Genomic DNA, 72,089 nt, shown 5'->3' on the forward strand with positions numbered 1-72,089 from the left:
CATAGACCATAAGCGGTTGTACCTTTAACATATCGTATGATTCTCTTAACCGCTTTCAAATGAACTTCTTTTGAATTAGCTTGATAGCGAGCACAAATTTCCACACTAAAAGCAATGTCCAGACTACTCGCGGTCAAATACAGTAATCTGCCGATCATGCTCCTANCAAATAAGCCTAATTTGGCTTCGTTATGCCGCAGGTAAAGAACGAAAGGTCTAAAAATCTCAAGAAAATCATCGGAGCACCTAAATAGACCTACAAGGAGGGTGGTGCTTCTCAAACTCTTTGAACTTCTCTCTATGCCTAATGTGTCATTCATTTGAGCATGTGTATATATATATTATTGCATGCATTTTAGGGTAAAGTAATGATGAAAACGTAATGATGCATGATTGTGAGTACAACTTGCATAATATGATGAATGAGAACTATGTGATGTCGAAAACCCTATGTGTATGCATGAGAGAAAAGTGAGCACCCAAAGTGAGCAAAAGAACAGAGTGACACAATGACATAGATCGAGTGGTATTTGATAAAGTTAAAGTGAAATGACACTAGAGATAGTGTGAGGTAAAGAACCGATGTATTGTAAAGAAGGATGAAAATGACAATGTTTAAGGTTAAAGTAATGTGGGGAGTAAAGAACATGAAATGCTAGAGGTAGCCAAAAGTAAAGAATGTAAAGAATATAATTGCTAGAGTTAGCAACATAAAGTGATGTAATGAACACTAGAGCTAGTGTAAAGTCAAGATTGAACTTATAAATCCTTAGAGTTAAGGATATGATCATACTTGCTATGAGTTCCGTGCTCGAGGGCGGTCGCTCCCCCTCGGGCGATGCGCTCCGGAGTTATGCATCACGGGTTGGAGTAAACCTGAAGGACGGTCTTAGCGGGTGAGTTCCTGCGATGATGGACTTAATGTGAAGCAAGTTAATGTGGCGATACCCCCGGGTTAGCCTTGAGATTAAAGAACAAAGAGCAAAGAACAAAGTGCAAAGAACAAGAACAAAGAACAAAGAGTAAAGTGAAAAGAACAAGGAATTTGCATAATCTGCATCTATTTAATGTTGAGCATACTCCTTTGCTTATTGTTCAGGCATATTAGCATCATGTTGTAGATTGGTTACTATATCTCAGCTTATCCTTTCTATTATGCCTGAGTTAGTCCTAGTGGGAAAGTCGGTGATGTTGAGGCCGAACCCACTGGGAACTTTGTTGTAGTTCTCACCCCACTATTTCCACAGAGCCAGGACCGAGCGAGCCGGCGAGCGACCGAGGTAAAGGTATCGCGCCTTAGACAGAGGCCACCAGAGTTGTGTTGGGTTTACATTTTGTAGTAAAGTACCCTATGATCATCTTTTGGTACATGATGATAAATGATGTAAAGAAAAGAATGTAATGTGTATTTTGAGGTAAATGTGATATAAGAAAGAAATGATGAAATGAAATGTAAGGAATTTGAAGATGAACAAGGTGAATGCAATGTATATGATCAAAAATGAATCATAGTACTTATAAATGTTTAGTTTCCCTTTCTTTCACTAATGGCTATTGCTTACCCTCGCGTAAGCCGTTTGTGTATGTTTCCGCTAGTGCATTTCTTGTTTGAATTTGTACATGTGATTAGCCTTGGGCGGATAGGGGAAACTCTGTCCGTTCGGCGTCTGTTTGGCGTGCTCGGGTCGGGCCAAATTGGTACCGGTCCGGGGCGTGACAGTAAGAGTTGTGGAAGGGATCCGATAGTCGCTTAGTAAGCTCTTCATCCACAACAACTGAGTGGAGCAACTACCAGCAGAAATATACTCAGCCTTGGCAGTGGATAGTGCAATACAGTTCTGTTTCTTACTGTGCCATGCAACAAGACAATGTCCAAGGTAAAAACAAGCTCCACTAGTGCTTTTCCGATCATCTGCAGAACCAGCCCAGTCTGCATCTGAGCATCCAATCAGATCAAGAGATGTTCCCATAGGATACAAGAGGCCATATGCGGTTATACCTTTAACGTACCGAATGATCATTTTAACTGCTTTCAGATGAACTTCCTTAGGATTAGCTTGATAGCGAGCACAAATTCCAACACTAAAAGCAATATCTGGTGTACTCACAGTCAAGTACAATAGGCTCCCAATCATGCTTCTGTACTGTTTCTCATCCATACTCTGTCCATCCGAATTCAATCCAAGTCCTTTGTTACTTGTACCCATTGGAGTATCAAAATTCTTTGTATTGTCCAATTCAAATTTCTTAACCAAATCTTTCGCATATTTGGATTGACACAAGTGAATTCCATCTTTAGTTTGTTTAATTTGAAGTCCAAGGAAATAATTAAGCTCCCCCATCATCGACATCTCAAACTCGCTTGTCATTAACTTCGCAAATTCCGTGACATCTTTATCCTTAGTTGAGCCAAAAACAATGTCATTAACATAAATTTGTGCCACAATAAAATTATTTTTCGAGTGTTTTACAAAAAGAGTTATATCCACTCCCCCTCGGTTGTAGTCTTTTTCGATAAGATATTTTGTCAAACACTCGTACCATGCCCGCGGAGCCTATTTAAGTCCATAAAGTGCCTTTTTTAGTCGAAAAACATGATTTGAAAATTTGGAGTCTATGAAACCTTTCGGTTGTTCAACATAAACTTTCTCTTTTAAAAATCCGTTTAAAAATGCACTTTTAACATCTATTTGAAAAAGAGTAATTTTAAAATGACAGGCAATCGCGAACAAAATACGAATTGATTCAAGACGAGCAACCGAGGCGAAGGTTTCATCAAAATCTATTCCCTCAATTTGTGAATAGCCCCGAGCAACAAGTCTCGCTTTGTTTCGAACAATAGTACTTCCTCATTTTTCTTATTCTTAAAAATCCATTTGGTACCAATTATGTGTTGTTGCTCAGGCCGTGGCACTAATTCCCAGACATCATTACGCGTGAATTGACCAAGTTCTTCTTGCATAGCATTAATCCAATATTCATCGAGAAGAGTTTCGTCAATATTCTTTGGCTTAACTAAAGAAACATAACATGCAAATTCACACTGAAGTTGTCTCCTAGTTTTCACACCAGTAAGAGGGTCTCCAATAATATTTGACAAAGGGTGATCTCTTGACTCTCTCAGGGGTGTAGTCTCATATGATATACTAGGTGTTTCAGATGAGATGCTTTGAGGCTCAGATGAATCATTTGATGCAACAATTTCAGGAGATGCAATGGGATTATCAAATGCAGAAACATTATCATTCACAGGCAGTACAAATGGAGAATCATTATCATCATCATTCATCAAAGAGTTAGAAGTACCATTCACAGAAGAACTTACAGAAGAAGCTTCATCTACTTTTATATTTATAGATTCTATCACCGTCTTAGTTCGTAAATTGTACGCACGATAAGCACGACTTATAGTAGAATAACCAAGAAATATCCCCTCGTCACTTCGGGAGTCAAATTTTCTAAGATTTTCATGATCCCGAAGGATAAAACGCTTACTCCCGAAGATACGAAAGTATTTAATATTAGGTTTTCTACCAAGCCAAAGTTCATACGGAGTATTCAAAGTACCCAGATGCACATAAATCCGATTGATAACATAGACGGCCGTGTTAACCGCTTTGGCCCAAAAATGTAAAGCAACTTTCTTACTATGAAGCATAACACGTGACATCTCTTGTACAACCCGATTTTTGCGTTCAACCACTCCGTTTTGTTGCGGTGTATAAGGAGCCGAGAATTCATGTTTAATCCCATTAGAAACACAAAAATCAACAATTTTTGAATTTATGAATTCTCCCACTTGATCACTTCGAATACATATAATTTTATCATTACACTCATTCATAAGACGAAGACAAATCTCAGAAAAAGAGTCAAAAGTATTGGCTTTTTCACGTAAGAAAGCACTCCACGAAAAACGAGTAAAGTCATCAACAATAAGGAATATATAACGTTTGCCACCCAAACTTTGAATCCTAGATGGTCCCATCAAGTCTATGTGTAACAACTCTAAAGGTTTAGATGTCCCTAAGTTGTTCAAATTCTTATGTGCGGATCTAGTTTGCTTTCCTAGTTGACAACCCCCACACATAATGTTCTCTTTGGAATCTATCTTAGGTACACCTCTAACAATCTCTTTCTTCGATATCTTAGATAGTTCCTTAAAATTTATGTGACCTAGATGTTCATGCCATAAAGTTTCAGTCTCTAATATTGCTAGGTTACACTTTTCAGATGAAGCACTAGAAACTATATAACAGTTATTCTGAGATCTTACACCTTTTAAAAATATATCATCATCACGAGTCACATTGCATTCTTTATCAGAAAATTTCACAGAATACCCATCATCACACAATTGGCTTATGCTTACGAGATTTGATTTAATCCCCTCAACATAAAAAACATTATTCAAAGTAGGGCCATCTAAGATAGTAACTGTTCCTTTTCCAATGATTTTTGATGACCGACCGTCTCCAAAAACAACAAGTCCTCCGGAGATTTTATTTAAAGAAGTAAACCAATTTTTGTCACCCGTCATGTGACGGGAACAACCACTATCCAGATACCAAGAAGTATTATCGTAAGCATGAAGCAAAGTGTGAATGACAAGGCATGGGAAGACTTCACCTTTGCGTACCCAGACCTTACGTGTTTTGGGTTGCGACGATTGACTTGCTTTTGGTGATCGTGGCTTGTCGACGATTTGAGTTAACTTCTTCTTCAGATCCTCCTTCTTTGGCTTCCATGCTTGTTTTGCCTTTGATTTCGGAGCATTCTTCTTTGGTGTCCACGTTTGCTTCACTTTTGGTTTAGGATCATTCTTCGTTTGCATCCATGATCGTTTCTTCTCAACTTTTGAATCTTCTTTTGTTGGCTTCCAAGATGTCCTCCGATCCAAGAGTGTAGTGGAGCTTTTAGCCCTTTGTTCGCAAAACCTTTTCACATGTCCTAAAACACGACAAAGATGACAAGTTTTGTTAGCAAATGTGTTTTTAGGAGGGATAAACTTACCATAAAGCTTAGGAAACGCTTTTGTCGAATGTTCGTCATCTTTTTTGATTGCTTGATCAACATACGTCCGTTCGTATCCAAGTCCAAATTTATTTGTTTGATCAAGTCCAAGCATTTTGTCAAGTTTGCTAGAGCTAGACGAAAATTGATTTAAATCCGATTTGAGTTGGATAATAGTCTTGGTGAATTCCATATTTGATTCTCTAGCTTCCGTGTATTGCTTGGTAAGGAAATTGACATTTTCAACATGAGACTCCTTTTCCTTTTCAAGCAATATACACTTCTCAAATAAAGAATCGTAAGCCTTAGTCAAACCATCTCTTTCTTGTTCTAGATCCTTTGTCAATGAGTCCAATCTTGAATTCTCTTGTTCCAAGTCATGTAGCCTCCGCCGCAGCTTCTTGTTATGTTTTGCCATCTTCTTTGATTCGACAACCAATTGTTGATATGCGGCGACCATGTCATCTTCATCCGATTCTTCATCCGATGAATTTTTCGAAGTCAATTTTTCATGCATAGAAGACATGGAGATAGAGTCAATAGATGTCAGACACATATAATTAGAATCATGTGCAATAAGTGCCGTTGCGTTTACATCCTCATCGCTTGAAGATGACTCATTCGAGGATGAATCATCCCAAGTGATGGCTTATATCGCTTTCTTTTTCAAAGATTTTTTATTAGGACAATCCGATGCAATATAACCAAATCCTCTACACTTATAGCATTGGATTTGACCTTCATTACTTTTCTTCTCTTTAGAAAAATCTTTTGAAGAGCTTTCAGATTTTTTTATTCTTAGAAAAGGAAGATGAAGAAGAACTCCCTTTAGATTTGCTTGACTTTGAGGAGGTAGACTTTGGAGGAAACTTCTTTCTAAAGTTCCGACGGAACTTCTTCGTTAGAAGAGCCAATTGTTTTTCAAACTCCTCCAATGTTTGATCCGATTCTGAGTCCGATGAAGTAGTCATGTCATCTCCTTTTGTTGATTTTAAGGCCATACCTAAAGCTTTAGAAGAAGACTTGGAAGAAGACGAATTAGAAGGTGTACCCTCGTGTGTAACTTGTAAAGTATCCCAAATTTCTTTGGCGGTTTCACACGCCAAGACACGAGAAAACTCGGTTTGATTTAAAGCATTAAATAAAGCATTGATACCCTTTCCGTTGAATGAAGATAGTTCGTTTTCCTCTTTCGTCCACTTATTTCTAGGTTTCGGACCGGTAACATTCTCAACAACTTCGGTGGGATGTTTCCGCCCGAATTCAATGGCTTGCCATACCCGCTCGTCGATGGCAATAAGAAATGCCCTCATACGGACTTTCCAATAAGCGTAATTAGTGCCATCGAAGAGAGGGGGTCGATTGATGTTACCGCCCTCGGCCATGATTTACAACCTATACCCTCTCTGAAACCACTTGAAAGATATGGATCCTAAGGATCTAAAAGATAAATAACACCTAGAGGGGGGGTGAATAGGTGTAAACGGTAAAAACAAATAAACTCGATGCGAATTAAAAAAGAATGCGAAAAAAATAAAATCAACACACCGAGAATTAACGTGGGAAAACTCCAAATCGGTGAGAAAAACCCACGGGACCGACCACACAAAGAAATCCACTAAGAAAACTTGAGTACAAGTGATTTAACAAAAATACATGACTCAATTTACCGAATCCTCGTTGTAGATTGTCTTCGCCGATCCTCGATCGCTTGGAATCCTCCAACCGACCACACCGGAAGTCCTTGCAGCAAACATGCCTCGATTCCACGAAACGCCCACCGAATCCACGGCCTCCATGCGAAATCCATGCGCTAACGCTCCATCCGAAGCTCATAGGGATTTAACAATTTGTGGTGATTTAAGATCTTAGAAAGCACATATAATATGAGGAGAAACCCTGATTATAACATCACCAATTTGATCCTTAAAGATGTTTTGAATCAAAATCAAAGAATCTAACCGGTGATCTAAGAACTCGATGTTTAAAACATAGATCAAAAACTCCGAATCAAGCCGTTAGGATTTCTAAAAGGTTATATCTCTAAGCTCACGTCATATAGGGATCCTCATATCACATTTATAGGTTTAGATGGCTTCTAAATGGACTAGGATTTCAAAAACTCAATTTTAAAAACTGACGACGGTCTCAGGGTCCGGTCCTCCCGAGGAGACCAGTCTTTGGGGGACCGGTCCTTTGCTGCGTAGCTGAGAAACATGCGTACGGGGACCGGTCCTCAATTCAGAGACCGGTCCCTCCCTGCACAACAAGATAAACCACTTACGGGAACCGGCCCTCAAGACCAGAGACCGGTCTCCCAAAACTTCTACGCAGAGAAGACTTGATGGGTCCGGTCCCTCTGATCAAGGACCAGTCCCTGAGCCCTGAGATTTATAGAAAAGTCCAGTTTGATCAACAAAAACACAATCTAAGTCTTCTAAACATATTTTAACAATAAAATCTCACCACAAACTATTTATAATCATACCTAAGATCCCAAAAGTGTGACCGAAGTTTTTGACCTCCAAATTCCAATTCTTTCTTCAAACTTTGTCTTCTAACTCTTCGAGACTCCATCAAACTTCACGAAAGTCGCCAACCTAGAAAAAATCCTTAACATCGAAAAATTATGAAATTTGATTTCTAGATGTTTCAAATGCTCTAGATAACGTTTAACGGTGTGGATCGTCGATTCGGAAGCTCTATCATCGAAAACAACTTATGAGTACGAGGGCGATCGTACTCATAATAGTATTGTTGGAGCCGAAATTCCCCGACCTTTGAACCGGTCAAAGTTGTTTCTCGGGAAGCGCGTCGGGATGGAAATGGCTGCGAAGGATGACCCTCGAAGTATGCGCCCTTCGATAGATCAAGCGATTAGGCTGACGAGGGATCAGGTTAGCCGGGTTCAAAACCTTTATAAGAGAATCGGTTTGGCTGGGATGAGCCGAATACTTGAAACAAGCCAGAAAGTGGGCAGACAAAAGAGCCGAATGGCTAGGACAACTTGAGATCTGGTCGGCCTGAAGAGCCGAAAATGACTTTCTATTAAATGGAACCGGGGAAAGTACAGAGAGATGGGTTTTTAGTCTACAACGGAGTGATGCCCGAGGGGCAGACAGACTCCAGGATGCTAAGTTACAGGAACTACTCCTAGGAAAAATAAATAAATGCGAGAAAGAAAGATGCAAGAAAATAAAGGTGGTCTTTTGTGCGCAGGGGCTAAGACCCCTTTTTGGGGTATTATTACCCTATTTATAGATAGCCCCCTTTGATCAGTTATTTCATAATCGGCCATTATCTCCTCATATTCCGGACCACTTCTAGCCGATTGGAACCGCATGTAACTGCTTGCGGTTGCCATAACTTCCTTCAATTCGCGTGATACCTTCTTCCGGCACTTCCGATGCACGACCCAAAAGACGCTTTTGAAGGGAATATTCGCACCTAAATCCGATTCTCGCTTAATCGGCTCAACAATTGCCTCCTCGGCAGCTTTCGAAGTAACACTTCGGTAGCTGGCGTGATCTGAGACACGATCACTTTTTAACTTCCTGACATGGTTGCATCTCGGCCGTTCCTTTTTCGCTGCCGAAATTTTGTAATTGATTTGATAACAAGCGCGATCCGAGGCGTCATTCTCGGTCCAATCACATTCAAAATCTCTGCACCAGTACTAGATATGATTCGAGGCGTGACCCTCTGTATGGTTCAATCTTAGCCGTTTATTTCCTTTTCTTTACGGCCCGATCTCAACTTTCGTTTTGTCTTACTTGCGGCATTAACTAGGTTATCTTAATTACCGCCGTCTATTCATCATTAAAACTGACCTCGAAACTCGCTTCGACGCGACGGTTCAATACGACGACCTTTCTTCTTCTCCAAGCTTTTTATTCTTTTTGTCTCTTCTATTTCTTCTTCGTCTTCCAGGAAACCTTTCTTTTGCTTCCCTTTCCTTCATCTTTTCCGATTTTATTTTCCACTTGACTTTTCCTCTTTCCTTTTTCGACTAATGGCGTTGGTTCTGCCTCTTCCTTCTCATCCATCCCTGGATTATACTATACTTAAACCCTTTGTCGATTCGGACCCCTCTAGATTTATTTTGGGTCCTTCACTTACAAAAGTGCCAGCCCCTATTGACTCGCCCTTTTCTAGCGATGGTCTCCCCTTGAGAAAAGCTATTCATCTTCAGTCTTGGTACTCTTCTGCTTCAACAGGGAAGAGTCTTCGAACTTGGCCAAGTACTTCAGAGGCATATTTAACCTGGTTAGATCGAGTAGAAGCCGTCTTTGGTGACTTTTGGCGAGAGGTTGGGATATATGAAGCTATTCAATTGTCTCGGCATCCTCCTATTGCCGACAATCTTCTTCTAGCCGCCACTCTGTGTTTTTGGTCCCCCACTTCTAATGTTTTTCTTTTTAAAAGAGGGCCTCTCACCCCCACTCTTCTTGACGTGGCCACCATTACTGGCTTGTGCCCTCATGGCGTTTCTATTTCTATGTCTTATAATCCTGACGGCGTATCTAATTTTGAGGACCGTCTAGACCTCAATGACTTGGCTTACTCCAAGTTCATCCGCAAATTCGCANGCCGCGTCAACGCCTCAACTCCTCGAAGCGTCCACCGAATCCTCGGCTTCACGCGAGATCCACCCGCCGAACCTCCTTCCGGAGCTTGTAGAATTGATGATTTGTGGAGATTAAGACTTAAAATACCATAAGCAATGAGCGTTCACCTTCTAATCAATCATCAACTTAATTCTCGATGAAATTCTTGAGTTAAAACTTAAGAATCAAGTCTATGGTTGATTATACGAAACTCGTTATATGAATAAATCATAAGAACATGAAAACAAATTTCTAGGGTTTTAGAAAGGTAGAAATTCTGAGCCTCAACTCATATGATGACCCCCATAGCTTATTTATAGGTTTAGAAGACTTAGAAGTGGACTAGGATTGCAAAATATCTATTTTAAAAACTGACGTCGTCCTCAGGAACAGGTCCTCTCGAGAAAACCGGTCTTTGAGAGATCGGTCCCTCGAGTGGGAGACCGGTCCCTCGCTGCGTGACAGAAAACACAACGTTCGGGAATCGGTCTCTCATGCCAGAGACCGATCCCTCGCTGCGTGACAGAGAAACCCATGTTCGGGAACCGGTCTCACTTTCCAGAGACCGGTTGCCTTAATATTCTATGCAGTGAGGACCCTCGGGGACTGGTCTCTCAACCCTGGAACCGGTCCCAGAACACTGAGAAGTTCAGATTCAGCTTCTTAATGCAATCCAAGTCTTCTAAACTTATTTTTTGATTAAAATCACCATAAATGATCTATTTTTCATACCTGAGGTGCCGAGCTTTCCGAATGAATCTTTGATCTTCAACTTGCATCTTAGTTTCAAAACTCCGTGCTTGATTTTTCAAGACTCCATTTGACTTTACGAAATCCGCCAACCTAAAAAATCCATAACAAATCCGGGGGTATCGCCTCATTAACTCACCAACTCAAAGTCCATAATCGCGGGCCCTCAGCTTCCTCCCGCTAGGACTATCCTCTGGGGAACAGAACCACCCAGTGATGACAAACTCCGGAGCGCATCGCCCGAGGGGGAGCTACCGCCCTCGAGCAAGGACTTATAGCGAGTATGATCAATCCTTAACTCTAAGGATATTCAGTTCAATCTGTTCCTTAACTCTAAGAAATTTATGCACAAATGACCCTTAGCTCTAAGGTTGAATGTCATTGTGTCAATCTCATGTTCTTTGCATTCTTTATCTTCGACCATGTCAATACACTAACTCTAGTGTTCTTTACATTCTTTACTATCATTCATATTATACATTAACTCTAGTATTCTTGGATGCCCCACATTTAATGCTATCTTTAGCCATTGTTCTTTATGCCACATTTTGTTGCTAACTCTAGCAATTGTCATTCTTTGATGCCACACATTTGCTAACTCTAGCTTTTATCATTCTTTATACCACATTTGTTCTCTTTGATGCCACACACATTAGCTCTAGTGTTCTTTACGTCATACGTCATGCTAACTTTAGCTTTCATTCTCAACATTACATTGTCCTCATGTCATATGTCACTTGTTCTTTAACTTCATTAAGCTCTTATCTCTTTTTACATGCACATATAGGGTTATTACATTCTCATCGGTTTTCAACCATTTCATGATGCACTTGAACTCACAAAATGCAAGCATTCACATATTTATAATCTCATTACCCTACTATGCATGCAACAATTATATATGTATGCTCAAGAAGTGACACATTAGACATAAAGGGAATTCCAACAAGTTTGGAAGGCACCACCCACCTCGTAGGCTTTCTTAGGTGCTACGGTAATTTTCTTGGAATTTTTAGACTCCTAATTCGTCACCTGCGGCAAAACGAAGCCATATTAGGCCTTTTTGCTCATAACTTTACATAGGCTTTTTGTAATGTCAATCCGAGCTCACCAACGCGTTCGTTTGGTCCCCAATTAGGTTTCTAGATGGTCAATTTCACTTTGAATCCCTCACAAGCAAAAGTTCCAAATTTTAGGTGCCCTAGCTTCACATACACCAAATCTAGGATTTTGATCTCTTAGAGAAGCAAAAGAAAGCTTCAAAACTCTTTAATCATTCCATTAAAACCATTTTTAGGTCAATCAAAACCCATTCTAGGGTTTCACCATGAGAGGGGTTGAAGCTTACCTCTAAGCTTCACCACCTACACCCAATCCATGGTTTTGATCTCATCCACAAGCAAAAGAAAGCTTGAAATACCCCAAAAGGCTCTACTAAAACTATTCATAGGTCCTTTGGTTCTCATCTTAGGGTTTTACTATGAAAGGGATCAAAGCTTACCTCAAAGCTTTCCCTTCTTTGCTCCAAAGAGGAAGAAGAAGGAGTTGCTCCACTCCTTGGTCTTCTTCTCCACCTTTGTCTTCTTCTACTTCTCCCTCTTTTCTTTTCTTTCTCTTTCTTTCTTCTTCTCCTTCTTGTCTTCTAGAGAGAGAAAGAGGGGAGAGAGTGTGTGAGAGGGAGAGAATGAGAGAAATATCCCATAACCCCTCATAACATAACCCATGGGTTTAATTGCAAATAAACCCCTCAACTTTCACTTTATTAAACTGCCCAAACTGGGCCATTTTCGAGCTCGGGGACCGGTCTCCCTGACAAGGGACCGGTCCCAGAGAGCTTTCCCCATGGGCAGCCAAGGCCCCCGCGCAATGCAACCAGTCTCTCCCAGAGGGACCGGTCTCTCGGGGACCGGTCTCTCCCCGCAGGGACTGGTTTCCGAGAGCTGGTTTTCTGGGACTTAGCCGATTTTTCAGCTTTCTCATTTCTCACGCGTTCGGGGACCGATCTCTCCCACCAGGGACCGGTCCCCGAGAGCACAAAAGCTGCAGTTTGCAAATTTTTATTTCTTTAGCTCTCGAAGATCTCTTTAAACGCACTTTTACTTATTTTAACACCTTCGGACTTTCCGAAGTGTACCATCCTCACACTTTGGTCAATCTGACTAAAGTTCGATATTTATTTTTCGAATTTTCGGTATATTAAAGACGGAATTGGATGTTATTTTTACTCGCTATGTGAGCTTAGCGATACCCTTTAGGACTTAGAACCATGTCATGAAATGGATATTTGGTGATGCCACTTTAGCATAATATCTAAGGGCCATAATTGATTCAGTTCAGCGGAACATGTCTAGGAAAGCAGTCAAGTTGAAATGGATTGGCATGAGACATATGAGGAAAAATCATTTGACAATACACCTATAATTCTTGACTCATAGCCCAGGTGATTATGTTGATATTTGTTATTAATATAATCATGAGTGCAGATGCACTGATAAGAGAGATCTAACTTGCTCTATAGGGATTAGAGATGCTAAAATCTGGTATTGTTCAATGATTTGTGGTATAGAAGAGATTTGGAGTTGTAGTGTTATATTAGTTGGATAGTGGCTTAATATAATACTCCTCACTTGATTCCTCTTGTTATTGATTGCACCAATTATTTCTCGTATGAAGAGTAGAACGAGATAAGAATATATTTGTGATGAGACAATATGAATAAGTACCAAGTGTACGAGTGGGAGAGTTAGGATTCGTCCACATTGGAACATATCTAAAATATTTCTAATCCACATCGGATAAGGAATAAAATTAAGAGATAGATCCTAATATATTTAAATCTCTATCTATGTGAGATTCCGTTAGAATAGGATTGGAACTAACATCTTTTCTATGGCCTATAAATACATGAGATATTGGCTGCATACAATACAAAAAAAAAAAAAAAAAAAAGAATAATCTCTCCACAAAATTCTTTTTCTTGGGTTCACTCTAGGGCATCATCAGAAACCTTAGGGATTTGGGCGGTGTGCTGCAATCCACTCTGATAGCCTATTAGCAACGAGAAAGAACAACATGTAAGAAATTGAGACAGATTGCTGGCGGATTAAGGAGTTCGTAAAACAAGATGAGATCAAATCCTAATAATTGCAACATTAATTCCGCATCAAAGAGGTATGTAAAAATCTATATCATTTTTGTACTTTGATTTGGTTATTTATTTTTCCTACAATTCTATTAGGCCTAGTTTTGGATTTATCTTGCAAAATCATCTCTGTTTTTATACTTTGGAAGGTTTCAATCTTCTCTGTTTTAGTATTACCAAATTGTAATGAAAATTGAAAGTGGAGAAGCATGTAGTTGCATGCTTCTTAGAAAGAATAATTAGAATTCCAAGAAGCTTTTCAGTGACAACACCTACAATCTATATTTATTTATTTCATTGATTATTTAATTCTTTTTCAAAACCATATATCCTATTTTCACAGTTATTTACCTAAAGAAATAAGGAACATACTATTAGAATTTTAGTTAGATTTGTAGTTAAATTCTAGTTAAATTAAAATAAATATTTAAATCTATCAAAAATAAATTAATTTAAATTTAAATATTAATTAGAATCGAATTTTTAATTATACTAGAATTGGAGTAAGTTTTTCTTGAGCTTAATATATAATTCCATGGTATACGGGTTTGTATGGCTTAGCCTTGTAGTACGGCCAATTAATTAGTTGCTTTATAGTTAGCAGAGCAGAGAAGGTGAGGCCCTATCAGAGAGAGAGCAGCAATATGCTTAGTGCACCTGGTGTCTAGGTGCATAAGAATTGTTGAAGTTAGATGATTTGAGCATAGGTTTGATTTCAATGAGAGAAGTCTTCTAAACTTATAGAAGACAAGAGAAGGGTGAGAGGGATTCAGAAATAGGGCTTAGGTTGAAGCTACTCTATACAGAAGAGAAATCACATATAATTCTTCTCTTATTTAGTAAATTTTGTTTTATCTGTATTTTCTATTTGATTTTTTTCCTTTTTGTAGCTATGCCAGCTGTTTGCTGAGGAAACGGGTTTCTGGTAAAAATTTGATTTGAGCTTTTGTTACGCAATACCAACTACTGGTACCAAATCAACAGCGGTCGATATCAAGGCGGATTGCGAATTTTTCAAAATATGATATTAGAGTGAGTACCAAATTCTCAATAATTGGTATTAGAGCTTAAGGTTACTGATCTTCCGGAGAGATCGACGAAGATCGCTACAAAATTGGAAATTGAGAAGTTCGACGATAAATAATTTCGGATTGTGATAGATTAAAGTACGGAAAGTCCTCATACAACAAGAGTTAGATGAGATGTTGAACAGGAAGGAAGCGAAGCCGGCAAAGGTCACGGATTCGAGTTGGGAGAAGATAGAGTGGAAGGCACCGAGTACGCTTCATTTATTATTAGCAGATAAGGTTCTTTGCAACATAGCCAGCAAGTCAACACTGGCGAAGTTGTGGAAGAAATTGGAAGAGATCTATACATGACTAAATTCCTGACAAATTGTATATGAAGTAACGACTATTCATGCTGCGGATGCACGAAATGACGAGCCTATATGAGCATCTGAATGAGTTCAATAAGGTGGTAAATAAGCAGCCTGGTAAATAAGGTTCGAAAGTGAGATCGGATCGTGTGCGAGGTAAATAAGCAGAGAAATTTATACGTTCTGAATGGGAGCACAGCCTGAACAGGAGAAAAGACGGTTTGGGCTCTAAAAGTTTATGAAGGTGCAGCCGCTCGAGGTGGAGTAGCGAATGTGGCGACATCGAGCGAAGGAGATACACTCAAAGTGAAGCTCGTATAGTGAGCTCGACACAAAAGTTGAAGACAACAAATCAAATCACGGTGAAGATTGTTAGAATTTTGGTTGGATTTGTAGTTAAATTTTAGTTAAATTAGAATAAATATTTAAATTCATTAGAGATAAATTAATTTGAATTTAGATATTACTTATAGTTGAATTTCTAATTATATTACAATTGGGTACGTTTTTGTGAAGTTTAATATATCCACGCAAGCCAGTTCGTGTTCGGCTCGAAATGAGCTCGAGATCGAATCGCTCGTTTATTAAACGAGCCGAACATGAGCTGGGGTCAGCTCGCTCGTGTTCGGCTCGATAACAGCTCGAATACATATATTTATATTTATATAATTTGTTTAATTTATATTTATATATATAAATAAATAATTATATATATAATATATATTTTTATTATTTAATTTTTAGCAAAATAAAAATATAAAGGCGAGCTCAATTATAAAAAAATCCATTTATATGTAAAGTTTTAACTATTAGATCAAAGTCTAATGGATAAGATTTTATAAATTTATTTTTTATATATATGTCAATCCTATTTTCCTTTTAACTATTGTCGTGGCACTCGTGTTCAGGCTCGTTCAATTAAGAGGCAGAACACGAGCTGAATTTTTTGACTCGATACCTTAACGAGTCAGCTCGTGTTCAACTTGTTTAATAAACAAGCCGAACACGAGCCAACCGAGCTCGGTCGTGTTCGGCTCGTTTACACCCCTGCTCCATGGTATGCCGTAGAGGTGTTGCTCTCTAATTAGTAGAGCAGACAGGTGAGACTGTACGGGAGAGTGAGCCAATATGCTTAGTGCACCTGGTGTATAGGTGCATAAGAATGGTTAAAGTTAGATGTTTTGAGCGTAGGTTCGATTTCAACGGGAGAAATCTTCTTGAAAAGGGTGAGAGGAATTGGCAAAGAGGGTGACGGCCGAAACTATTTTATGGAGAAGTGTAATTTATTTTTATTTACTGAATCTTATTATACCTGTATTTTCAGTTTGGTTTTTTTTTTTTGGTTGTGTAAATTGTTTGCTAAGAAGACGAATTTATAATAAAAATTCAATTTGACACTTTTATTGCGGAATACCAATAATCAATACCAAATCAACAACAGTCGATATCAAAGCGCATTGTAAATTTTCAAAATCTGATATCAGAACGAATATTACATTCCCAACACATATTTCGAAAACAAGTACTTTCGGATTGTGAAGAAATTAATAGCAAAGAAGTAAAAGATTTTAAGTAGCTAAAAATTTTGAAATATGGTTAGTAATTGACAGTTTTCTATGAATGGAGTTTGAACAAATTATTTACATATTTACCAGAGAAGCTTGTCGTGTTTTGTGTCTGGATGAGTTTTAACAAATGATCGACTCTGCCTTATATTATATTATAGGACAAAAATTTGCTCGGCATCCGTGCCTAAACAAATCCGTGCCCAAACAAATTGTTTGGGCACGGAGCCGGATGGGCGCCCCATCACCACCGCCCCTTTCCCCTTTCTCTCTCTCTTTCTAAAAAACAGAGCCCACCAATTTTTTTTTCTTTTTTCCGAGGGTCGCGATGGGCGCCGCACGCCGCACACCACGCGGCGCCCATCGGCATCGTCCCCGAACAAAATTGTTTGGGGACGATGCCCAGCAAATTTTTGTCCTACTAGTTAAGGGACCCCGCGCTTCGCGGCTGGAAGCCAATACAATAATAAATTATTAGAAATATTAAAATCATTTTTTTTTTCATATTATGTATTAATATTTTTAAATATTATTTATTTCCGTATTGAATAATTAAAAATGAAAGAATGAACTAAATAATCCAAAAAAATAAGGTTAACATAATGAGTTGCCGTGTAGAACTTAGACATTTATCAGGCAAATGCAAATCTGTTGACCATCAATTAATGTAAATTTCATGCGAGCCAATAAACACAGCTTGAAGAGCATAATCCAAAAAATAAGGTAGAAGTAATAAGTAAACACAGCTTGAAGAGCATAATCCAAAACATAACAGTAATGCAAACCGGAATGTAAAGACAGATAAATCTGTTGACCATCAATTAATGTAAATTTCATGTGAGCCAATAAACACAGCTTGAAGAGCATAATCCATAAAATAAGGTAGAAGTAATAAATAAACACAGCTTGAATAGCATAATCCAAAAAATAAGGTAGAAGTAATAAGCTGCCTTCCTTTCATACCGAAAACCGGACAAAAGGTGTGAAAATAAATAGTAGATAACAACTGAAGTACGGAATTAAAGGTAAGTACATAGTCTGATAAGCCACACTTAAAAGCTGTGTGCAATAGCTTTGGCCAAAACAAAAGGATGGCAACAAAATGATAAGTGAGGTAGTAACTAACTACATATTCTTACATGCCAAGCTTATAAAGCCAACAGTATCCAAAATCAAAGTATGGCATCAAAATAGAATATGAGTATACAAAAGAGCCATTAGTTAAGGCAATTGATTAGACATGGCTTTAGAGGGATTGGTCTCAGGAACAGGAGGAGGTGTAAGAGCAGTAATGCGGTTTACTATGTCATAGCATTCTCCAACGGCACGCCGAAGCTGGATTTGGTCATTGACATATACATTTTTTTGCTCAACTGTACTCACGAAGCATTCCTTCAAAAAGTCGTATTCACGAGAAAGGTTGCTAAGCTGCGTACTTAATTGTGTAGTTACCACTGTATAATCAGTACATTTGTGGTCATATAAAGTCTTATAGAGCACAGAGTCGTCATAATTAACATCTTTAATTTGTAAGTCGCATTCATCCTTAATTCTCTTAAGAGCGAGGCGCGCAACATCTTGTTGAGCACCAATGGAAGTAGGGAACTGAGAGCTTGAACAACAAACAGTTTGGATGATGGTTTTGCTTCGCGGAATTGCAAATCCACATGACCTACAAATTTTCCTTCATCATCCACATCTACTACAATCTGTGGCACATCCAGGTGTAGCTGTTCATAAACCTCACTGAGCAGTCTAATGTAAGAAACGTTAATAGTCGTCATTTCTCGAGCTGCGGAGAAAAAGGGAAGAAAACAGTTTTTTTTTTTTTCAAATATTGGGAGAGGGTTATAGTGAAATAAGTTAGAATGGTGAAAAAAAAAGAAAGAAAAGGAAACGAAAGATATCATGACCAGCTAATAAAAGCAGAAAAGAAAGGCATGAAAAAAAGAGGAAAAAATGCTTATGTAAAGAATAACCAAAGCTGCAGGCACACACACACGTTTATAGTGAGGGAAGAAGAATCAGATGGCATTTATAGTGAGGGAAGAAGAAGCAGATGGTTCTTTAATGCCATTCAAAGTGTTTTACCTGCACGTTTTTTAACAGGAACCATACGTATTTTTGTAAAAANAGAGAGAGAGAGAGAGAGAGAGAGTGAGAGAGAGAGAGAGAGAGAGAGAGAGAGAATTAGGATGGAATACTATTAATAGTAAAACGCTTGTTTTGCTATCAAATTTTTAACCCTTGGATGAAAAATTATAGGGTCAGAATGATATTAGTCGGTTAGAGTTGAGTGGTCCCCACTGGGTTATAGTATTTAATCCAATGGTTAGAAATAATGAAAAGAATTGATCCAGAGGCTAAAAAACTGGTAGCAACAATGAGATTTTGCTACTAATAGTAGCCCAGTCCAACTCTATATATATGTATATATATATAGACACACGCCCATAAGCAAGTACAATTGTTACACACTCTCTACCTTTTTTTTTTGGCAGGGGGATCAGGTAAAATGTCATGCACAAATCAAAACCAAAGCAAACAGGAAATTGCAAGTAGAAAAATTAGCGAGGCTCAGATACTCTATATGTAAGCAGCATTGCTACCATCCTTTTATTTAAGTCATCGGCTGAACATAAGAGGCTGTAAATGGTTGCAGATGGTTGCCTGGGAAAAGGCCATCCAAACCTGCAATGCTTAGCCTTTCGCTGGAATGGAGCAGGAAAAAAGCAAGGAGAAAAAGGCGGGTGAAGTTGAGTGAAAACGTGAAGCTTCATTTGAAAAGGCGGCAAGTAAAAAATCTGTAAAACAATTGAACCAAATGCTAAAACAGTAAACAAGTAGGGGATGATTAAGAAAAGAAAGAACCCAAGCTGTATAAGCACAAAAGAGTGAAGGAAAAAGTAAAAGAATAATTTAATCACTGTGAATCATAGATAAAGTTGAGAGAAAAAAAAAGGTGAGTACCACACAAAGGAAAAAAATAACAGTAATGCAAACCGGAATGTAAAGACAACAATAGAAGTTGGGTGGGCGTGCACATGCCGTCCAAATCGGAAGCAGATGGTTGCCTTTGTGCAGGACACCATTCCACTTCTATGAGTTAACCGCATTTGCATTGTAAAGAAACAGCCTCTTTTTTTTATTAGGTATATAGCCTCAATAAATATCCGAACCAAGCAAGCAACAAAACACAAATACAGAAGATAGGGAAAAAATCCGAACAAACATAATAAAAGATCTGAGCCAAGAAAACAATAAAACACGAACACATAAGATATTAAACACATTAGAAACTAATGTAAATTAAAACATAAGTAGGTTCAGAGAAAAGTGTGAGAAATGGACCAATTTGAAGGACTCCCTTCATCACTTGAGTAGGTAACATGAACAGAAATGCACACGGGGTTGCCTAACAACAGGCCATCCAACCTTCTGGCATAGTATATGCCCTAAATAGTCGCCGCCATCACGCAAAGAAGCTGTAAATCCGAGAACTGATAAAAAGCAAGAATATACAACACCGAAGGGATGTAACAGTTCCTCACAAATAGAAACCATATAAATATGAACAACCAAGTAAAAGCAGGGGAGAAGAGAAAGAAAAAAAAAAAAACTTACAAAAGCAAGAGGGAAATGAAAAGTATACAGTGAAGCATGAAACAAAAAAACACATGTCAGCCACCAGCTAAAGTCCGAATCAAAAAAGAAGGCAAAATTTTAGGGAAAGAAGGGTGTGTGCACGCCCTACTTAATTTGACAGCACAACAAAACCACAGCACAACAAAGCCAGGTAGTGAGGAGAACCCGTTCCCACATATTAGTGCCAAGTAAATAAGCAAATGGCCTAGGCAGTATAAAAAACAGGTGAGGGGGAGGGAGGGATGGGGGGTGGGGGGTACGTAGCACAGTAAGCAGGCAACAACACAGGTGGATAATATAGGTGCCTGCAATTATGAGATCAGTTAGCACTATAATTTAGGCAGTACTATATGTTCTATTGTAAATAGTGTAATTCTACCTTACAATGCAGGAATAGGACAGTGCACAACTTTCTGCAAAAAAGTGCTATTTATAGACTTTATCAGATAAAGCAAGTAGAGAGAAGAAGAGGAAAGGAGGGTAACGTACGGATGACATCACTAAATATTGGCATATCTTCCCCCCCTTTTATTCCTTTTTTTCTCTCTAGTTAAAACCAGGGACCAAAAAGAGGGGCATAGAGGCCAAATAGATCTAGATTTAGAGGCCACCACAGTTTTGGATTTCATCACAACCACACATTACAGAAGCAAGCTCTGGCATATCTTCCCCCCCCCCCTTTTATTCCTTTTTTTTCTCTCTGGTTAAAACCAGGGACCAAAAAGAAAGGCATAGGTGCCAAATAGATCTACATTCAGGGGCCACCACAGACAACCGCACATCACAGAAGCAAGCACTGGCATATCTTCCCCCCTTTTATTCCTTTTTTTCTCGCTGGTTAAAACCAGGGACCAAAAAGAGAGGCATAGGGGCCAAATAGATCTAGATTTAGGGACCACCACAGTTTTGGATTTCATCACAACCGCACATCACAGAAGCAAGCCCATTAACAGTAGAGTATATCCGAAGAGAGATTAGAAATATGAAGCAGAGAGAGGGCTCACCTGTACGTATAGGATTAGAATCATGAGTAGAGAGAGGGCTCACCTGTACGTATAGGATTAGAATCATGAGTAGAGAGAGGGCTCACCTATACTCGATGGTACCGTTTGGATTGGGTACAAGAGGGGGGATAAGGGGGTTATCCCCCCTCTTGTACCCAAACGAAATTTGGGGAGGTGGAACAACTTGTTCCACGCCCAACCGGACAAGCCTCTGTTCCTATGTCCGGTTGGGTGGAACAATTGTTCCACCCCCTTCGTTATGAGATGGGAGAGAGAGAGGATGACGGAGGAGAGAGAGAGAGATTTTTATTTAATTTAAATTTCTAAAATTTATAATTTGTTTTTTAAAATTTAAATAATTATAATTTTAAATTATACAGATCTTTATGTTTAAATTTATAAATTTGATATTTTAATTTTTTATTTTTTTAATTAATTCTTTTTAAATTTTAAATTTAAATTTGATATTTTATATGTTTCAAATTATTTGATCTAAATTTAAAATTTAAATTTGAAAGAAGAAAAAGAATTAGATTAGGGTTTTTTATTTCTTTCGCCCAACCNAAGTTAAAATTTTTAATTTAAAATTATAAGTTTAAAATTTTAAATTCAATTATAGGGGTAAAATCATTATTTTCTATCTATAACTAACAACTATTCCACCTTATACTCACATTTTCATCCAAACACAATTTTTCTAGTTCCAGCTTATACCCATATTTTCGTCCAAACAAAAAAATATCCTTGTTCCTATGAAAACCTATACTTGTACCTATCCCCGGTATAACTAGTTCTTGCTTATACCCGAACCAAACGAAGCCAATCGGTATAGGGGCCGAGCCATCAGCCAGCAGAGGGAAGACCTCACCTGTAAGGCTGGTAGGTATAGGCGTAGACCCATGAGAGATGGTCCAACCCGATGACAGCTAAGGAGAGATGGCGAGGGTAGCGCCGAGCCGCCGAACCCGATGACAGGTAAGGAGAGATGGCGAGGGTAACGCCGAGCTGCCGAACCCGATGATAACTAAGGAGCGTTAGTGAGGGTAACGCCGAGCCGTCGAGGAGAGAAGAGAGTGAAATCGTTTTGGTGGGGAGAGGGACAGCGCGAGAAGTAGAGAGAGGCGCGAGAGAGCGACGGGGAGAGTGAGAGCTGGAGCGAGAGAGAGCGGCGGGGAGAGAGAGCGTCGGGTAGAGAGAGAAAGGGAGAAAGAGATAGGGGAGATAGAGATGGCCTGAGGGAGAGAGGGAGGAGAGCATCGGGTAGAGAGAGCGACAGTTAGAGAGAGATAGGGGGAGACAGAGATAGGTTGAGGGGGAGAGAGAGAGAGGAGAGGGGGTTTTACAACTGTTTTTTTTTTCCTTCATTTTTTTTTTGTTCGCAACCCCACCTCTTCAACGGCTGCCATGTGAATTTGGCTTCCCTCCACACTCCACGTGGCTCCGTTGTACTGTCAAATAGAATAGTTATAGAAATTATATGACCTCTGCATAATTTTAATCCTCGTTTTTTCCATCTTTATCTATTTTGTACTTTGGATTAACTGCATGTCTCGTCCTCAAGATTATAAGATGCGTGACATTTTACTCCTCAAACTATATTTATTGTAATTTCTAACTTGAACTTTCAAATTTATTAAAATTAAGTCCTACGAACTAATGCAAAATCAATATAGAGAGCTATAATTAATAATATGATAATAATTTAGATGTTATATTACTTTTATATCAACATGCCTAAAGAAAATAAGAAATTTCAGATTAAAAATTATAACAAATTAAAGTTTGACGACCAAAATATTACATGCCTCATAGTTGGGAAACCAAACATGTAATTTATTCGCATACTTTTAATTCAGTAACCTAATTTCTAAATAAAGAAAAATAGTATAACTCAATATTGAGCCATCATCCTAAATATGAGGCGTTACAAGGATTCGGTAAACATATGGTGCAAAAAATAAATAAATAAATAAATTGACGTGTTGTACATAGAGGATAATTTGCCCTCCCATAGTAATTAAAATTCACACGATATAAGGTGGAGCATTTTTTAAAAATTTTAAATCTTTAATGTCGAATTCTAAAATTAGATGATCCAAATAAAATTTAGGCACATTTAGAGAGTCGCAATGCAATTCAACCTTTAAATATCCCAACATAATATCTTTTTTTCTTGACTTACTTTTTCTTAAAAATAAATTTAATTAAAAATATAAAGCAATTTAATTTTGAACTTGAAATGATTGATATCAATTATCAATCTTTTTACCCTTGCGCTAGGGTCGGTGAATCAAGTCAACAGGATATTTCTAATTAAAGCACTCTTCATCCTCTTCACCGAAGCCGGCCACTTGGTCCGAAGATGGAAGAGCTTCTCATCGTCCTCTCCTCTTCACGGATATGGCAGAATTTGTCGGGATGAAGGTTAGCGAGTGGTTCGCGTTCTACGTTCTAGATAGGCTGGTCAGCAAGGTCTTCTCCTACTTCTCCGGGCGATGCGATCTGCTGAAAGGCGTGGAGGACATGCTGCGGGACGTGGAGGATCGGCTTCCGCGCATCCGAGCGGTGATCGACGCGGCCGAGGGGATGCCCGTCAGGGATCCGGCGCTGGCCAAATGGATAGCCGAGCTCAAAGACGCCGCGTACGCGGCCGACGACGTCGTGGACGAGTTCGAGTTCAGAGAGCTGCACGACAGATTGCACCCGCGGGGCAAGGTGGGTGAGCTATCATCCTCGGCTCACAAACTTCTCGCGCATTTTACCTTCTCGGACGAGGACCTCATTAAAAGCTTGAAGAATCTTGTAGAGAATCTTGATAAAATTTATGCCGACATAGGCCACAGGGAATTGAAGCTGGATCAGTACTGCAAAGATAAGAAGGAAGCCACCGCGGCCTGCAGGGAGACCAGCTCGTTCATGCTGGAAGACAAGGTGTTTGGGAGGGACAAAGAGACACAGATGATGCTAGATCTGCTGCTCAGCGCAGGCGAGCCGGCTGATCGTGGTGGCGCCACTACATGCAGCAGTGCAGCGGGGAGCAGCAGCGGTCCTGGTCTTGCCGTTCTTCCGATCGTAGGTATAGGAGGAGTCGGCAAGACAACTCTTGCGCAGCTTATCTACAATGATCCAAGGGTAGCCCAGCACTTTCAGCTTCGGAGGTGGGTCTACGTCTCTGACAATTTCGACGTGAAAAGGATCTCCAAAGAGCTGGTGCATGGGGGGATTGCCGATCCTCGCTTCGTCGATATCAGTTTAGATGAGGCTCTAGTGAAGGTCACGGATGCCACTAGGAATGAAAGGTTCTTGTTCGTACTCGATGACGTGTGGGACGAGAGAGGAATCAAGTGGAAGGAGCTCCGTAGTGCATTGAAATTCGGGTTGAAAGGAAGTGTTGTTTTAGTAACTACTCAAAGCCCGGTTGTGGCAGATCTTATGGGGACCGTGGAACCGATTGAGTTGAAGTGCTTGGAGGACTACGACTATTGGGAGCTCTTTGAACACTACGCGTTTGGCGATCAGGATCAGCTTGACGGGAGCAAGCGGAAAAGGCTGCAATTAATTGGTCAAGAAATATCGAAAAAGCTACACGGCTTACCGCTTGCAGGAAAGGTGCTCGGAACTCTGCTCCAATCCGAACAACAAGAGGGGTACTGGAGATCAATCTCCGAAAGCGAGTGGTGGAAGCAAGAACTTGCGCTAGATAGCATCCTTCCATCTCTTGGATTGAGCTATCAGCACTTGACCACGAACCAGAAACAATGCTTTGCTTACACTTCTATATTCCCGAGGGGTTACGAATTCGAGAAGGAACAACTGGTCCACATGTGGATTGCACAGGGATTTATCCAATTCGACTCCGACCAGAGAACCAGACCGGAGGACTCAGGCAATCGTATGTTTGATGAGTTAGCCAACAGGCACTTCTTTTTTCCTACGATGCATAACAAGTTTGTGATGCATGATCTGATCAGAGACTTGGCCGTGTATGTTTCGTTGGATGAATGTTATGCGGTCAATGAGTGGCCGGTAAAGTTTCCAGCGACTGTTCATCACTTAACTCTTAATACAGATAATCTAGATGTGCTAAGGGACGTCCCCAAGTTTCAAAGATTACGATCTATCATATTTTTTCGAGAATATGATTCTTCAGAACTTGATGAGATTCTCGAAGGAATCTTAAAGAATCTCAAAAGCCTGCGAGTGCTAGATTTGTCACACAGCGGTATACAAATAAAAAAGTTACCAGATGCTATCTGTGACCTATCACATCTTCGGTACCTAGATATTTCGTGCACTGGTATCAGGCAATTTCCAAAACAGTTTTCCAGGCTTTGCCATCTACAGGTTCTTAACTTGCAGCGCTGTCGCTTTAAGAAGATGCCTGAAGGAATGAATAGACTAATAAATATGCGACATTTATACGCAGGAGCTGAAACAATTGCTCTAATTGATGGGATCGGGAGACTTACCGACCTTCAGGAGTTGGAAGAATTCCGCATCACAAGGAAGAGAGGACACCGGATCGAAGAGTTGAAGGGACTGAGAAACCTCCGGAGGCGACTTGTTATACAAAATCTTGAGAGTGTGGAAAGTAGGGAGGAGGCCATGGCAGCCGACTTAAAGAACAAAGAATACCTTAATGCACTATGCTTGAATAGGAAGCCTGATGTAAAAGGCCAGTGTGATCTGGAGGAGCAAATGTTTGAAGGCCTAGAACCACATTACAGTCTTAAAAATCTTACAATTCGGCATTATGGAGGTGCGACACTTCCAAATTGGCTGGCAAAGAAGCAGCATCTCACCAATCTAGAATCTGTTTACCTAAGCAACTGTGCTAGGTGCGCGAGTCTGCCACCCCTCGGGCATCTTCCTTTTCTCAAGGTCCTCCACATTAGCATGATGCCTGCAGTTAAACGAATCGGAGTTGAATTCTATGGGGATGCTGATCAAGTCTTTCCATCACTCGAGGATCTCAGCTTTACCGACTTGAAGGAATGGGAAGAATGGGAAGAGTGGCCTCACACCGAAGGTCGGCAATTTTTCCCTCGACTCCGTCTAGTCCACATTTTCACTTGCTGGAAGCTGAGAAAAGTCCCACTTCATTACTTAAGTTCAGCAGTGATTGAGCTCAGAATTCGTGGGTGTGGTGACTTGGGCGGTGCCCTGCCTCGATGTCTACAGAGCCTAACCTCCCTCATCATCCTAGAATTGAGTAACTACCCACATAGAACATCAGTTTGTCTGTCTAACCTAAGGCATCTAGAGTTGTTGAAACTCGGATGGTCAGAGTTTAGCCTACTTACCGGGTTTCGGTCCCTCACTAGCCTGAAAGATTTGCAAATTGGAGGATGCCCCAAGGTGAATGATTTCATGCAGACTGAGCTGCCATATGAGGATCCAGATCTGAGATCACTCTCTTTTTTCAGCACGGACGATATCCCTTTCAACAATGTGTGGATCACACTAGGAACTGCCCGCTCCCTCCGTTATATTATCCTTCAGAACTGCGATCATCTTGCTTGCTTCAAGGTAGAGCAGGAAGAATGGTTCCAGAAGCTAATCTTACTCGAAGAACTATCATTCTTGGCGTGTCGAAATTTGCAAAGCCTTCCTACTTCTCTAGTAACCTTTTCCTCCATCAAGAAGTTGTCCATAGGCCTCTGCCCTGAGATTAAATCACTGCCAGAGAATGGCCTACCAGCTTCGCTTAAAGAATTGCGCATCTGGGGGTGCCCATCGCTGAAGGAGCGCTGTGTAAAGGATCAAGGACTAGACTGGCAACTTATTGCTCACGTTCCTTTTATATTCATAGATGGTGAAACCGTACAAATTCTGTGAGAGAGTAGTTAAGCTAACTAATTAATCAGTTTCTTTATCTGGTACTGAGTTTCATTACTTTCTTTCTAATATTTGTGTTTTTTTGTACATCTGTTTTCACGATTCATAAGTTATGTATATTTCAATACATAGTTATATTCATATAGTTAAAGATAACATCATTGGAAACTCTTTGAAAGAGATTTTAAGATTGAGGCCAACTTAATTAGTTTCTGCAACAGAATGNTTATAATATAGGAATTTGAGAACTACTTGAGGAAAAAGGAGTAAATTAGTCCCATACTGGAACTACAACTTTGTTTTTAACTTGCTACTCGTAAGATTGAGAGTAATAACTTACTTGAAATTTTTCATTTGTGTTGAAATTGAATGGTTTATAGTTGTCAAATTTTTTTGTAATATTAAAGTTGAAAGCCAGCTCTAAATATGCGGTGTACAGACTAGACTAGAGCCAAAATCTTGCTCCTGATCAAGCATGGGATCCACCCTAGCTAGCTCGCTACTCCAATACCCGCACCGCTGCCTCCTTCCTGATCTGATCTGATCAAGCATCGATCGAATTCTGGCCGTGGCCGGAATGAGGAAGCATGTCACCACCATCTCGGCATCTCCCCACCAGGCCACCACATCCACATGCAAATCGACGGCTCCCATCCCATGATCCCATCCCATCCCATCATCCTGTCATACGCAATTTGGCCGTCTTCCCATAATGCTCGACTAATAATAATACTTAACAGATGATAGATACCATTTTCTTTGTTACTTAAACATAAAATCTATAACACTTAAAAACTCCATATCGACCAAATTCCGTGAAAAAACTTTTTCACATCATTTACCAAGTATTCAAGTGGTCTCAAAATTTAAAAACTTTCAACTGCATTTATAAGATATATTTGAGATTACTTGATCACTAACCGAATGATATAAAATTACATAATTTGGTCCCCATGTTGTTCAAGTTCTATAGATTATATCTAATAAGAGTGGTAAATTCCTCCCTCTGAACCAGATAACTTGCAATCGATCAAGCAAATACAGATCGAACATCGGAAAGCTAATTTGCCACCTGACGATGACAGATCTTAGTATCCAATGCGACCAAAACATGTTCATGTCACAAAAGCACCAACAAAACAATCTACACATTTGTGCCAGTGTGGCTATCATTGTATATTTTGTAGAAAAATTGCCCCAGAATATTTCCAGGGCAAGGAGTACCGCGCCCAGCAGTTGCTCCCAGAATATTTCAAAATTGCCTCCACAGGGAATCATTCAGCAAAAATACAAGGAACAAAAGAGTTGTAAGCCTAGCAATTCAACTCCCAACTGAGATCCAACTATAGTGCTGCAAAGAGTGAAGACCTCATAGATCATATTAACATGAATATTCAAAAATATCAATTATTAGTCACCAAGTAGTTTCAACTGCTCCGGAGAAGGGTATATGCGAATTCCAAGGGGAACAAAGCGATTCCTTTGCTCTCGAGCAGCTGATTCGCAACCTGCATGTTGGACTCCATCAGTTGGCCCATCATTTCTCCAAGCGGCTCTGCAGACATCTGCGGATGAAGCAAATAGTGCCCATAACCCTGCTCAGCACATTGAGATCAACTAAATGTGAGATATTAAAATGTCCAAAATTATTTTTTGAATAGATAATTTACAGACCGAATCTTGACAGTGTTTTAACTTTCAATGTCAGATCAAAGTTACTGGAGTCCATGAAAAGGGAGATATCAAATTAAATAGCTGTCTTACTGTAGCTGGTTTGCTTTATTACAGTACTTCAACACAGAATAACCCTGCTCAGCATATTGAGATCTATTGAATGTGAGATATTAAAATGTCCCAAAATATTTTTGAATAGACAATTTACAGGCCAAATCTTGACACTCTTTTAACTTTCAATGTCGGTTCATAGTTTACTGGAGTTCATGAAAAGGGGGAGAACAAATTAAATTGCAGGCTTATTATAGCTGGTTTGTTTTACTGCATTAATAAGCCGGTCTGTTTTACTGCACTCCGACATGGAAGAATCAGAATCTGAGTTTTAGGAAGAATTATTCTCCACTTTAAGCCAAAAGCATGCCGTGAAGCCGGTGATTAGCATTTCGCAGGTTCTCTTTGCCAACACAAAGATATCTATGTAAATATCGATAAAACTATTAAGTAGAGTATAAGAGAAAATAATAGTAACCTTTTGGTTAAAAAGTACAGTACCTGAAAGATGGTCCCTTTTGATCCGACTATGCAACCTTTTAAAGTTTTGATTTTGGTACCCAGCCTTGCCAATTTGTTTAATTTAAGCCATTTGACAGTTCTTCCAGGACAAAATTTAGACTAATCACTTACTTTAATTAATTTATAGTCCCAGGAATTACATGAAAGATAACCAACGCATCCAAATTTTGTATTTACAAGCTCATGGCTTACCTATGGTCACACGAATTAAACAATGGACTTGTTTAATTTTATTGGATTTATATCAAGCCCGAAAAGATAAACAACGCATCAAAATTTGAAGCAGCAAGAGTCATTAAATGGCTCATTCAAATGAATTAAAAGGTTAGATAGCAAAATCAAAATTATTAAAAGTCAAGTAGTCAAATCAAAATGGGTGATAATTTAGGCAAGTTCCAGACATTGTTATCTAAACTTTGGTCCCTTTCTAGGAAAATCCTGGTGAAATTTCTTTCAATGTGTTTTACATGTGTTTGGGCCGAAAGTTGCTTACTGATTAATACTAATAGCCCGCTTCTGACAGACAAGTGGTAACATGGTAGCCAATCAGGCTTCGTAGTCTAGGTACCATAACAAGCAGCACATGTTGCACAAATCACATCCTGCTAAATATTATTAGAAGAGGTAAGCGTGCAAATACATGCAATTGTTTTGCTAGTGGAAAAAAGTTTTCCTACAAGGTTTGAATATTCATCCTATATTCTAATTGGCTCTTATGAACAATCGCCCTGAACGAATCCGAGACCAGAACTTTTTTTTTGGGTTAAATAAATTAAAAGAGAACTCAGCTTGAGCATGCATGCCTAAATTGCCGAAACTAGGACATAGAGACCAAATTTGACTAATCGACTAATCATTTGTACTATTTCATTCATCATATCTTGCTATATTTAATAAAGTTGATCATATACTCCATTTAAAGTAGCATAAACAATAATATTTCACATACCAGCTATTGTAAAATCAAGTTTTTTATGATCATTACAACTCTATATTTTTCATATGGTTTCTCTTAGAAAAATTTAGAGACTTCTCAACCAAGGGTGAAAATCTTGAAGCCAATAAAACTTCTGTAACCAAAAATTTAAGAGCACATTTCAAACTCTAAACTTAAACTGACATTTCGAAGCAAACAATCAGCTTATACAGAAAGAGCTTGTGACACAAATTCAAAAAAAGAGAGAACTTCTAAATCAAGTGAAAACTCCCAATTCTGGAGGTGTATTATAGGTGCTAACAAAATCTATAAAGTAGGCACTAGGAATTCGTTAAGGAATGCCAGAGGGACTTTAAGCATGACAGTTGGTTGGGAGATGTAGGGGAAATACGTCCACATAAGGAGTGAATATAAGAGTTTTTGGCAACCTCTAGACTTTTATAATTATTTTCCCCAATGAAGGATTCCTAATAATATAGGGGTTTGATTTTTTTATTATACGAATTCCTATCAGGGATTTCCCTAATCAAGGATTCCCAAAACAATGGAATTTGATTTCGGATATGAAACATAACTCGGTTTACATAAAGAGATGAATATAGACTTTTGGCGACCTCTAGACTGTTCTTATTATTTTCCCCAGCAAAGGATTCCTAATAATATGGGGGTTTGATTCTTTCTTATACAAATTCCTATCAAGGATTCCTCAATCAAGGATTCCTAATATAATGGAATTTGATTTCAGATACAAATATAACTGAGTGTTATATAAAGGAGACCCTAGAGTATATCAAGATATATTCTCTGCCACATAGAAACCTTAGATGCCACATCCTATTCTCTCTTGAAACACCATCCTAGGCATCTAAGATTTAGTATGCATATTTCAGCACTCAAGTAGACCTTTCCTTAATCACAGGCACAAAAGATATCAAAAGTGTGACACCCCCAGAATATGGAATAATCCTATATATGAGGTATAGCAGGACCAAACCTCTTAACCCAGTTATAGCATTTTGGGCAATAGCTAGGCCCAAGAGGTTAAGAGGGTTGAGCGAGCCTAGGGGTAGAGTAGTTTTAGGATAGTTGACCCCCTTGGGAAGCGGGACGTCACAGTTGATATCAGAGGCAATCACAAGCCGAAAGTTTGGGATGAGTTTTAGTTGAGCCAAGATCATACAGCGGGCAAGAGCGCGGCACCCCGGCTGAAGCTTATTAGGGGTGAAGTGCGACTTCCCACAAGGTCAGCTAAGGCTAGCGAGACGAGTCTCACATCACCTGGTACTTGTAAATGCGCTTAAGCCTAAAGAGAATGTCAGTGATGTGACACCCCCAGGATTTGGAATAGTCCTATATATGAAGTATATTAGAGCGAAATATCTTAACTTGACTATGGCATTTTAGGCCGTGGTTAGGTCCAAGAGGTTAAGAGAGTTGGGCGAGTCTAGAGCTAGAGAAATTCTAGGATGACCCCTCTGGGAAGCGGGGCGTCACAAAAAGGGTCATGAAACAAGCTTCTATCAATTCAGGTTTGTGGGTACAAAAATTTAGGAGCAACTTGATTCCTCAGAAAAGTATAAAAAAAAGTTTTTCAAGAAAAATGTTTTCAGTAGAAAACTTCTTTTTCAGTTTTTGCTCGTTTGGTTCCAAGGAATACTAGCTTTTTTGGAAAGCTTTTTCCAAATTACATGGAAAACTTGTGTTCTCATTTCATGGAAAACTTTTTTCTCGAAATTTTTTTTTCCATACTTTTTCGATATACCAAACAGCCCCTTACCTTCTTCCACAGGTGAGAGCACCCAAACCACTAAATTTCGAACCTGAATGATTTGGTGGGTGATAAAGTTACATTTGTGGAGACTCACGATGAATGCAAGGATAGAAGATAAGAGTTGAGAGGGAACTTTAAAGTGCTGAAGATGATGTTAATTGTTAAAGGAAGAACTAAATCAAGGCATTGACAAAAAGGAGTAGCGAATAGGTAGTAAGAAATATACCACTAAGACAGTATAAGTATATCTTTAACGGATGTGAAAGACATGCTGTGGCCAAATTCTTATGGAAAGTGTTTGCGCAGCTAATGATTAATGTTTTTTTATGGCTTTCCAATCAAAACAGAATTTTACTGAAAGGGAAACGTATCAAGACAGAACTAAGAAGGAATGGAGAAGATGCATACTTCAATGTGTAGCAATGACAGAAAGGCAATAGATCACGTATTACTATCATAGAATACAAAAAAGTTTGAAAAACAAAATTATAGAAGTCGGGGCTCAGTGCGATAACTTTTCCTTGCTCCTACAAGGAGCAATCGAATGAACAAAAAAAAAGATTATGAATCATATGAGCAAAGCATGGGAAATTTATCATGATGATGATTAGTTGAAAGATCATGCAATAAATCATATTATAGTTCAAAATATGTCCTGCATCATGGATAGTTTAGTGGAAGCCATCAACAGAAATTTTAACAGATTATCTAACTCATATAGAGATAACAAAAAACTACACCTATGACCACTCAAGTATGACCCTGCCTACTAATGAAGATTTCAATATATAGGTCAAGTAAAAGAGGACACTTTGAGGAGCAGATCAAGTTTCTCCGACCAGCTCTTTTCATTGCTATTATTCACTTTTTGGTGGTTATGTCTTTGTGAAAATGATTATAATAGGTTGAAAGGTATTCAAGCTTAGTCTTTTGGTTGGATTTATATGAGAAGTGTAGATACAGCGATGGCATAATTTTATTTTCTTGCCCTTGTTGTTGGACATTAGTTTGGTTGGGTAGTGATGAACTGTGTAAGGGTGAGGCGTCTAACCACCCCCCACACCCCCACCCCCGAAAACACCTCTGCGAGAATAACTCTAGTGCTCTCCAAGGCATATGCTGGGTAAGATTCTAAATTTCTAACTTCCGTGACAAAATTAACTAGGCTTAGTTGTTTAAGTACTTAACATTCAGTTCTTTCTAGAGTTGTCTTCATGAATTTATTCAGCATACTTGACATTCAGTTCTTTCTATAGCTGTCTATTTGAATTTATTTAACATATTAAAAAACTGCTAATTTTGTATAATGTAACAAAACACCATCCCTTGCCACTTTCATGGCATGGCACCTTCTGTAAAGCCATAAGCACAGCAAATGACATCGACCTGTATAGAAAGAGTCCTAAACAACAAGAAAGCCTTACACCTATTATTCAAGGTTCTTCATGTAATGTCTTATCCAGCTTTATCTAGTAATGCCCATCAAATCTGAGGAAAAATCTGAGGAATGCATTGAAATTTAGAAAAGCACTCATTCACTAATCATAATAAAAGGTGATTTGCAACCTTACTCGAGATTAATCAAAATTCCATGATTCTACAATAAAAATGATAGGGCCAGCCTATTCAATAAGTTATCACGAGTAGAAAATTTTGAAGAAAGCATTGACAACATTTTTTTTAATTTAATCAACTAAAAAAGAGGTACGAAAAAGCAAGTGATACCTCAACATGAACAAAGCGATGATCAGTCTCTTCACCATCTAAGCGGCTCTCACTCAATACCTGCCATTCAAGTGATTATAACAAGATTTACTAAGCACAAAAATGCCTTGGACACTTAAGGACAGCAGAATCACGTACCTTCAGCTGTAGTTTCAAAAACTTGACGTAGTCAATTAAATCATCAAAGGCAGATTCTTTGTTCCTCTAAATAGATGTGTTTGAAAATAAAAGAAATGAAGATTAGACTTTGCTAATGAATTTTCACAAGAATCTAAATTTCTTGGCAATAAACAAAACATGGAAAGTAATTCATAGAATGATGCAGAATAAGCTTGAACCTATGTTGATCGAATTAAACCGATTTAATTTATCGTTTTTTAAATTAGATTAGATTAGTTGAGTATATCTTTTCGTTAGTTAAATGAGGATTTTTAGCTATCCTCTTATTTGCTTTTATCTGTTTTTAAATTTTTATTTTTTCGTTAATCTCTAGATAAAGTTGTTTTAGTTTGGTCATTTAGGATAAGATTAAATTCTAAGTTGTTTATGTATAGATAAGGTTAAGAATAGTATAAATAAGGCATAAGGCTTCTTTGTATGGGGATGAATATGAATTTATGAATTTATGAATTTATAATGAAGACAAATGCTTTGGCAATGATGTCTTTTTTTTCCTTCGCAAATGCGTCGCCCTAGAGTGAGTCCAGATTATTATCTTTTCTATTTTTTGAATTTTTCTATTTGCTTTAATTTTCTTTTTTTTAATTACGAAAATTTCTAAAAAAGTATTTCAAAAACATTCAAATTTTCAAAAAGCTTTCAAAATCATAAATTATATTTTGGAGCCCTCTAAAACCGTAAGACCCTATATGTTGTCCTACATCAGATCTGGAATCAAAGCTTAGGCTATCTGACGGTTCTATTTTGTCAAAGTTTTGGGCTTGTGAATGAAAACAAGGTGAAAATTGTAAAAAATAAAGGTGAGAAAAAGAATTATAAAAAAGAGTGGAGTGAAAAAAAAAAAAAGTTGAAAGAAAAGTGAGTGGAGAAAAAGAAATGGAGAGTGTGTAAAACAAAAAAAAAGAAAAAAAACATTATGGATGCAAAAGAATGTTTTCAAAATGTTTTTCAAAAGTATAGTGGAAGAAAAGGAATTCATATTGAGTCTTTAAAAGAAATATGCGAGAAGACAAGAGTTGAGTTTGATGAATGGTTGTACAATCAGAGATCATATTTTGAGAGAAAAAAAAAATGATATTCGAATGAAAATACTAGATGACTTGAGATGGTGGTATAGACAAAGGCAAATATTTCATCTTGATTTTAACAGAATAATTTTTGAGGAAGAAGAAAAAAGGTTAAAAGATATTGAAGATGGTGCTCAAATTGCTGAAGATGATTTTCAATGTATGGGTAAGGTCAGATATGAGTGTCAATTGAACCAACTAAAAGTTCATCTGGAGAACCTAATTGCTTAACAGAGTATGCTAGCTATAGCACAATTGGGAGTTGACAATTCTGATTCAATTCCATCTACACTATCTGATTGCAAAGAAGTTCTAGATTTGATCGAGTTAGAATTTGAACATCCGCAAATAAATCATGAAGCCAATGTCGATCGGCATGTTGAAAAGATAAGATTGTCGATCGAGTTACCTTTATTGCCCCAACAATATGAGTCCACTATACTAGAGCTTCAGATTGCATCGAAAGCATCTTTCTTATTGGTATCTGTTACGATATATTTTATCTATATTAGGATGTTACGATATATTAGGATATTGTGTATTATTATCTTATATAGATTAGTATCATTGCTCTATAGAGTAGGATTATATAGTATGTAATCCTAGTTATACTCTTACTATAATAGTCATTGTTACTACAGTAAGACAATCTCTTGTACTATATATATATTCATTAATACAACTCAAGAGGGTATGCACTTTAGCCCTTCTTTCATGGTATCAGAGCAGGAAATCCTGAGTTCGAGTCACGCCAGGCTCCTAGCATATTAATTTCTTTCCATTTAATTTAAGCCCACGTCATGGGCCAGGCCAACTAAAAAAGTCTCGAACCCAGACGTGAGGGGGAGTGTTAAATATAAAAATATTTAAACACCGTTCTCCAACAGCTTAAGCTTTTAGAGTACAATGGTTGTTTCACATGGTATCAGAGCAGGAGGTCCTGAGTTCGAGTCACGCCAGGCTCCTAGCATATTAATTTCCTCCCATTTAATTCAAGCCCACGTCATGGGCCGACTAAAAAAGTCTCCAGCCCATACGTGAGGGGGAGTGTTAAATATAAAAATGTTTAAACACCGTTCTCTAACAGCTTAAGCTTTTAGAGTACAACGGTTGTTTCACATGGTATCAGAGCGGGAACCCTAATGTGGGGATATCGATCCATAGCCACCATCCACCATAAATGTAACATACCAGATTTTGGTATAAAAATAAAAATAAATAAAAATAGTGTGAGAAGCTATTTTTATTGGATTTAGAGAAGTAAAACATAAGTCAGAAATGACTTGTGCTNGAGTATCGTGCTGTAGCCTACACACTTGCTGAGACAGTCTGGATTCGTCGTCTCCTTCGTGACCTTCGTGTTTTCTTATGGCGCTCTATCAGTATTTATTGCGATAATCTCAGCACCACCTACCTTGCGGCCAATCCTGTTCTCCATGCTCGCACGAAGCACATTAAACTTGATCATCAATTTTTGCGGGAAAAAGTTCAATTTGGTGATTTGGCCTTAATTCATATCCCTTCTGACAAGGAACTTGCCGACATTTTCACCAAGCCCCTGTTATCCTCTCGGTTTTCGATATTGCGGCTCAATCTTCGCATCGGACCACCGGATGCTTAGCTTGCGGGGGGATGTTACGATATATTTTATCTATATTAGGATGTTACGATATATTAGGATATTGTGTATTATTACCTTATATAGAGTAGTATCATTGCCTTCTATAGAGTAGGATTATATGGTATGTAATCCTAGTTATACTCTTACTATAGTAGTCATTGTTACTACAGTAAGACAATCTCTTGTACTATATATATTCATTAATACAACTCAAGAGGGTATGCACTTTAGCCCTTCTTTCAGTATCAAACCTTACGAAATCTCATGAACTTATCAGTTGTTCTTCCTACTTCAATACCAAATTGGAAACTCAAATAATACAAGTAGTTCGACAGGCAGGCATTGGGCTACATATGATACAAGTGGTTCGACATGCAGGCGTTGGGCTGCATCACTGTATTCTGCACGCTTGGTTGTTTCCTATCTCCTTACAAATCCAACTGATCTCAAGTACGAGATCCTGCGCAACGAAAGCGAATGATGCAGAACAAGCCTGAACCTCTGTTGATCGAATTAAACCGATTTAGTTCATCGTTTTATAAATTAGATTAGATTAGTTGAGAATATCTTTTCGTTAGTCAAATGAGAATTTTTTTGTTAATCTCTAAATAAAGTTGTTTTAGTTGGTTATTTAGAATACGATTAAATTCTAAGTTGGTTATCTATAGATAAGGTTAAGAATAGTATAAATAAGACATAAAGCTTCTTTGTACGGGGATGAATATGAATTTATGAATTTATAATGAAGACAAATACTTTGGCAATGATATCTTTTTTTTCCTTCACGAATGTATCGCCCTGGAGTGAGTTCAATCCCAAAGTGAGTTCGGTTCAGGAGTGAGTCCTCATTATCTTTTCTATTTTTTTCTATTTTTTTGAATTTTTCTATTTTCTTCAATTTTCATTTTTTTAATTACGAAAATTTCTAAAAAAGTATTTCAAAAACTTTCAAATTTGCAAAACGCTTTCAAAATCATAAATTATATTTTGGAGCCCTCTAAAAACATAGGACTCTATATTCTGTCCTACATCACATGACCTTTAGGTGATCATATTGTGTTGAAAACGAAAGGACAAGAATTTATTACAGGATAGGCTCTTAACACTATAAATACTTGGCTCTTGATACTTTAAGTGCAGGTTTGATGAATAAAAATTTCTACTCTTGTTCTTTGTCCTCGCCATGGTGTTCTTCTTCCTAGTGTGATCATCGATGCTACTTCCTCGTGCCGAAATCGTCTTCTTCCTCAACTTGATCGTTGTCAATTCTTCCTTGTAGTAAGATCGGCTTCTGCTTCTACATGGTCTTCTTCCGCAATTTGATAGTTGTCGCTTCTTCCTCGTGGCAAGATCAGCTTTTGCTTCTAGCACTCCTCTTCTTCCGGATCCCTACCTCCTCACATCTTCCCGTTACTTCTACCCATGGTGTATGACCCTCCTCGTCGATCATGGATCCCTCGCAATAGTGTGATCGGTGCATTTCTTGTATCTTATCTTCTCCTTCATCTCCCGATAGCCTATTATCCCCCTTTCAATCTAGCCTTCCACATTACCAACTACTTTTATCAAAACAACTAAATCTAAAAGCTTTCAGTCCGATAAAACTAAATTTACCTCTTTGGAACTATTATATGTATTTTCAATTGGGTGTTTTTATCTTATATATTGAAGGTTTATCACCATCTTAGTATTGCTCTGATTCAATTTTAATTTTTCGTTTTGCTGAAATTTTTTGCTTCCTTACTTTAATTTTAGTAAAGTTCGACGGAATCGATAAATTGAACCTAGTTTATCTCAAGGAATACCTTTAAACAAAAAAAAAGTTGAAAATTCATATTTAGCAATACCTCGGTTTGCATCATTTTTTTCTTTGATTTATCCAATTTCGTGAAGCATTTTCATTTTCTATTCAATTCAAACTATGCCTACACTATCCTCGATCCAGGCATTTAACCCTTTATGCAGATGTGTCGGTTGTCAAGAGAAAATGAAGAAAAGCATTAATCAACAATGTATCTTACAAGAAGCAAAATCTAAATCTGCAACAGCGATTTTATAGGCATTACATGGATTCACCATAAAGATTTGACTTTGCATTAATGACGCATTTGGTTCACACTATCCTGCCATGATGACTGGGAATCCTATAGGAATATTTTCAAATTACTGCAATTGGTTCATCCCACATGTAATCCTCTAAGTAATGTAGGATTACTAGCAGCGCAGGATTTCCCTTTAATATTATCGATGAGAAGGGTGGGTATCTTGCATCACTAATTGCAGGTACTCCTGCAACTTATGAAAATTTTCAAAATTTCCTCTCCCCACCCCCAATTGCCTCAATTTTAAATTTAAAATAGATTCAAAATTTAATTTCTCATTAGAATATAGATAAAAAATATGAACTCAAACTGAAATATAAATTCAAAATCTGAACTTGAATTTAAAATTTCAATCATTCAAAAATTTGAATTTGAATCTGAAATTTGAATTCAAAAACTGAATTTGAATATTGATTCTGAATCCAAAATCAAATATGAATATGAAATTCAAATTCAAAATCAATTTTTGAATTTGAACTTGAATTACAAATATGAATTTGAATTGAAATTCAATTTGAATATCTAAATATGAAATTGGAATTCAAAATCTGAATTTGAATTTGAAGTTTGAATTCAATTTTTAAATTTGAATTCAAAATCTAAATTTTAATTTGTAATTCGAATTCAAAATCAAAATTTGAATTTAAAATTTTAACCTATGTTTAAATTTAAAACTTAAATCTGAATTTAAATTTGAACTTGAATTCAAGATTTATTCAAATTTCAATGAATATGAGTGCATGGGTATTTTTGGAATAGTGCTAAAATCTGTAAGACAAACCAAACACAGCAATCTTACATGTACAGTAATTTGCCATCACACTACAGTACTAAATCAATCTCAGTAATGCAGCATTAATAGTAATCTAATTCACAAGAATCAGATTGCAAGTTATGTTGAAATAACTAGAAATGCTTCATAGTGCGAACCAAACACACCCTAAGAACTTATAAACTTATAATTTGAGAACCTTGAAGCCCTCTCCGCATTTCACAGAGAGTGGGGCCCGCCCACTCTTCTTGGACAAGTGTAGTGTGAAGCGATCTGTAATTGGTCACTACTGCAGAATCGGCTCCAATGTAAAGGTAATGAGAGAAATTTTTACCTTTGTATTATTTTTCTTATGTCAAGCCTTCATCACCTGCTTTGTCTTTCAGTATGGTTAATCTAATGTTAGCCATTAATAGCTATTTGTATCAGATTATGAATAGAATTCGGAAATTGGCATACTGATGTGATAGTAAAGGTACTATTACGTTGTCTATTCCTTTCAGTGTTGCAGATTGTGAATTCTGTTGTGATGGATCATGCGACTATTGAAGATGGATGTCAGCTATATATGCAGTAATGTGCAGCTTCAAAAGTGCACAGTTTTGAAAGATTGTCAGGTGATTACTTTTTGTCCTGTGCTCCTTTCTTTTGGCTTTTTTTTTCTCCTTTTGGCATTCTCTTCACTGCACTATTATAAAGGGTGGTTAAACTTGCACATTGCTCCTCCAAGCTTTCTGCTATATTGTTGAAATTGTTCATATATATGCCTATGTGGTAGCATAAATATTTGATTAAGAAACCTCAGTGTAACAAACTTTGATAGACTATATTTAACTTGGAATGTGGCACTAACAGTTGGTCGGAATAAAACATGTTTGAGCTTAAGCAAATGTCCGGTCTAAAGATAGGTATGCTTCTTAAGAACGAGTAGATCCACTTGAGTATATCTTTGACAACTTGAGAAACCATGTTATCTTCTCCAACTTCAACAAACTGGGAATGCTAATACCAAATCCTGCACAATTAAGTTCTCATCTTAAAGCATTCTCACGACATCTTGGTTTCTATATTCTCGACAATTCAAAATGATGTGTTATTGATTTCATCAACAATGTCAGTATTCTTAGTCATGCATGCTGGCATGCTTAGCTTATTTCTTTTGGTTCGTAATCTATTTACTCATCGCCTTTCCAGGTTGGAGCAGGCTATGTTGTTACTACTGGGAGCGAGCACAAATCAGAGGCTCTCTCTAAAAGGTAGAATAAACCAAGTTTTGTCATTCTTGCTTTTATAAAATTGAGAATAACCAAGTTTTCTAAGTTTTACTTCGTCATATATAGATCTTTAAATTTATCTACGTGCTATATAAAGTTTATTTAATTTTTTTAATTGCTCAAAAAAAATCAAATTGTTCAGTTCCATATAGTTAGGTTCTTTGCGATTATCATCGGTAGGTTTTAAATTTTTCATACCCCTTTAGTTTAAATAAGATTGAAATCAGGATAATAAATGGCCTGATATAAAGAACATATTGCATTTTTTTGTCACATGTTGCATATTTGTGTGTTTCCTTGCTTTAGTGCATACAGTGTTTGTTTGATGATAACAGTGTTACGGCTGGCCCAATTACCAAATATAAAGATGACTTGATGATTTGATATTTTTGAATCAATATTTGAGATAAAGTTGTAAACAAATATTTCAGAATTATTTTATATCAAATAAATATATTCGTTAATTCTATTAAAAGTATAACAAACAATTTATAATAATAAACTATAATAATGCCTATCCGCCGCATCGTGTGGGGCTCTAAACTAGTTAAACATTATGCTCAAGAATAATAATAATAATCTACTCCAAAGAGTAGATAGGAATGGAATCTTTGCTTAAGTGATTAGCTCCTTTCTAGCTTTCTGCAGTTTTCGTAGGACCTATCTCCCAGCGATTGGTGAAAATCACTTGATGATATAGTTTCCAACTATTAGATACTACTCCCTTTGCTCCACGGAGTGAGAATAGCCAGTGATTTAAAAAGCGTGCCTCAGGCGCATGCCTAGCCCCTAGGCGGGCGACCTCGCCAAGGCGCACGCCTCATGCGCCCAGGCGCACGCCTACCCTGAGGCGCAAGGCGCGCCCAAAGCAAAAAGGTTGCCTGATGGGTTTGGACTTTGGATCCAACTCATCCAACAAACCCGTTAAGTGTAAAAAAGAAAAAAAAAACCATGAGAAGCCCTAAAAATTGAGCAGACTCCTGAGTTTTTCGCTCGAGCAAGCATCACGCCATCATCTCTCTTTCTCCTTCTCGCTGGCCACTCGAGCAAGTATCATGCCATCATCTCTCTCCTTCTCGCTAGCTCTTCACGGCTCCACAGCCTCCTTTCGAGCAAGAATCTCTATTTTTCTCGCTGGCTCTCCACGGTTCTAGTGCTCCGCTTGACGGCTCGAGCATGGATCACCTCTCTCTCTCTTTCTCGTTCACTCTCCGAGGTTCCGCCATCATGCTGCAGGTGCAATCCTCTCCCTCTCTCACACTTTTTAATTTCTCTTCCTCTCGCATGTTACCTCTCACGCTTTTTTTTCTTGTAAACAGAGAGCTCTTTCGCTGTTCTCTCTCTTTTTTTTTGTAAACAGTAAATACACTCTCTTTCTCTGTTCTCTTTTTTTTTCCTTTTTTTAAAAAAGTAAATAGTGTGTGTTTTCTCCATTTTTTTGTAAATAGTAAACACTCTTTTCTATTTTTTCTTTTTTGTAAACAGTAAAGTTTTCTCCATGTTTTCTCTACTTTTTTCTTTTTTTTTTGTAAACAGTAAACACTATTTTCTCTATTTTTCCTTTTTTGGGTGAACAGTAAACACTTTTATTTTTTGGTAAACAATAAACACTTGCAACACCTCTCTCCGCTTAGTTTTTTTTTAACAGCATTTTTGTCTGATAAGTGAATAAGTGATTAAAAAATAAATAATATAAGACCATATGTCACCGTTTCAACTTGGAAAAAGACTAGTAAAACTTGCATTTTTGCTGAATTAGAAATTTTGCTGAAACATTGCTTAGTTTTTAGATTTCTTTTCCATATTTTTGGAGTTCTAACTTGCTGTTGAATTTCTTGAATGGATTCGGAAGCATCCAAAAGAGGCCCTCCATATTTGTTTATTTCAAGTGTGCGCCCCACCTCTCTCAGGCGCACGCCTACGCCTTGCGCCTTGCGCCTAGCAGCCTTTTGCGCCTTGGCTTTTTAAAACACTGAGAATAGCACTACTCACACTCAATTATGACCTACTTCATAAACATCAGGCAACAAGGATTCGTGTATGTAGGGTGTTAAAAATTAAGATGTAAAATATTTAAGAACAATGTCCAATATCCAATGCAAATCTAACAAAAGTACTAGATGTATAACCCCAAAACATATTTTAATTACATGCAATAACAAAAATCAATAAAGAAATGCACAGCCACACTTGGCAATGTTTGATGGGATGCTTTTGTTTGCATTGATAGTATATAGGATTGTGCTTTGCTTCAGCACACAAAACAATGACAGTGCAAAACCGACATAGGAAACATTTGAGATGTAAAGGAGAACTAACCATAAAATTATATTCTACGATGAGGCTTCGCAACCATCTACGAATGAAAGATTCGGTGGCATGTATGTACCTTCTTTGAATATGGTAGGCAATTTTGAAGTGCTTTTATTCCTTCTGATATCCTGGCTCTTCGAAGCTATGATTAGCAAAATAACAAATGTAAGCACATATTTGATAGATAAATTCGGGTTCCAAAAAACCTATATTATAATGAAATTGGCCTGTGCATGACACAGGAGTTTAATAAAGCTATTCATCACTATCAATTGTCAACATCCCTAAGAGAGAGATTGAAAGGACAAATAGAGTCAAGTTAAAATAGTTTCACAACTCTGCACCACTTTCTTCAATAGATAATTCAATGTTAACCAGATGGATACTCTGGAATACATTTTGGGGCTTTTGGCACGCTTCTCTATAAAATTATCCACTTCATACATGCCCCAAACCATTGTAAACTCTCAATTTTCATATACAGTCCTCCAAATGCAGATTCTGTTAAAAAAAAAAAAGAAAAAAAGAACACCCTCCTTACCTTGGGAAGTAGTCCTATTCAAGGGCCAAGTTGGTTTCGTTTTAGAAAACTACTTCTAAAGAGGGACACTAATGCTAGCACAAGATCTATATGTAAGAAATTATGGTGTTGAAGAGCAGATCTAAAATTTTCAGGTAATAAATGTAGATAGATGATTTGGCAGGGGTATACAAGTTAATATCTCTACATGGTTTGTACATAGATCCTTACCTTATCATTTGCTACACTCTTGTTTTTGCTTTTGCTTGATCGAACTATCTCCTTACAATCAGCCTCCGCTAGATTGAAGTAATGCTCATTCGATTTTGGCTTCATCAGTGCATAACTCTGTCAGGTATAAGCAGTATTTGGATTAGAATGCAGCAAGTTGGTACCTAGATATTCCCCCGTGTAGATGATCTAAACAACTGAAAATTGTTTCGGCATGTACAACAATTTACACAAAAGATAGACAGAACAAGGAAAAGATTACCTGATTGAAATTTTGATTTTCACCATTACTGGACATTCTGCCTGTTTGTTCTTCTGCATCTAGCATCGAATGTGTGATCTGCTAGAAAAACAAAGCAATATATATTGAATTATGAGAACATATTTTGACCCAAAAGATGAAATTCTATAGTACAAAATCCTTTTGGCAGTAATACCATAGGAAGATTGTAAACCTCAATATGTGTTCTGCATTCCACTGAATCTACAGCCTTTGAAGAACCACTTGCAGTGCTTGTAATCCTACTACTGATTATAGGACCAAGAGATTTAACTCCTGAAGCACCAATGTCCGCAAGTGATGAGTTTCCAGAGACTTTTCTTAAAGGATTTGATGAGAACTTTGAATCGTCAAAATGACCATCTTTTAGTTCAAAGAACCCTCTTACGTCATGCAATCTATTGATTGCTTGGGGATTTGCATGAAGTATTCTTGTACTGCTTGAAAAAGGACCAGGGAAAAGCATATCGGCATCATTACCACATACATTTAGAAAACTCTTCTGACAAGCCCAAATATTTTGAAGAGTAGGCATGTCATTTCTTGGGGCAGTTATAAGATTCACCGGTACATCTCTGTATGGTTCCCGCACCGGCTCTACACTGCTCGTTTCAAGTCTCTTCGGCATATCAGATTCAGCTTTACTACTACGTCTTGTTCCACCAAAAGCATGCATCTGACAATTCTTGGAACTAGTATGAGGGAGCATTTTCATGAGCTAGCACAAATTACCAATTGGTAATGAACTTAAAGGGCCCTTTTGGTTCACGGTTTGTAATATTCTAGTAATCCTCCATATTTTCTATTGAAAATATTCAAATCATTACCATATAACTCAAGTTAGGTAGTTGTAAAAGGTGTTAGTGAAGTAGTCGAATGTTGATTTTTAGGTGATAGGAATAATAGATTATCATGGGTTAGGAGATATTCTCATTTCCATGCTTGATGGGAATCACTAGTAGTTTGTTAATAAGAATATACTAGTTTGTTAGCAACATCCCAATCCATGTGGCTGGCTTAGTAAGAAACTTGCCATTCCAAATATAAAATATATAACAATCCCAGAATATTACAAACCTTGAACCAAACAGCCCCTAAGTGTCATATTAAGTGATCATGCATAGTATCATGCTTGCAATAGAGATATTTATATTGCGTAATTTTGGGATAACAAACAAATAGCAGTGAGCAAATTCGGTAACTGCAATGCAATGAAAGCAACAAATTAATAGCAATAATAACAGGCATCTAACTCATTTTAAACTAAGATAAATTGAATATACTAGTTAGTGTGATGAGTACAGCAGTTTGTGTTATCAGCGGGTATAAGCAACCAACACTTGCTTGTGGCATCCAAGAACAAACTGATAAACCAGAATGGAAGAACTTAGAGATAAGCCCTGAAAAACTATTTCTGCTCTTCTTGAATATAAATAGAAAACATTTCCTTTGCTCAGTGTTTCAGTGCCCAACTTGTTGACAGTTTCATCCAATATAGGTCAGCCTAGAGCCCATCACTTCGTTTCATAGTTAGGCTCATGATCAAACTATCCAAAAAGAAAGGACTAAACCGAAAGTAATTTAGGCCTTATTTTTTTATGCTGATGTTTTTTGAACTTTTAAACTCAAATTCCATGTGATTTGATTGCGGGCAAGTGGATGCTTATTGTAATCTATACATCTGTTAGCAGAGACGAAGCTAGGACTCAACTATAAGGGGGGCCAAAATACATACAAATCAAAACTTCAGCAAATAAATAAGATTTATCTAATCAAATTTTTTATGAGAAAATATGCTAACTAAATAATTAGTGTAAAAAAAAATATTACCCCTTTTTCTATTTATGCTTACTTAACTTTTAATTGTTTTATTTATATTATTTCACTCAAATAACTTTGAAATTTACTAAATCTAATAGTAATTCAGTTAGTGATCTAATTTCTTAATTTTTAGTAAATACAATTATGACAAGTGATGACTACTAGTTGATAGAGCTATTAAATTTAATATAATCTTTAATTTAATTAAATTAAAAGATTATCTAAAATAATTATAATTTATGAAGGTACTAAACAAAAAAAAAAAAAAGTAAATTCATAGTTGAGAGAGCACTATGTTAACACCAAGAATTTTTTTAAAAGATAGGTCAGTTGATATACTTTTGAGCAAGGTTTTAAGTACCGCCCCGTGCCGTACGGCACGGGACGTGCCGTACAGTACAGGAGGGGTATCGCATCCCCCCTGCGTCTCGCGGCNTGTCACACCGCGAAACTTTCGGTGAATCAGGGAAACAAAAATCGATTTTCTAAACAAATTTTGATCAATATATTTTTTTAAAGAAAAAAAAAATGAATGTAATTGCGGTACTATTCTAGTTGTTCTAGTAATTATATATTTCCTAATCGAATCAATATATAGAAACAAAAGAATAGTTGTACTTTTCAAATAAAAACAAAAGAATTTTAATTTCTATTCTACATCAGGTATAGTTGTACTTTATATACAAAATGATTACATGCATGTTAATTGATGAGTATAGTAAGCTATACATTGCAAATATTAATAATTATTTGTTTAAATCTTTCAAAATAACATTATAAAACTTATTGGAACAAAAAAAAACTTAAATAAGTCCGTGCCAAAGCGTGCCAGTAGGAGGTCATGCGTATCCATCGGCACGCACACATACCACGTGTCGGCACGGAAGCGTACCCCTGCCGTACCGTGCCAGGGAAAGAATGGCACGCCCCCGTGCCACGACACTTTAAACCTTGCTTTTGAGATTAGCTAAAAGTATATCTTTAAGAATTTTATATATAGGGGACTATTATGCAATTATGAAAAGTCTAGGGGAACCATACCACCCCCCCCAAGTGTTCACATAGCTTCCGTCTTTGTCTGTTAGTTTCATATTGCAACAACAAAAATAAAAATAAAAAAAAAATAAAAACTAGGTAAATAGCTTTTTCGTTTTTCTTTTTTTTTCTCCACAAACATTGTTCTTTTCTTTTTCTCCACAGACGTTTTTCTTTAAACTAATTGCTAAAGTGATACTGTCAAACTCTTCAATATTCAAAGCATTATTTAATGAGTTCATTTGTGGTGTAATTAACTTCAAATGAATCATTAATCCTTCTGATTATGACGCAGGATTCTGAAGAATTAAATCAATTTCATAGATAATGTATTAACACTAGGATATTACGATCTAAGTGTTCCCACGAAAAACTTTACTGCCCATGAGACAGTTACTAAGCATTATAGATATCTTGAAACTACCAAGGGATTTTCCATATTGTTAACAAAATCGGCGATCTTTTCTTCACAATGATCCACTAAACAACTCGGTCATTCTAGTACCACAAAGTTAAAAATAAGATTCCAACTTTGTACTTATCAAGCATCAAATTTTGAACTCAAAGTCTACCAAACATCTCTATGTCACAAAACAATCAGCTAATGACACACCATTGTAACATCTACAAAATTCAGTAATAAAGAGCATTACAGATCCGGTTGCAAATCAATCAATACACAGGCTTTGAAAAATTTTAAGCAATTTGCTTTCTTAATGGTAGCTATCAGCATCACACACACATTTGTTGTTCTTAGTAACCAGCTATCATCAGTTGCTGATCTCTTTCATACCGGGCCTAGTTCATTACCTAAATTTGGCATGGATTGAAGTAAAAGTTGATTGTTGAAGAGCCTTTTTGGAACCATTTGTCCTTTTCCTTCAGATGACAAGGGGATGACCCAAAAAGAATATATTTATGAAGATATAATGCTTACAATAAAATGTTGTTAAAGATAGACAACTCATTTGTAAAGGTTGATGGCTTGTTTCCGCTAGGGGCCCTCTTTTCCCTCTACCATATTTTTTTCAGGTCTCCTCTGTTTCTTATATCAATTTTCTATCTCTACTTTATCAAACCTTACCCTTTTATCTTAGTTATTAAACTGAATTATCTGCTAAAATACAGGTTTCAGCATCACCAGGCATCATGTATGTAGTTTGAAACATCTGAATAACTTCATGGCATAAAGAATCACTTCTAACAAAGCACCAAAGCCATTTCCACTCTTCATTGATCTTTATCAAAATTAAGCACATAGTAAGAGAGACTACTACCGACACGATTTCCCAATTTTCAGTATGCAATGCATCAATGCAGTGAGAAAGATTGAGAAAATATAAATCTTCCCGCTACCCACAAAAATACATAGTAAGAAGGCGCGCATTGTTGTTGCAGGAAATGTATTAGGCAAACTGAGGACCTTCTCACAGCTCATTTTGCGAGTTCAAGAAAGAAGATGATGGATCCAAAGCTCCAACCAGCAGCCATAGTTAAAAGCATTTTCACCATAATTCCATAGCCATTTCTAACCCCATCAAGTTGTGGAAATGTGATTTTCATTTTCTTTTTTCTTTTTCCTTTCCAGAAGAGAGACATGTGTTTGTTCTTACGCAGTATATTGTCTAAAGCCTCAGATGCACTCACAACATTGCAAAAGTGCCGTGAAAATGGATTTTGTTTGTAAAGCAATGCAAATTCTAATTATTTGACAAAACAGAACAATGCAGTGAGTAAAAAAGCCCAAGTAATTCTTCATGTACCCCATAAGGCACCTCAAAATATTGTTGATGAGTTAACAACACACACATAACAATTGATTAGTTTTAGCTTTTTAGAGTTGGTGTCCTATCAGGCTAATACCAATCCCTAGTTCCTATGCATGCAATGCTGTTCATCAATAATATTCTAAAGGATCTGTGGGCCACAAAAAGCATTACTCAAAAGCAAACAAATTCTATCTCATTCTTAATATCTTTAAGACATGAAATCAGATGCAGAGAGAGCTCTGAAGAACGACAAGAAGCAGTACAGGTCCATGCCGTCAGTCAAAGAATTAATTATCCTTTTCCCCAACTTTGGTAGAAATTTGTAGTTAGCTATCATAAGATGCTCAAGAACATACACGTTTCCATTTTGGTTCATCTCTTTTCAAATCTCTTTTTTGGTACATCAAACAAGCAGAAAAACAAGAGAGTGCAATCCCAAACAAAATCTTTGCACCAACGACGCCCTTCTCTCATGTTAGGGCTAGTTTGGCCCTTTTCCTGCTATGTTGAACGTAAATATTAAAAACACCACTATGTAGTATCTTAAGTTATTTGAATATAACAATTGTTTCACATTATTTCACAATAGTATCAGAGCAAGAAAGAGAAACAGAATTCGAATCCCATCAGGTCGCTATTCTCATTGCATTCAAGTCCACGTCTTGGGTCTGTGACTGTGAATAACTCTTGAGCCCAGACATGAGGATGAGTGCTGGATATAGGTATTAAAAGCATTATTCTCTAGTAGATTAAGCTTTTGGAGGATGACTGTTGTTTCGCATCATTTAATAAGAACGGCATTTAAATATTATATATTCAGCATGCTTCGGCTTTCAGCAGCACAACCTTTGGCAGTGTGTTCGGCAAATCAACGATCAGGAGCTGAGCCGTAAAGGCACAGACTCTAATTTCGTGCTTGTGATTTTACTGCGGAAAGAATCTATTGAGAAACTATTCGGACAACACTTTGTACTAGTATGGCGATGCTTTTTTTTGTCTTATAGATTGTCTTCAGCATGCTCTGATCTAGCGTTCGGCAAAAGCCGTAACCTCAACAAGAGTATAAACTCTAATTTAGTGCTTCTGATTCCGCTGTAAAAGAAAGAAAGAAAGAAAGAAAGAAAGAAAGAAAGAAAGAATCAGGCAGGCAGGGAACTGCTTTCTGATAACAGTTGATCATCAGACAGGCTCAGCACTCTACAATGCGGGTTCGAACAAGCTAAGCTCTCTATCCCTCCTACTACTAGTACTACCTCTTTCTCTGCATACTGATGATCAGTCTCGCTCGCAGCAATCACCAAACAAGAATGAAAGAAAGAACCCGATCGAGCCTGAGCCTGAGCCTAAGCCTAAGCCTAAGCCTAAGCTACGATCCGAGAATGGGGGACACTACAATAATATTCGGAAGCAAAAACCGCAGGAATGGAAAGGATGGAGAAGGAAAGCACCTGAGCACCTGCTCCGGTGCCTGCCGTGGTGAGATGGGTTCCGGGTGGAAGGAGAGGGCGCCCGCCGAGGGATAGATAAAGAAAAAAAAAGGTCGATGATGCCGTCAGCACTCAGGACTTATGTAGGATTCAGGAAGAGGAGGGGAGGGGAGGGGAGGGTTTTAGCCTTTTATTCGGAGGGAGGACTGAGGAGGTAACAAACAGGAGAAATGCCGAGTCTATTACAAGACTACAACCCCAATGATGGCTGGGTAGCATCCACAATTACAGCCCTTAATCCAAGTGAATTGATTCAATTCTCTCTCTCTCCCTCTCTCTCTCTCTCCCTCTCTCTCTTAGTAGGGTTAAATAAAAATAAAAATAAAAATAAAAATAATTAAAGTGAACCTTACTTACCTACCTAAATTATGGACCAATTTGAATTAACTATCTAAGCTAATTATATATCTACTTTAATAAACTTATTTATAGTTGCGAAAATTGTATAAAATATTTTAATTAAACTTGTAAAAATATACAACTTATTTAAACTTTAAAGGCTAAAATAAATAAAACTCTCCGAAAAATACCTACTTTTTCACTTCCCCCTCCCCCCCTGGCTATCAAAAACCTATATTTTGTCCATTTAAAATTTCAGAAACATTCTTACAGAATTATCTATATTAATTGAGAGAACAAAATAACAAAATTATCCTTACATTTTTCATAAAAAAGTAATTTTTTAATATATTTCTGACATTTTTAAAGGTATAATAAGAAACGGACGAAATAGTAACAGAACCCTAACAGAAGGGGCTAAATACATTAACTTGAAATTTTGAGGGGGCAAAATACATGTTATTGAAACTCAGGAGAAAGCGGAAAAGTGAGTATTTATAGACAAATTTTCTGTATTTTAGCCTAAATCAAATGTATCGTTGACTAATTCAAATCAAATAAATTAAAAGATTGTATCATGCCTCGGGCTACAGTGAAAGCGTATATCAAGCACATGCACAAACCCGCTACGTGGATAAGAACGCCTTCTATACACACGAAAAGTCAACAATCAATCAATTTCAACACTATTATACAACTTCATATAACAGATAATATACAAGTTGATAGGTATCAAGAGCAAGTACCATCTTTAAGCACTTCATAATCCATATATTGTCTTCCAAAATATATTATTACTAGTATAGGTTCCGCACTTTGCCGCGGGTACATAGTATTTTAGTCAATAGTATGATATATACTATATATATATATATATATATATATATATATATATATAATTTTTAAAATCTTAAAAATTGAAAAACTTACAATGAAAAATACAAAGCAAACTTAAACATCCTTTTATATATTATAAAAGTTATTTTTTTACTAATATTTTCAGATTTCAGTATTTGTAGAGTTAAAGTATTTCTAATAACTTGACTTAAAAATTCAATCAAACTTAATAGTTTTAGTAGCTATTTTAAAAATAAATTTTAATTTAAGATTTAAAATTAGAAGAATTATTCTAAATTGCCAAATAGATAAGATCGTATTCACCTTACTAAAATTTATTGGAGAAAGATGTTTTGTTATTTGCACATGATGTATATTAACACACCATATACCCCAATTTATATTAGAAAACTAATTTCTAATATCAAAATATAATTAAATATATCTAAGCTATGAAGTCTAATAATTTAAATATATTTTCTTAATTAAATTTAAAATCACTATTAGAGATTTGAAGCATGCGGTGTATGTAATTATATACATTTAGTGTAGAAAATGCTTAATTATGGACCGGGCTCTTTGAAAAGTTCTTTTTTATAGTTCTAAAAAAAAGAGGAGAAACTTTTGCTTACACCTGATATATGTTAATATTTCATACATCGTAAGTATATTAGATAATTCATAAATACCTAATAGTTAGTATTATAAAATAAAATGTAAGTATATTAGATGATTCATAAAATACCTAATAGTTAGTACTATAAAATAAAATATAAAATATAGTATAATATTGTCACGCCCCGGATTACTCGTTTTTTCGGGCACGCCAACAAATCCACCGTATACAAAGGAATTTTCTCTTTATACGAAGCGATAGCTGTACCTGTACCTATACCTGTAATCATACAATACTACAACCAGTAGTATAGAGCTGTTAAAAAGAAAACATATATAGTAACATCGGTTCAAATACATACATAGTATCCTGATACAAAAACACTAGCTCCGACAAGGTACAATATCAGTATGTATAAGAACCAAAAACTACAACTACTTGTAGTTGGTAGTAATCTCTAGGTCAGCAGCAACTGGGAAGGGATCTAGCTCGCGACTCCCTTTCCACGATCTGAATCAGCAACAGCAGCAGCCGAAAACGAAGGCTCTGCCAAAGGTTTCCAACAATTGGGCATGAGAACTACTGCAAAAAGAAGTAGTCCTCAGTGGGTACCGCTACCGACCTCAACAGCTCACCCACTAAGTCTACAGATATATGCTCAAAGATAGTAAAGGAAGCTAGAACAAATCTACAGCTATATGCCACTATACTATCACAATCTAACACTAGCTATCTGTTAAAAATGCAATCTCTGACCCAATCTCACTAGGAACTGTGAACACACCCGTCCAGCCTGTCTAAGCTACACTAACTGCCACCACACTAGGTCGTCAGTGAAGAGCAAGTCCAAATAGGAGAAACCGACATCAATGCAAAAGTACTAAGCCCGACTCCGGAGTGGCACTCGTGGGCGCTACCCAACCAAGTATACAAGCGTGTCTCTGCCGAGCTCAATCAGGCTCTCACATGCTATAATCAATACAGAAAGGTCTAACAGGTCTGACAACCATACTAAACATGCCCTCAGCACAATCTGATGCAAAAATAGTAAACCGGGTCCACCGTCAACCACAACGGCACCCAACAGTCCGGAACAGTCTATACACTACTGTAAAAATAAATTCGGCATCTCAGCACGAGCGTAAATGCATTCTACACTATTCTGGGTATCCACCGCCCACCAACTACGGCGATACATACAAACTACGGCTCCTAAAGCTAAATCTGATAGTTTGAGCAAATGACAGTATAGAATCAATAGTTTTCTCCTAAGTCAAGTCCATGTCCAACATGTATAATTTAGCTAATATTCTAAACTCCAATTCAGATTTAAAACTATGCAAATCAAAGAATCGAGCTACTACACATGCTAAACAAAGCCAAAAAAATACATGCTGTCAACATATAGGCTTAGGAGGTAATTTCGAGAATTCCGGTAAGCATATCATTAACCCACCTCAAAAGCTAATCCACGACGGCGGAAAGTCGAATGAAGCGGAACCACGCGGTTTCCCAGCCTCCGAACGATGCAACTACGACGTCCACGCGCTCGAACGGCTCCCCGGCGTGATGTCGGCGTCGATCCAAACTCCACCCGAAGCCTTCTCCGTGCGTATGGCTCAAGGGCAAGAGAGAGAGTGGAACAAGCAAAAACCCTCCATCTCTGCCTCCCTACACGTATATAAAGAGAGTAGGTGAGGGTGAAAACAACGAGGTAGCCAAAAGACCAAACAGCCCCTCACCTACCCTGGAGTAGCAGTACCAGGCCAATGCCGTACCGGTACCCTGCAGCAAAATTTGCAAACCCGAGAGCAGTCTGCGTTGAAAACACACTGGGTACCGGTACTCCTCTATGTGGTACCGGTACGCATCGCTGAAAATCTGAAATTGGCAGATTTCAATGCTAAAACCTGCTCTCGCGTCGCAACGAGTCCGTTTTGCGTTTATTTCGCGCCAACGCGACTGGACTTGTCCCGACACTCTCCAGATGTGTCGACAAGCCTCAGATGCTGCACTTCCACAGCTGCTGGCCACCAGGGATACTACAAATATATTATATTATAAAATATAAAATATTTAATAATTTATTGTATTATAGAAATTTATTTTTTATTCACATTTTATACCCGATCTACAACACAATTGGTGTGTCGAAAATTTCTATTGAATATATGGCATGTTTTTATTGGCTAAGGGCTACAATGAACAGGTGGAAAAAGGATTCATACGACGTGGAGGTGGGACGTATACTGAGAAAACCGTCAAATTATGTATTGGTATGGATTCTATTACATTATGTTGCAAACGTTTAATATATCATCAACCCAAAATATTTTCCCAAAATACAAATAGGGTTGACCCGTACTTGATCCAAATGGGGCGGAAAGTATTTAACTATCAAGTAATCTCTTTGCCCATCTCGAACTTTCCCACTAACTATCATTAGCGAGTGTGAAAATTATAAAATATAATTTCTAGTGGATACTATTGTTTAGATTACTTGAACCTTATGTAAAGAAAAGCACAAAGAACTAATTTTGATAAAAAAAAATCATGACAATAATTAATAGCATATCCATCTTTACTTCACTACTCTACTAACCCCATGGAAAGAAACCAATAAAAGTCTTTTATTGGCCTTTTACTCTACTTTGGAATCAGTTGATCCGAAGTGGGGTAAAAAAAAATAAAAACAAAAAGTACTGCTATTTGGTAGCACCATCTTTAATACCTGTGGGCCCACGTACTAGTGGGCCCACCAAAATACTTAGATGATTAAAAAATAAAAAATAAATAAACAAATAAATAAAAATAAAAAATTATTATGATTTGGATACTATATCCGACTGCAATTTTATTTTCTTCTTTAGTTAAGAGCCTATTTGGTTTCTTGGAAAATAGTAGAAAACTATTTTCTGAAAAAAAAATTGTGGAAAAGAAATTTTCTAATTTCTATTGTTTGGTAAGGTGGAAAAGAAAAATAGTTTTTTATTTTTATNTATTTGGTTTCTTGGAAAATAGTAGAAAACTATTTTCTGAAAAAAAAATTGTGGAAAAGAAATTTTCTAATTTCTATTGTTTGGTAAGGCGGAAAAGAAAAGTAGTTTTTCATATATATGTGATTGGTTGGTGAGAAAAAAAAAATAAAAAATAGTTTTTCATTTATATTTCATGTGTTTGGTTAGTTAAAATATTGGTATATAAATACCTTCTACAAAAGAAGGATGTGATTACCAATTTTTTAAAATTTAACATAATAATCACAAATTTTTATAATATAAATAATAAATAATTAAATAAAATAAATTTTATACCAAAATAGTTTGACAAACGAGATGGAGACATTGGAGATATAGAGATGATTCTGCCATATTATATATACTAGTCTAGAAACCCGCATGATGCAAGGGATAAAAATTATAATAAATTATAAATTAAATATAGAAATAAAAATATAAACATATAGCAAAAAATAATTAATACTTGATTGATTAATAATATAAAAAATATATTGAATTTTTTTTAGAATGAAAATATAATCTAATGAAAAATAAAGAAAGAAAATATATCGTTTGGATTGGGTACAAAAGGGGGATAAGTCCCCTATCCCTCCTCTTGTACCCAAATAGAAAAATGGATGGGTGAGAACAAGTTGTTCATTCCCACCCAGGGTGGGAAGTGGGAACAAGGCCTGTTTGGATACACAGTAAAATATCTCCACGGAATTTATAAACTGTGGTTTCGGTCAAGATAAAATAGAGAATACTGCAACTCTAAAAAATTCCACGGATTCAATTTTTAAACTGTTTGGATACGCATTGTACAATTTCACAGGATTTTTCTAAATTTTAAGATTAAAAGTTAAAATTTAAAATTTCAAAAAAAATTTAAAATTTAAAAATTGATTGAAATGTGAATTTTGAATTTTGAATTTTAAATTTTAAATTTCAATTTGAAATTTACAAATTAAAAAATTAAAATTAAAATCTAAATTAATTTTTAAATTTTTAAATTTTAATTTTAAATTTAAAAATAAAAATTTAAATTTAAAATTTAAAATTGAAATTTGAAATTTGAAATTTAGAATTTTAAATTTAAGAATAAATTTAAAATTTAAAGTTAAAATAAAATTTAAAATTAAAGTTAAAATTTGAAATTGAACTATAGAACTTGAGATGAAATTTGAAATTTAAAATTTGAAATTTGAAATTTAATTTTAAAATTAAATTTTAAAAGTTAAAATTTGAAATTAAAGTTTGAAATTTAAATTTAAATTTGAAATTTAAATTTAAAATTTAAATTTAAAATTTATATTAAATTTTATTTAAAATAAAAAATAAAATTTAAATTTAAATTGTAAAATTAAAATTTAAAATTTAAAATTAAAATTTAAAATTTAAAATTTAAAATTTAAAATTTAATTTTAATTAGAATTTTAAATTTTAAATTTTAAATTAAAAAAATTTAAAATTTAAAGTTAAATTTGAAATTTGAAAATTTAAATTTAAAATTGAAATTGAAATTTAAATTTGAAATTTGAAATTTGAAATTGAAATTTAAAGTTGAAATTAAAATTAAAATTTAAATTTAAAATTTTAATTTAAATTTCAAATGTGATTTCAAATTTCAAATTTTAAATTTTAAATTTTAAATCTATGTTGAAATTTAAAATCTATGTTGAAATTTAAAATTTTATGTTGAAATTTAAAAGTTAGAACTTGATGCATTTTTTTAAATAAGGGAGCTCAAGAATGGTGGAATTTTTTTTCCTTTGGTTAGAGTGGATTATACTTTTACTCCATTTTTTGGAGTATAGTTTAACTATACTCCAAAAATTACGTTACTTTTTTTCCTCCCAAACGCTTCATAGGATATTTTTCCTACCGTCGTAGTATAGTTTAACTATGCTACGTTTTCAGGAGTATCCAAACGGGGCCCAATTGTGGGAACAACTTGTTCCCACCTAGGGGTTGTTTCCACCCCCGGGTAGAGAGAGAGAGAGAGAGAGATTTTTATTTTAAATTAAAATTAAAATTTTTAAAATTTAAAATTTGTAATCTCCAAATTAAAATTTATAATTTAAAATTGTAAAATTTAAAGTTTAAATTTTAAATTTGATATTTTTAAATTTTAAATTTTAAATTTGATATTTTTAAGTTTTAAATTTTAAATTTAATATTTTATATCTTTCAAATTTAAATTTGGTCTTAAATTTAAATTTTGATATTTAAAATTTTGAAAAATAAAATTTTAAATTTTAAAAGTTAAAAATTTAGATTTAAAATTTAAAATTTTGAATTTAAAAATTCAAATTCAAATATAATGAGAGGGGTAATGCCATTATTTTCTATTTATAACTATCAACTATTCTTCTTATTCCACCTTATTTATCTAAACCCTATTTGTTTTACTCCTAGAAACAACCAAATTTCATCCAAACACAGAATTAGTCTAGTTCTTACTTATACCTAAACTTATACCTATTCCTGATATAAGTTAGTTCTTATTTATATTCGAACCAAACGAACCCTTATGAAGAGAATAAAAACTGTTACGTAGATAGGAATTAAAAAAAACATAATTTAATGTAAGAATAAAAGAGAAGGAAAAAAATAAAAATCGGAGGTGATTTCGTTGGGTGGGTTTCATTACTCGACGAGTTATAACGGGCTCCGGTTTCTTTTTTTCTACATCAAAATCTAATTTCAAAAGAAAAATTAGTAATTAAAATAAAATAAAATTAGGAGAGAAATAATAATTTTTTTCTTTTTGAGAAAGAAAAAAATATTTTTTTAATTCATAAAAATATAAAATCTCACATGAAGCAAACTCGATTCATAGCTCTTAAATTCATCATCACCTACTTCTTCTCTATATTAAATCAAAAAAAAAAAAAAAAAAAAACAAACAGAGAAGAGAGAATGGACGTGGGTTAGGGGGAGAGAGAAAGGGAGAGGGGGGATGGAGGTTTTCTTGAGAGAGCGGGTTGGAGATGAAGGGACATACAATGGGATTAAACGGAAATGAAGGGAACATACGGTGAGATGAGGAAAGATGAAGGGATGTATGGCCGGAGGATGAAAAAAAAATCAGAAAAGTCTAAAAAGGGGAGAACTTGTCACATCAGCTTGATATTGGGAAATCATATAGAGACTAGTGTAGTGATCCGCACAATATGACGCGTAAATAATATTCGATATTTAATATAACAACGACATCGAAAAATCGTTGGTAGGAATTTTTTTCTTCTCTTTACAGCTTGATATTATTTTTTTTTTGTAATGGTCTTATACTTGTTAATTTTTTTTTTTCAATGGACAATTTATCTTATCCTACTTGGACTGTATAATACCTAAATTTATGATTTTTGCAAAGAAATCATATATAAAAGTATTATGATTAGCACCAAAAAAAATTCTTAAAATGATTGTTGCAAAAATATTTATAAATTGGCAATCAAATTAGATTATGTCATATATAATAGCATTACGATCAGGATTGAGGAAAAAAAAATTTCTAAATTATTCATAATAATAAATTGGAAGGCAAAAAAAAATTAATATATATATAAAAATTAAACCAGAAACCTTACAAAATCTAAGGCAATCAATTGCAGATCAACCGTACACAGACAGTCAATTTTCTAAAACAAAGTAAAATTATTCAGTATTTTTTTTAAAAAATAATAAGCAGCCAAATTGAAATTCAAATAAAAATAAAAGGTAGAAACAAAATAAGAGAAGAAAGAGCACCAATAAAGAAATAAAGATTTTTTGCCGCAAATAAAAATTTTATGGAGCCATATTATATAGGCAAAAAAAATAGCATTCAACGTAAAACAACCCTTCGGATTCAACAAATACAGATATCCGAGGAGTCAAAGGGCGTGTAGAGAATGAATCTGAATCATTTTTGCGACCGTAGGGGGATGAATCGGCAGGAATGAAGCGTCGCTAACGAAAACGGCACGACAGGAAGAAGGACCGATAATGAACTTAGCCAAATTTTCTGTCTAGGGAGGACACATCAGGAGTCGAAGAGGGATCTAGGAAATCGGGTGAGCAATTAAGTGGGAAGAAGATAGAGAAAAAAAAACGTTGACAGGTGGGGCCCATGGGCTTTTATAAGAGGATGAATGATAGGTGCTATACAAATCAATTAAGTGGAAACTGGGTGATCAATTAAGTGGAAAGATGATTAAAAAAAAGTGACAGGTGGGGCCCATAGGCCAAGATGAATGATAGGTCGTAGACAAATCAATAATTAAGGTAATTTAGTATGACAAGTAAATCCTACAAAAATACAAAATTAAACTAATATCGTCACGTAGACAAAAAAAAACATGAATTTTCATAGGAGTTTATAGATACAGATAAAAAGAAATGAGAGAAGAGAGTGCAGACATGTCAGTTGGGTGGAGAGAGAAAGAGATTGGGGACGGGGTTTTCTTAAGAGAGCGGGTTGGAGAGGATAAGAGAGAGATGAAGGGAAATGAAGAGATGTATAGCGGGAGGAGTGGAAAAAAAAATTAGAAAAGTCTAAAAAAAGGAGAACTTACGATCGGATGAGGGGAGATGAAGAGATGTATGGCGGGAGGAGGAAAAAAATTATCAGAAAAAAAGAACTTGCCACATCAGCTATTGATATTGGAAAATCATATAGCGATATAAATAGATATAGATATAGATATAAATAATTTGGGGAGATGGGGATGACGGTGGGAGATGACAGAAATGACAGATTTGGTGGTAAAAATATACCAATATATTAGAAAAGAGAATTTTCTTTTTTACTAAAAGCGTTCGCTAGAAAAATTTTTATTTTCCTAAACAAAAAAAATTTGGGAAACGAAAAGGAATGTTTTTTGTAAAATATAAAAAATAATTTTTCAAAAAATCTATTCCTTTTGCAAACCAAACACGCAGAATTTTCAGTCTGAAAAAATTTTCTAGAGTATTTTCTAAGAAACCAAATCGGTCCTACACAATAGCAGCAGCATCCTTTAGGGAAAAGAAAAAAAAAAAATTCTATTTCTTTTCATTCCAGCTATTTTTGCCCTTTCTTTTACTGGCATTATTATTAATTATTAATTATTAATTTTTTGTTTGAAAATAGTAGTCATTTTGAGTTGTTATAGTAAATAGAAATATAATTAATCCATTAAGACTTCATTTCGTATCATGCTTTTTTTTATAATTTTAAATATTTATTCTATGTAATTTGATATGTTGGAGGAAAAAAAATATTATTGATTAATTTATAATGCATCCGGCTAAGTAACATATGGTAAGTTATTTAAAAAAATATTAGAAGCAAAAACATATATATATTTTTTTGCCAAGTAAACACTACTTTGGATGAAATGATTGACATCAATCTACTGTTAACTCTTGCACATTGAATATATACAAAATTTATTTTAAAAAATAAATGTGATAGCAAACGATGCCTAATTCTTTTCCTTATTTGTTCTTTTATTATACATTAATTCCACTATGAGAAATTTTTGGATCCAACACTGGCAATAGTATAAAACTACTTTGCTTCTATGATGTATAAAGTAAAAGCAAGTTCAACTTTTCTATTACCCACCAATTTATGATATTATTATGTCCAATTTCAACACTTTATCCTTCTCTAGAGGACCAACTCAAGTTACAGTTCTAGTTTGTATCATGCCAATGAAGAACCGTGATTGCCATTCCACATATGGAGCCATGCCCCATATCCGTCTCCCAATTGGCTCTCAAAAAAGCAAAAGTGAGCTTATTCGTTTGGTTGCATTTTTCTAATTAAAATTCAGTATAATGCATCAAATTTTGGCTAAATAGGCAAAATAAGAATAAAAAATCTTTTTTTCTAAATAACCTTATAAAATTGTTTAGTTGGCGAAATAACCCTCTGAAAAATTTATTTCGCCAAATAACCCTCCTCTTGCCAACTTAGAGCTGCAGTGAATAATTATACCCGAAGCGATGAATCATTCACCATCTTCAAGAAGGGGGTAAAATCGTTCACCGCCTTTCTACATAGGTGAATGATTCATTACTTCTAAGTTTTATGTTCGAAGAATTTGAAATTCAAATTTAACTTTAGATTTCAAATCAAATATAAAATTCAAATTTATATTTTGAATTCAAATTTAAAAATTGATTTCAAATCATTGATTTTGATTTTAAATACAAATTCAGATTTCGAATTCAAATTCATATTCTGGTTTGAAATATCAATTCGAATTCGCATTAAATTTCAAATTTAAATTTAAATTTTGAATTCAAAATTTGAAGTATAACTCAGATTTTGAATTCAAATTGCAAATCAAATTTAAAGTTAAATTTAAAATTAAAATTCAGATTTTGAATTCACAGTTTAAATTGAAACTCACATTTGATTTGTAATTTCAATTCAAATTCACATGCATTCAAAATTTTCAAATTGAAATTTAAATGCTGATTTTGAATTCAAATTTTGAAATATAATTCAAATTTTAATATAAATTATAAATTTTAATTTAAAATTTAAATTTAGATTTTGAACACAAATTCAAATATCAAAATCTAATTCAATTTCAATTTCGAAATCTAAATTCAAATTTTGAATTTCAATTCAAATTTCTAATTCAGTTTTAAAATTGTATCTTTAAATTCTAATTTCAAATTATTAGTTTAAAATTAAAATTTTAATTCCAACTCAGACGTCGTGATTTTGATAATTTTAGAAGCGGTGAATCTACTTCTTTTCTTCTTTTTTTTTTGAGAGAGAGAGAGATAGGTAGCACGCTATCTGTTTCGTTTATTTTATTTAGAAATAAACTTAGCTGGAAATGTGAATCAACTATGATTCGAACTCGGGACCTCGGGTACCAACCACCAAGCCCTTTGCCACTTACTCTAGGGACGGTCGGTGAATCTACTTAAAAGCCGAAAAGGGTGAATGATTTATCTCTTTCGTAGAAAATTTAGAAGATGGTGAATCGAAATTTAGAAGATGGTGACTCGTTCACCGTCTTCTCGAAAATGGTGAATGATTCACCGCTTTTGGCATAATTATCCATTGTGTAGTTGGCAAGAGGAGGGTTATTTGTCTAAATAAATTTCTTAGAAGATTGTTTTGCCAATTAAAAAAATTCAAAGGATTATGCAGATAAAAATCCCGCGAATGAAAATTACGCTAGACATGACATGAATGGATTTGGAAAAGTTTAAGCTGAGTTAGAATTTATTTGGAATTGTGGTAAGAGACTATTTGGTTTGATATAAATAAAAATATAGTAGAGTTGGAGATACATGTAATTGAAAATGTAATAGTTAAAGCTACGTATATCTCGTTTGGTTAGATGCAGTAAAAAGCACAGTAGTTATATGTAGCAGTTGTATGTCACTGAAAAGTGCATTTGTAAAAAAATTTCCCTTTTTGTACATAGTGGTGAGATTATCTCCAATATAAACAGAAAAAAATATTTTTTATTTAAAAAATAATTAAGGATGTAAGCTTGCCTCTTATTTAAAGTTACTCTTCCAAACTGTTATACAGTTGGAACTACAGTTAATTTGGACGCAGTTCAAAATTGCATCAACTACGTCTCCTCATGCAATTTCAACTACAGCAGTTGGATTCAAATGCATCAAATCAAATATTGGATTTGAATTTGTACGTAGTTACAACTATATGCAATCAAACAATCCCTAATAAAAGCACTCGAACTACTCATGATGCAAATACCTCGTGTAATGGAAATATACCCCTCCTTAGGTCTTCAACCAACTATACTATAGTAGTCCTCCAGGTGCAGGTGCTTCTTACAACTATAATAGACCTCCAAGAAGCACCCCAACGCTCGAGTTTCTTATATATATATATATATATCAATGAGCCTCCGATGCCACAATAGTTAGCTGGTGGAAGATGAATTTCTCTACAAATAAATAAACGCCAACTAGCACATTTGCTAATTAAGCATGCTTCAGCATATGTAAAGACGATGAAGCAGGAGGAGACCTTTTTTAGAGGATGGATTATTTGGCCAGATAAATTCTCTAGACTAGAAGGTTATTTTGTAAATTGAAAAATTTCATCGGAAAGAAAAAAAGAAAAAAAAAAAAAAGGGTCTGGAATCTGGATCCCGGTTTACCACATTCCTGAGAGCTCGGTCCTGCGAACGCCACTAATAAATCACACTGGTAGTGGTGCAAAACCGAGCCACCACACTGGCTTACATACCCCACCTTACAAGCCCACTTTCCCTCCATACGCTACCTACCGGCTCTTAACTACATTAGCATTAGCATCATTAGAGGGATAATACGGCCACTAACATCATCATATAGGACTGACTAATTTACATCATCTTCTAACAAGCTTGTTGCTTGTTATTTGGGGACCCCCAAGTTGTGAGTGCGAGCGAGTTAAATGGCAAAATAAAGAGAACAGGTAATGGGAGGAGGTCTCTCCCCCTCCTCTCTCACTCGCACTCGCACTCTCACTCTCACTCTCACTCAGGTGCGTCCATCGACTCCGGCGGTATGCGAAACAGCACAGATGCAGAATAATGCCCCGTCTGTGTACATAGGGGTGGATGAAATAGTAAAAACCAGGCTCCAGCTGGACCTCTTGGCCTCGACAGTTCTTACGGACATAACAAGCAAGTACTTTTGTAGTAAAGGAAATAGCGAAGCTACAAGATTATGTTCAGATCAGTTACAGCAATTAACTGAGAATCAGAATAGCTTTACCAGATACAGAATAATAATTAAGCAGGTTAAGGAGGTTAGATAATTTACGAGCCTCCTATTCGCCATGTATCTCCACTATGATAAGTTACACGATTCACCAAAAACCAACTAAAACAGGGCGCGGCCAAAGAAAATAAAAAAAAAAAATCACTTCCTCCAATGATGTACGAAATCACGACCCTCTCCAACCTACAGGGAGCAGGATTCCTGGAACAACTTTCGTTTACACAGGCATCTTACAAAAAGCACGGCACCGATAACAATGTGTTAGTGATGTTTCTAGATCACAAGTCAAAAGCATTCCCAGCCGATCAGATGTCGTTTTAATTTGGGGCTTAGTGTATTCTCTTTCTCTTGCTTGTTTCGGGGTTATCATCAAGAACAATGATATCATCATCGTCGTCGTTGTCTTTGATTTCTTGCAGACTTTTTTTATCAGATAAGTTACGGCTAGGACGAGTCTGAGGTTTATCGTCATTCTCTGTTGCTGTTTCTGACCTTTCAGGCTTGGGCATTTTCCTCTTTTTACTGGGCACTGCTGGAGTTGTTTCCACCTCATCTCCGTCAGCTTCTGATGAAGATACAGAGGCCACAGCTTTGGTCTCTCCGTTGCTCACCGCAACCTCTTTGCCCTTTTCGGAGGGAGTGGTCCACCCAGATAGGACCATCCCATCAGGTTCTTTCTCCTCGTCAAATTCCTCCCTGCTTATACATCAATATATTGTAATGATATCTCATACTTCATAATCTCTGTTATAAAAGTAGCCATTTCATGAACTGAAAGAAACATGTAGGAGGCATACAATGGAAATAAGAGAGGGCTTCGACGAGACAAATGGACTTAAAGCACAAACAGATGAAAAACCAGACTCAGGAAGCAAACCAGAAACTGTGTCTAAGACTTCCAATTTTCGAGTACTTTGACAATGTTTAGGTATGTCATTTATCAAATTTAAAAAGAAGAAGAAAGAAACAATCCCAGATGCACTTTTTATCTTCTAGTATGCATTTGCAATCTGAAGACGGAAAACGGTAAATGACTTTCAAGCATGTCTAATATGGTAACATCCTAACATAAACCCCGAATTGATGTCAAAACCAAGTGATTGCTAATAGTTCTTACAATCACTTTCATTGGTTTCTAAAACAAGATGGCTTCTCTTTTGCTTCCCCTCACGAGAGTTAAACACAAACTCTTCCAACCTTGACACTTTCATACACGCTTATCTCCTAATGCATCATCATTCAATGCATTAGACGCTTTGACGCAAAGCACAGATTATGTATAATTAAAGTTCCAAGCCACTACAACAGAATAAGAAACTTTATAGGAACAACATGATGAATGTATTTGGGAAATTAACAATGCAAAAAGATACAGAAACCCAAAGACGTAATGGAAACCTGTGTTTGATGTTGATATTGCATACTAATTCCTGTTGAAGATCCTCGAGACAAAGCACAGTGCCACTTCTGACCGGAGCAGGCAGTCCAGATAAAACCTGCGTGAGATGTGCAAGACAATCCCGTAGGACGCAAAAAAAACAAAAAACAAAAAAAAAACAAAAAAAAGAAAGAAAAGAGAACAGACACCAGTTAAAGCCAACCTTAGCTTACCATGCACAACTGAAACAGAGAATGCTAAGAGTGAATATATGAATAAAAGAAGTCATCAGACACAACCTTGTCGAGGTTCAAAGCATAATTGGCAGCTAAATCCTTGTCCAAATCATCACCATCCTCAAAGACGAGTGTTGAGCCAACCATTACCATAGGAAGGTTCATACCAAGTTTGGCCTTTACTATTCTCTCGACAACATCTCGAAGCTTTGCAGTATTAGTGTTAACCTCCAACAGCAGGGGTGTCTGTCTCATTTAAGTATACAAATGTTTAAAACAGTCACATATCGGGGAGAGAGAGAGAGAGAGAGAGAGAGAGAGAGAGAGGGATTTTACAAAAAAGATAAGTACCTCAGAACAGACATAACATGATTTATTAGCCTCAAATGGCTGCACCGGCATTAGAAGCATCTTTCTTGATGGATGTTCAAGACAATATGTCATCCTGTGAACAAAAATAGCTCTCCCAGTTAAACAAAACTTAATTTTGCCTATAAATTTAATACAAAGATGTGCACAGAGAAGATAGAAGTGGCAAGCGTTGTGCCAATCATCACAGCAGCTAAAAAAGATAATAATATGTCACATGCAATTTGTTTTTGACCGCCAATTCTTGTCTGTATCATAATTAGGTATGTTGATGCCTTGATGGCATAGGATTGATTCGATTTTTCGGAAAATAAAATCCAAAATGCCCAATCAACATTGAAACCCAAAACCAAAACCAAATCAAACGACTTACAGAAGTCGAAAACCATAAAAAACCCACCGAAAAACCTAAAACACCAAAACTGAAACCCACTATAACTTTCTTTTAACAATTCTATTCATAAACAAAACAGGATTCAAACTAGGTTCTAAATCTTGATACAAGAACAGCAATATAAAATGTTATCAAGATGACTATCTTGTCTTAATCTACATTCTACAGCAATTAGATCAAAATACACTGGCTTGAATACATATACATCTTCATCTGGAGGAATTAGAACAAAGGTGTGTATATATATATATGCGTTTTAAATATATAATTTAAGAACATCACTCTCTAATAGCTTAAGCTTTTGGACAAAAACGATTATTTCACATTCTTTACATGGTGTCAGAGTAGGAGGTCTTGAGTTCGAATCCCACCAAGCTCCTAATCTCATTTAATTTCCCCCATTTAACTCAAGTACACATTTCAAAATGTCTCGAGCCCAAATGAGAGGGAACAATGTTAAAATATAAATAAGAACACCGTTCTCTAACAATTTAAGCAATTGCAAAAAAAAACAATTGTTGCACATTTTTAGACATACGAAGTATACAGTTTGAGTTCAAGTTCAGGTCAGGAAGTCGCAAAAACTATAACTGAGACCCAACTAAGTTTGTTTTCCCATCGCCCAAACCATGACGGTTTACCTTCAGTTATTACTGCCCCATTCAGGTTCGAGGTTTCTAGTAAAATTTTGCATATCATACGCATTGACATCCCTATTGTGGTATGTTACATTACGTTCTATGTGATTGGAAAACTAGGACGAACAAGATTACTATAGGACTTTGAAGAACAAAATTAATTGAATTGCAAGATCTTGCTTTTACGAGTGTTGCAATAACTGTCAACTACTACAATTGAACATGCAATAGGACTTCATTTTCAATATCTAATCATATGTAATGATAAGTCATACATCAATCTCTATCACTATTGCTAGGCACCAAAGCTACTTGGTTCTCAAGTAGGAACCTTTCTTACTAGCACGGGCTCAGATATTCCAAAGGATAATTAAAAAATAGTGTTAACAAGTAATGATCAGAAAAGTATCATATAAGCAATGATCAAAACCTGTGAACAAGAAAGAGATGAAATATCATGTGGAGAAAATCTATGCGAAGACAGTTTCCCTGCTGTTAAGGCACAAACAACTAATCAACTTTAAGAGCTCCAAGTAAAGGCCAAGAATTTGCATTGCATAATAACCCACTAGCCAATAATTAACACTACTCGTAACTCAGGAAAAGCAGGTCACCACAAATCATGCACTCCCAAATAACAATGCGGTAGACCTAGTACTGTTAATTTAGATTCAGAGCTTAAGCGTGGAGAGAAGAAAGAAACAAAGGTGAACTATTTGGGTTGGTACTGCATGCTGTGAGTTGTATTTCTCTATTCTGCTCAATGAAAAAACTATAATAGACCATGATAAATGAATAAAAAGACGAAATCCAAAGAATCGTCAAAAGAATATGCAGACTGAAATTTTGGTCAACAGGATCCTCAAAAGGGATGCAAACTAAAAATTTGTTCAAAACACCAGTTATATAAGTTTCAATCATTATAACCTATATGAATCATCTTTCCCAGAGCGCTTCTTAGTAGGAATAAAATCCAACTAATGTTCCATTTTCATACTGATAGAAATCATGAAGACTATCAAAATTTTGCAAGAATTTTGTGGAATGAATGTAGCAGAACTCAAGCTATTATTTCAAATGAAATTTTTTATGAGGTAAAAGCACAAAATTACAAGCTGATGGAGATTGAAAGCAACTTCTTTCGATGAAAGAAAATTTTTCCTGCATGTTTCAAATGCTACTTGGTGGACAAAGAACTAAATTTGCAGACTTCTCAAAAGGAATGGTTAGAAAATAGCTTAGTCTCAAAATAATCATCATAAAAAATGATAGCCAAAAATTTCCATATACAATAACTAGATCCAGAAACCAGAAATAGTGGAAACTCGTAACTTCATGGACAAAGGAACTGTACCTATAATTCTCAAAATCATTCTGCAGCACTTTAATTGCTTCTATAACAATCAGACCAGCAATAATAGCATTTGTTGTTGCGACGGCATGAACGATGTTGCCGGCGATGCCTTTAGCTTCAAAAAGACTATGCAAAGGAATCCCAAAAGAAGATGCCCTGATATTTGCAGCAGCAGTCACAAACTCCACTGCCAACTGATCATCTTTGTCAAAGGTTAAGCACCCAATATCCTAAGACCAATTAATAGCAACATGAACTAAGTTTAACAGAGAAAATGATCTCAGGAGCATAACAACAGATAGATGCAAAAGATGGTACCTTCTCTCTTTTTTCAAAAAATAATCTAAGAGACTCCAAAAAGATTCGTGAATTCTCGGCAAGGCTCCAAACATCCTGTGGGTTCTTCAGATTAAGAGAGGACATAGCAGATGGGGTCAAATCCTCAGTCTTGCAGTCCTCTGAGTACCCATTTCGGTGAACTAGTTTGTCAGGTAAAAGATCATTAATATATACCGGTCTAGGTCTTTGTCTGTTCTTCCATGTTTCTTCATTAGTTAATGCAACTTCAATATTATATCCAAAAACATGATCATAAATTCTCCGACCATACTGCTCAAGGTCTTCATGTGGGTTGCGTACAAATACATCTTGTGCATGCTCTGACTGAGAATTGCCATCACCAGAATGCACGTTAAGATCATTGTCCTGATTTTTGTCACCAAATAACTTGGCAAAAAGCAAGTCCTTGGCCCAAACAATACAGTGAACAAACTGGACATGTAAAAGATAGAATTCAGCATCACAAAAAAATAGCAGACTAAAGATTTAGTTAACTGAAATTCAGTTCCAGCAAAAATGCAATCACCATACCAACAAATCAACAGATAATAGTAATCAAGAAAATTCCATGCATCGAAAGCATAAAACTTCCGAACCCCAAACAACAATAAGAACCAAGAAATAAAGATCTGCAAGTTCACAAATCGAAAGTAGATTTCTGATATGTTTAAATTTGAGATCACAAAAGTAGATTTCAAATTCTCTTCCAGTTTTATTAGCAAATTCACAAATAATCCCTAAATTACCCACATGAGTACATATGATGGAACACCTTTCACATTTGTTTTTCCCAAAAAGACTGAAAAAATCATGTCATTTTTGGACGAGATGTACAAAACACATTTATACACAAGCATCTAGTCAAATAAAACTTAATTTAATGTTTTCCCTAAGGTTAGATCAAGTAACAGCACATAACATAATTCCCTATTTTCCATGAATAACTGAATTCCTTCCTCTAAAATTCATAATATCTTCTCACTAATTCCATATGCAACTTTAACACATACTCTCTCTTTATTACTTTTCTGCTGTTCTACAAATATCATCCTACCCCACAATTGAAGGAATAACAAATTACCTTGAATAGAAGACATCATAACATAATTCAAAAGTGGGTACTGATGTCAACTGAAAGTTTATTATCAGCGTGGCCCTGACATTCACTGAATATCCCATTACAAATGCATATTACAATAAGGCGCTATGAGAATTACATAAATATTCATACTTTTAGTCAGTTTTGGCTGATCCATGTAAATGTCCAGAGCATAATATTCCTTATTACCATTTTTTTTACCCATATTTGTACTTTAAAAATGGATTATTCAAATATAATTCAGATACTTTATTACTTTTGATTGTCAAAAAGAAATTGTTCAAATAAAGTTTGATAAACCTTGCTCAAAATTTGTTACAGCTTTACAGGAAAAGGCCTGCATCATGTTCTAAAAAGTGTAAAGTTACTAGGCAAGTAGCCAAGATACTGCATAGCTTATGCGGAAGGCGAGTGCATATGGGGTCACATAGGATACAACAATAGCCTGTAAACTGTGGTAAGACAAAATACAATAGATAAGAATAAGAGGCAGAAGAATCACGAAGAAAAATCCTAAGAAACCTTTATATGTTGTAGGACATTGCAACACTATAAAGATCATGTCAAATTTTTATGTAATTTTCGATGCAAAGTATTCTCAAACACGAGTAGCAAATGAAAGTAGTATGAAGATTTATATCTCAAATCAGTAGATTTAAATGTATAACTAGTCAGCATAGACATGTCGCAACATATCTACTTATATATACTTAAAATACATCATAGCACGCGACTTGTGTAACGACCCGACCCGCTAGCAATAATAACTTGTTGGGCCCAAACCAGCCCAAAATGCTTAAATCCAGTTATTATTATTAATTTCCATAATCTCTTATATACTCGATCACAACCCCATTCCCACCCAATATTGGACTATTGGGGTATCACGGAGTCCCCCTGTTTAGGCCCTGACATTCTTGTCAGACCAATCACACGCACAACCTACGATCACCAAGTGATGTGAGACTTGTCTCGTTAGCCTTGATACCGACCTTAGCTTAACCTGTCATTCTCCAACCTGGCTTAGCCTGTCATTCCAACACTGAGTCAACCGAGATTCATCTCACACTTCCGACTAGTGATTGACTCTGATATCAAATGTAACAACCCAACCAGCTAGCAATAATAACTCGTTGGGCCTAAAACCACCAACCCAAAATATTTAAGCCCAATTATTATTGTTAGTGTCTGTGATCTCTTATATACCCAATCACAACCTCATTCCCATCCGATGTGAGACTATTGGGATGTCACAACTAGGTCTTATGTTTATTACCTAGTGGCTAGTGCCCAAACTATATTTAGATATGGTCTATGTGGGTTGGTTAAGCAACTGCATCCACTTAGGCGTGCAAAAATACGGGTTTATGCACTAGTAGAATAGTAGCCACCCTTTAGGAATAATAGCCTATGAATGATGAGCATTGTATTTTGTATGTACAGTTAAAAAGGTCATCATTTGAACCAAGGTTTTAATCGCCTCAACAATAGCATGCGAAATATCAGTCAGCCTATTATACAGTGGCGCGTTGCATGCCAACAGCTCGGCACAATCGTCAAAGGCCATAATATGGTGTCCTTTTATATGTTGGCACACACCTGCAAGCAGCATGATCAACATGTTTCGCACGTGCGTAGCATGTACCCCAGCTAACAAAGTACTTAACTTGGTTTGTGTTCTTTTACGGCTTGTTGGGCTCATTTTAACAAATGTATAAGTATTGTTTCAGTGGAGATATTCGAAGAAGTCCAATAGCACTTTCATAGAAACTCACCTCACAAATTTATGCTGCATCTAGAAGCAAGAGCTTCAATTTTAAAATGCCTTTCGACCCAGAAGCTAATTTCATCTACCCTTGAAGTCTGAAACATCACACCTTTCATCTTCCCAAGTCAAGGTATTCGAATAATTAGCCAAAAATGCATTGAACATGCATGGGCAGTCCATGTTGATAATAATTTAAAGCAGTATAACATTGATGCCATGCATTGCACTAAGCATCCTAGACATTTTGACAAGGCTAACACTATGGCTATAAATTGAGCTCTTTGCTTTTGAACAACTTGTGTTCGGCTTGAAACTTGGCTCAGCACAGGCTCAGTTGGCTCGTCTAACATACAAGTTAAGGTTGAGCAGCTCAATGCTCTTAGTTAATCTTAAAAATATAAAAATTGGCAAAACATATTGAAAACAATCAAATAACATATCAATTTTATGTCAGAAGAAGCATAATTCGTCCTCCTTAGAATGAAAAAGAAATTTTCACATGTTATACAAATGTAATTCTAAATAACAGATTAGCAATACGTATACAATAAAGGTTCATAAAAATAAAAACATCGTCAATTTCTTAGTACAAACACATAAATCAGTTCTTCATGAGCAGCTCAAGTTTGACTCAAAAGTAAATAAGCTTGAGATCAACACGACTATAAGCGAGCCGATCTTGAGCTTAGCTTAGCTTGCTTATGTTTAGCTTATTAACAATACTTACTCAGCTAGCACATTATTATGGCTTTCATACTACAATAATGACTAAATTTTAATTGTATAAGTTGTTGGCATTTAAAACTTCAAATTGTATCAGTTGCTTCAGATCATTTGATTGGTTGGATCCTTTTTTTCCTTAGCATAGGAAGTTAGTACAAATCCAAGGT

At 36.1% G+C, this 72,089-nt stretch overlaps 3 protein-coding genes across 12 annotated transcripts in view; 1 reads left to right on the forward strand and 2 right to left on the reverse strand.

The window, feature by feature from the left end:
- Positions 22,892-27,098, forward strand: LOC109724514 (putative disease resistance protein RGA1). Of its 2 annotated transcripts, XM_020253365.1 has the most exons (2): positions 22,892-23,819; positions 23,941-27,098. In XM_020253365.1, exons 1-2 carry the CDS (start codon positions 23,600-23,602, stop codon positions 26,940-26,942), a joined length of 3,222 nt encoding a protein of 1,073 aa, XP_020108954.1. In that variant the 5' UTR covers positions 22,892-23,599; the 3' UTR covers positions 26,943-27,098. The 2 variants fall into 2 exon arrangements, with proteins under 2 accessions (XP_020108954.1, XP_020108953.1); XM_020253364.1 differs by having other exon boundaries at positions 22,892-27,098.
- LOC109724187 (transcription factor bHLH66-like) lies at positions 27,940-50,288 on the reverse strand. 8 transcript variants are annotated; one of them, XM_020252921.1, is made up of 8 exons: positions 50,056-50,284; positions 44,158-44,658; positions 43,965-44,045; positions 43,703-43,819; positions 43,028-43,093; positions 33,761-33,826; positions 33,623-33,682; positions 27,940-28,537 (listed from the first exon to the last, which is right to left on the reverse strand). In XM_020252921.1, exons 2-8 carry the CDS (start codon positions 44,656-44,658, stop codon positions 28,370-28,372), a joined length of 1,059 nt encoding a protein of 352 aa, XP_020108510.1. In that variant the 5' UTR covers positions 50,056-50,284; the 3' UTR covers positions 27,940-28,369. The 8 variants fall into 8 exon arrangements, with proteins under 8 accessions (XP_020108510.1, XP_020108507.1, XP_020108508.1 ...); XM_020252918.1 differs by having other exon boundaries at positions 44,140-44,658; XM_020252919.1 differs by having other exon boundaries at positions 44,140-44,674.
- The window catches only part of LOC109724004 (SUMO-activating enzyme subunit 2), a 13,477-nt gene continuing 4,931 nt past the window's right edge, over positions 63,544-72,089 (reverse strand). For both annotated transcript variants that reach the window (XM_020252584.1, XM_020252585.1), the window contains exons 5-10: positions 68,312-68,764; positions 67,994-68,223; positions 65,590-65,683; positions 65,302-65,484; positions 65,023-65,120; positions 63,544-64,320 (exon numbers count right to left, since the gene is read on the reverse strand). In XM_020252584.1, coding sequence (XP_020108173.1) covers positions 63,954-64,320; positions 65,023-65,120; positions 65,302-65,484; positions 65,590-65,683; positions 67,994-68,223; positions 68,312-68,764 — 1,425 coding nt within the window. In that variant the 3' untranslated portion in view covers positions 63,544-63,953. The remainder of the gene's footprint in view (positions 64,321-65,022; positions 65,121-65,301; positions 65,485-65,589; positions 65,684-67,993; positions 68,224-68,311; positions 68,765-72,089) is intronic.

This window comes from Ananas comosus, linkage group 18 (assembly GCF_001540865.1).
Source record: "Ananas comosus cultivar F153 linkage group 18, ASM154086v1, whole genome shotgun sequence".
Lineage (NCBI taxonomy): Eukaryota > Viridiplantae > Streptophyta > Magnoliopsida > Poales > Bromeliaceae > Ananas > Ananas comosus.

Coding starts and splice junctions, on each gene's coding strand:
- LOC109724514 (XM_020253364.1), top strand. CDS start 23,505: ATGGCAGAATTTGTCGGGATGAAGGTTAGCGAGTGGTTCGCGTTCTAC.
- LOC109724187 (XM_020252918.1), bottom strand. CDS start 44,658: ATGCATGCTTTTGGTGGAACAAGACGTAGTAGTAAAGCTGAATCTGAT. Junction 44,046..44,139: donor AGGTTTACAATCTTCCTATG/GTATTACTGCCA, acceptor TTGTTTTTCTAG/CAGATCACACATTCGATGCT. Junction 43,820..43,964: donor AAAATCAAAATTTCAATCAG/GTAATCTTTTCC, acceptor TATACCTGACAG/AGTTATGCACTGATGAAGCC.